General features: G+C 33.1%; 3 protein-coding genes across 6 annotated transcripts; 1 reads left to right on the top strand and 2 right to left on the bottom strand.

Annotated features, from left to right (window-relative positions):
• Window positions 1-6,297: 6,297 nt before the first annotated feature.
• On the top strand, window positions 6,298-8,464 carry LOC120082455 (lectin-like). The gene is made up of 3 exons (XM_039037634.1): window positions 6,298-6,511; window positions 6,914-7,032; window positions 7,785-8,464. The coding sequence occupies exons 1-3, from the start codon at window positions 6,344-6,346 to the stop codon at window positions 8,299-8,301; spliced, it is 804 nt and encodes a 267-aa protein (XP_038893562.1). The 5' UTR covers window positions 6,298-6,343; the 3' UTR covers window positions 8,302-8,464.
• A 3,359-nt stretch (window positions 8,465-11,823) lies between these two features.
• Window positions 11,824-17,220, bottom strand: LOC120083535 (DNA-directed RNA polymerases II and IV subunit 5A-like). Of its 4 annotated transcripts, XM_039039328.1 has the most exons (6): window positions 17,105-17,154; window positions 16,628-16,708; window positions 13,789-13,999; window positions 12,753-12,932; window positions 12,544-12,657; window positions 11,824-12,231 (listed from the first exon to the last, which is right to left on the bottom strand). In XM_039039328.1, exons 3-6 carry the CDS (start codon window positions 13,987-13,989, stop codon window positions 12,106-12,108), a joined length of 621 nt encoding a protein of 206 aa, XP_038895256.1. In that variant the 5' UTR covers window positions 13,990-13,999; window positions 16,628-16,708; window positions 17,105-17,154; the 3' UTR covers window positions 11,824-12,105. The 4 variants fall into 4 exon arrangements, with proteins under 4 accessions (XP_038895256.1, XP_038895258.1, XP_038895259.1 ...); XM_039039330.1 differs by lacking the exon at window positions 16,628-16,708 and having other exon boundaries at window positions 17,092-17,220; XM_039039331.1 differs by lacking the exon at window positions 16,628-16,708 and having other exon boundaries at window positions 17,105-17,216.
• A 16,966-nt stretch (window positions 17,221-34,186) lies between these two features.
• On the bottom strand, window positions 34,187-44,858 carry LOC120083046 (lecithin-cholesterol acyltransferase-like 4). Its single transcript, XM_039038563.1, has 11 exons — window positions 44,336-44,858; window positions 43,332-43,423; window positions 38,992-39,110; window positions 38,660-38,795; window positions 38,171-38,222; window positions 37,841-37,941; window positions 37,010-37,192; window positions 35,849-36,006; window positions 35,635-35,689; window positions 35,388-35,441; window positions 34,187-34,826 (listed from the first exon to the last, which is right to left on the bottom strand). The coding sequence occupies exons 1-11, from the start codon at window positions 44,574-44,576 to the stop codon at window positions 34,404-34,406; spliced, it is 1,614 nt and encodes a 537-aa protein (XP_038894491.1). The 5' UTR covers window positions 44,577-44,858; the 3' UTR covers window positions 34,187-34,403.
• Between the last annotated feature and the right edge of the window lie 27,231 nt (window positions 44,859-72,089).

Here is a 72,089-nt window from a genome sequence, read left to right as displayed (position 1 = left end):
CCAAGGAAGTAAGTTATGAAGTAAGGGAAGCTAATTTTGGAGGGTTGAACTTGAGGAAGAAGCAAGCCATGCGTTGGAATGGTTTGCCATAGGAATTAAGTTCGAATGGAGACACGACATGCATTGAAGAGCTTGAAACCTAGTGATGCATTGAAAGCAAAGGAACATCCATGCATTGAAGCAAGCCCCTATACGCTGGAAGTAAAGTTTTGGACAGTGACAAACACCTAATATGGCTGAAGCATGAGGTGACTTCATGAGACTTAACCAAATTTGAGGAAAAGTCTAGCTAGGGAGATTACGTGGCAAAGTATGAACGTTGGAAATTCATGCAAAGTTTTCTATATATATGGGTTGATAAAAAGAGATCAATTTGGCCCTTTTTACTCAACCAAATTAAGAGATTCCACCGAAATTTGATGAGTGTGAGAGAATGAAGAGTTGGGGCTACTGAAAAGAAACTTCCACGAAATGATGCTGAAAATCAAAGAAGATTCAAGGTAGTGCAGATTCTGAGTTCAATCGGACAATCCGTGATATTTGATGAATTCTTGTTGATTAAAGAAGAGTTAAGAGCTCAAATTTTGAGGTAAGATGGCCAAAAGAATATGAAAGAAGTTCATAGAAGGAAGTTTTGAATTTTAATGAATAGATTTACAGTTATATGTTCTAAAATTAGAACCTGGGATTTAGGTGATAAAGAAGCAAGTAGCTGACTTAGGGGTTGAAAGAAGCAAGCTGTGTAAGCATTTCACTTGTGCTAAGAAGGATATTTTCAACAATATCGAAGCTCTTTGAGTGTGGAATATAAACCTAGGCTGCAATGATAATATTTGGCCAGAAAGATGCCCAAAATTTTAGGGAACCTGATGAAGGCCAGAATTCGAAGCCTCCAGAGCAAACCGAAGTATTTGAAGCATTCTGAGCTCTAGACCGAAGTATTTGAAGCCTCCAGGCTTAATATTTTCCAGCTCTATTTCATAAAGCATGTGTTCTTCAACATTCCTTTATTTCATGCTAGTTATTGTAGTAGATGCTTTTAAGGCTTATTTTAGTAGAATGCTTGATGTTTTAAATTGAATGATCTTAGTATGATGTGATGAGGAAGCCAATACTAAAGAACTATGAGAAGGTATCTGGCTTATGAGAGAAAATCATACCAAAGGATTATGAGAAGATATCTCGCCCCCTGGTACCTAAAGTATTATGGTACCTAAAATATTACCTCATGAACGTAGGTACAGTTTGACGTTGATTGTGTCGATATTACTCCACATCAACTAAGAATTTTGAGATTGAGTGGTTAAGCAAAAGGGGTTGTCCTACTAGGTTATGACATGATGAATTCTATTTGAGATTTTCAGGGTTTTATGCATTATGATGATTTACATGTTTTATTGCATAAAAACCCTAGGCTTTAGAAGAGTTGTATGATTTTCAAAAGGAAAGATATGCTTTGAGTTATTTAAATCATTTGAGTCATTTGAATATGGATTTCGATAGTTGTTTGAAAACATAGATTTTTGTGGTAAAAGCATATGTTTTTAAGTATGCCACACGCTGGGCTTCCCAGCTCACGTTTTTCGATGTTTTTGTTTTTCCCCCAGGTAGCAGAAGAGTTCAGGAATTCCAGGGTTGCAGGTTGTTTGACAAAGATGGATCACTCTTCCACCGATTTAAAAGAGTTTAATAGTCAGGTGTAAATCTGGTAGTGGTCGATAATTAGTTAGGCTTTACAGAATTAAAGTCTGAGTTGATTTGTAATAAATTATCTCTAAGTGATGATGTGGAAATAATATAATGTGATGATAAGTTATGTTGAGTTCTTGAACGGTTATGATGTTTTACAGGTTCAATTGGCAGAAGATGTCATAAGAGGATTGGCATCTGCTGTCTTCACATCTTCTCTCGGGTTAAATAGGTAATCTGGGAGGGGGTATGACAAAAGGATAACAAGAAATGAGGTTGATTTTCTATTGCATGTTATTGCCACTTTGGACTTGGGAAGTTTAATTCTTGACCTCTCGAGACAGAGTAGGGGAAAAACGAATCGAGGGCCTTATAAATCTATTCCTAGTTTTTTCTTAGGCGTAAGTAGAAGGGCTTTGAACTTTCTTATGCATGAATAGATTTGAAGAAGCCTTCTTAATTTGCCTCACTTTATTTTTCTCTTATTTTTTTTTTTTTTTTTTTTTGGATGACATTATTGATTTCAAGCATGATCCTGATAAACTATTAAAATGAGATAATATGGCCTTGCGATTAAGTTAACATATCTTTGTGCATGATTGTGTCTTTCTGCTTTTCTCGGGATGATCACGAATTAAGTTAGGGTGTTTGATAGCACCATCAAATTGCTAATTTCCCTAGCTTAATTCGAACTCGTTCTAGGATTTTACACATTTACTCTATGATTTTGTATGTCAAACAATTAAGAGGTATAATCAACCATTAGCTGAAATGAGACAATAACGAACCAAAATAGAGCTCTGAAATATCAACCATGAAAAAAGAGAAGAAAAATGATGGAAATGCCCTTGGTGCCTGATGCAGCAATGCTCGTGCTACACTACACCTGACCCTCTTTCTAGTAGAGAGTATATTGGTGTAGCGTCGCAGTGCTACCATGGAGCGTTGTGGCACTCTAGATTTTGACAAAAGCAGACAATGTGCACGACGTGAGGCGCCGCTACGCCCTTTATTCCCTTGTGCTTCAATAACTGAGGCCAACACCCAGTGCTAGGCACCAACATTTTTTTTTATACATAAGATTTTTTTTCAATTTAGGGCAAGCCATCTTCAATGTTCCAGCCTCCAGCTCCAATTTATCTGTATTTTCTTCTTCCTAACATTAACTTTTTGTAATTTTTATTTCTTTGTATAAAACTTCATCTTGGCACATTTTGTGGCTAAAGTAAGTCTTATCTAGCTTAGCATAGGAATGAAACTCATAAATTCTTGGTTGTGAGACTCATATTTAGTTCTAGTTGCTATTAGATTTTATTTTATTTTTTTTTAATTGAATTTAACTTCTATGCTTAGCAATCATTTATGACTTGATCATTTGTTGTGTTTTCTTCGCTTGCTAGAGAGGATTGCATCTAAATGTTTAAATCTTAACGGAGCATTAGTTAGTGTATGCTTTTGGTTAAATTTCAAATTATTTTGAACTATTCTTTTATGACATTGCATGACTAACCAAATCAAGAACTAAATCAATTTGTAGTTTAGGCTATCCAAATTGTTAATTGTCTTGGTTAGATTACCTAGGTTTAATGTGTATGTTAAAGTGGTTAAGCCGCTATCGAAACCAATCCATTGAGCATATAGACTAATGAATAAATTAATTAATGCATTAGGGTGTTTAGCTATGGTCTTCCAAGCAAACGAGCTAAGAATAAAATCATGCAAACATCGCTCTCTTAGGGTTCGATGAACAACCAAGGAGACTAGTGGATTATGATTTTCCTAGGCTAGGCTTTTAATCAAATCAAATTCCCAATTTAAATTATGTTTCTACTTTCATTCCATTTAAATTCCATTGTAATCAAAACAATCTCAAAAATCCCCCTTTTTATCCATCAAATTTATTAATTAGCTTCAATATCTCAAGATTTTTTTTGGAGATGACTCATTCTCACTAGCCTGCAAGCTCTTGAGAGCAGTTTATAAATTTATTTGTTTGGCTTCTCAGGCCTTGAACATTATTAAACATGTATTTTATAACTTATTTAACATACATGTGATTTATATTTAGGGTTGTTTTTAAACATAGGAAAATGAACAAAAATATTTACAACTAATAGCAAAATATCACAGTCCATCGATAGATCGCAATAGACTATTATTTGTGTCTATCTCAGTATCTTAGTATCTCAGATAGACACAGATAGCAGTCTATCACGGTCAGATAGACTGTGATATTTTGATATTATTTGTAAATATTTTCAGCAGTTTTGTCATTTAAAATAATTTTCCTTATATTAAACAATTCTTCAACTAAAAAAGGTATAAATGCATTCAGCTTTATTTGGTGATATATTTTTTAAACTAAAATGAATATAGCTCAATTGATATAATAATTATATTATCAATCTCGAATTCAGAAATTTGGTTCTCTCACCCTATATATTGTCAAAAAAAAAATCATTTTCTAATCTTTCTTTTTCAAAAAAAAAAATAGAGTCAAATATTAAAAGTATCTTTTATATTAAAATAATTGTTGACTAATTCTCAACCATGATAAACACAAAAATATATCAAATTGAATTTTCTAAAAGGTAAAACTACAAAAATATATAGGGTCTTTTTAAATATAAAAAATGTTTAAAAATATTTATCTTTTATAGTAAAAAATTCCAAGAGTAACACTTTGGTACTTTTGCTATAAAATGTAAATATTTTTTGAATTTTTTTATTTATAAAAACTACTCAAATATATATATATATATATAATATATATATATCTTTTTGTTTTCTTTCTCTTTATCATAGACCAAAAAGAATATTTACTTCAAATCGTTATTTTTTTTTTTTTTTTAATGTATGGACGGTTCATAGTGAATATTTTCGTTGCTTGATTTTTTTTATTCTAGATTTATTCTCAACTTTTTAATCAAAATATCATATAAGGAAAAAAGAGAGAATATATTCCCATGAAACATCCGTTTATCAACATTTAATTATATATGTGAGTGTTGGGTCAGTTTATGTATACTTCAACTAATTTTACACGACAATCTGTCTGATTTTACAATATCTAAATGTCAAAAAATTCGTTGAATATTAAATCCTTAATATATGGCTACCATGAATTCTCATCCGTAACATTTCAATTCTAAAAATGAAATGAAATAACAAAAAATGAAACTAATTGATTAAACCCTACAAGACATCAAAATAGTTGAAACCTTTTAACCTCTTAATCTAGTGACATTAAAAGAACAGGCTGCATACTTTAATTACAATACCTCTTCAAAAAAAAAAAAAATAATAAAGAACAGGTTGCACTACGACTACAACAATGGGCGATGGCCAACCTATTGACACCAATGCCAAAATAAGCAATAAGAACTATGACAACAACTCGAGCAAAAACTAGGGGTCATTTCATCTCAATTTCTTACAACGATTTGTATCTTTCTTTAGTAAAAGAGTTGAATTTGTAGTCAAATTCTAAAAACAAAAAAGAAACTTTTTAAGAACTATTTTTTTTAGTCCTAAAACTTGGCTTGGTTTTGTAAAATAGTGATAAAAAGTAGATACAAGAAAATTAAAGGTAGACGGATGTTTATAGGCTTAATTTTCAAAACCTAAAAAATAAAAATTAAATTGTTACCAAACAAGACCTTACGATTTCAATTTATGCCTATGGGCAGTTAATGCTTAAGAACAATATGTGCAAGACTAATATTGTTCAAAGTTATGTGTGTGTGAAACATATTTTCTTTTTGTATGTAATTAATATATAAATTTTTATATCAAAGCGAACATAACTCAGTTGGCATCGAGTGTGCTAGTAATCTCGTGATTTGTGGTTTGAATTTTCTTATCCTAATTATACTAAGAAAAAACAGAAATTTTTAAAAGACTAGTACATTATTTATGAATTAACAATTTAGCAAATAACTCACTTCAATTAATTTTTAACTAATAATAAATAAGACATGAACTATTTTATCGAATAATCAATCATGACAAACCTTAAACAATACAATAATTTGAAAATTTTAATTTAAATTAATTAATAATCTTAATAAAATACATAACTTGTCCAATCTTGAATATTTTAACAATAAAGTTAACCAAGTATATATTTTAAATTCATCAAACAATTATTATTAATTGAGTATAATAGAACAGGAGAATAATATGATTGATTATGTTAACTTAATATCTTACTATCAACTAAAATTTCATATAATCTATTTGGTTATAAGATTAATTTAAACATTTCAAAATTTAAAAATAGAAATTCTTAAGAAATGAGAGGAGAAAGAAGTGGATATACAAAATCCCTATATTAAAAAGATATCAAAGAACCATAACTTAACTAACATAAATTTGTATGTCGATTTTGTTGTGATCTTACAAGAAGATCTTACTCTTTATAAGATAGATGAGCTATTCTTAATTTTTTATTATCTAAAAACTTTGACGTCAGAGGTTTGATTCTTCTACTTCACATGTTCGTAAAAGAGAAAAATAAGAGAGAGAGAAGAGATATGGCTAAGTTTAAGGTCACTTCCAAATTTTATACCAAACAAGAGCTTATATATATCCTTCTTCATTTCCATCTTTATACCCATCCTAATTTGCTTTAATAAAAAAACAAAGCCTCGAAATGGATCCCGAAGAGTTGGAAGCAAGAAAGTATTTAGGAGTAAAATTGTCTTATGGCCATAACTTGGATTGTATTTTCTCGCATTCAGACGACAAATTGCAAAATCCAACCTTCGTTCCTCTTTTTGATCAACTCCTTGATGGGGTCTCATTCAACCAAGGAACTCGAGTAAGTGTAACGAAATATAATTGTGTTCTTCGTACTCTTAAGTTTATTCAATTTAAGTTTTCGCTCTACTTTCAGTTAACATATCTTAAATTTAGTCCAGATTATTTTTTATCGAAACTAGCTAAATAATAAATAAATTTTTATGTAAATATCTGTTTCAAATAAATTAAGAGTGAAAATACATTAATGTAGTTCAAAATATAAATACCAAAATAGATTTTATTTCTTTTCTTGTAAGAGTATTATCACAGTGAAATATTAACATTACAATTTTTTTTCAAATAGAAGTTTTCTCTTGATCTCTCCCTTATACTTATAAATGTCTATAACGGGCCAATCCCCGTATATCAATGAAATTTTGTTATATTTATACGGACAATAATTTCATTACTTTGAATGCAGAAATTCAGACTGAATCAGCCGACAAACAGTAATCGAGTGTTTATATTACCCAAAGCCCTCTCAATAGCTTGGGTTAATGACACCCGATACTGGAAATGGATAATCGTGACCGACAATCGGTATAATCTTAAACCTTATATTTTCTTTGTTCTTTCATTTAAAATTTTTTTGCTGCAAAAGCAAAATGATGACTAATTTCAAAGCATTTAAAATCCTTGTGAATGCACTGTTAAATTATTGTGAGATTAAATAATATATGTTTAGGTTTGAGTTTGAATGAGCTAAATCATTTTTATTATTACAAAAGTTAAAGAGGTTGTAGGGTATAGTTTCCGAGAAAAGTTTTCTATCGATTTAGACCTTAAACTAATAACTGTATCAATTTAAATGTTGAATTTTAATAAATATATCATATATAATTGTATCGATTAAATCCCATAATTTTCATATAAATGAATCAATTTAGACTCTTGAAAAGTGTCCATACATCTACTCTAATCATCTATTTTGTATAAACTGTCATTTGACAAAGTCTATAGGGATAATTTTCAAATGTAATCGTAATAAAGGGGTAGATTGATTGGCTTATAAAAATTGAAGAGATTAATTAACTTAAATTATAACTTTCACACGGCATGGTCGAATGAAATTTGGGAGAGGGTATAAATTGATACACTTACGAAAATTTACGGTTTAAATTGATGTAACGTCCAAAATTTAATCGTATAAATTGATGATTACCTAAAAAGTTAATAGATAAGTTCAAAACCGTATACATATATACTTTACAATTTTAATTAATTTGAGCTTAGCTCAACTGATTAAAACATTATATGGAAACTAGCTGATCATGATGTCTAAAAACATGCAGTAATGAAGTGGAAGCCCCTCAGCTTATACAAGTAAGTTGGTTTGATATTCATGGATCAGTGAAGGCGTCATGGCTCTCATCAAGAGTTGTATATTTGGTAGCATTTTTGGTAATGCTCACTGAAGATGCCTCCGGATGGAATCATCATGTGAATTTGACAATCAAGAAGCCAAACGGGTGCACGGTTGAGACCAAAGTAAGCCTCGAGGGGAAGCCGAAAGGCGAGTTTTTCGAGGTGTGGGCAGGAGACTTCATACTCGATAACTGTGGATGTGGCGATAGCGGCGTGGTCGAGTTTGGCATGTATGAACATGGAGGGCATTGGAAAAGAGGGTTGATTGTGAAAGGTGTTGTGATTCGATCAAAGGCCTCAGCTGGCTGCCCACATGAGACCTTGTCCTTGGTCCAAGGCCTCAACTGGCTGCGCCCATGCAACCTCGGTCAAAGGCCTCAGCCGGCTGTCCACCTGCTACCACAATCAAAGGCCTCAGCTGGCTGCCCACAGGCTAATGTGTGACACAAATTCTCTCTTTTGAACTCAAAGTACTGTGTATTTTGGTTTAAAAAATGAGAAGCAAACAAGTATACGTTTTAAAACCAACTATAAATGGTATGTAATAGCATTAAAAGATAAATAATAGAACCGTTTGCGTACTAGCAAGACGGTTGTGTTTTTAGCACTTTTTGTTTTGCATATTATGAAAATATGAATTGGAAGTATTGCCAATGAAAAGATATTATAAAAGAAATCCCAAGTACAACAGGAATGTTTCTAAAATAAATGTTGGAAAACTTGGAAACTACTAAATCAATCATAATTTTGTGATTTAAATCTCATAAATATATAAAACTTCTATCGATATTGTTGAATGACCAACCATAAGGTATTTTAGGTTTAAATCTTATTTTGGTCCATGAACTTTGAATGAATAATGTTCTATTTTAGTTCTTAAACTTTTAAAAATGTCCGTTTTAGTCCCGAAACTTGAAGTACTTATTTTGGCCCTTACTATATTAAAATTTTGTTAAGCCTTTAACAAAATGGTGAGGGGATTTGTATTTTTGGATAACTAGGTTATGAAACAAGTTAGCTACGCTAAAAATCTAGAGTTTCAATTTTGAATAAGGTGGCAAAATGGAAGAATTTAAAAGACGTTTTTAATGCAAAATTTTAATCTTTCGGAATTTTGGCGTGTTGGTTGTTAGTATTTTACTTCAACTTCATCTTGTTCAACCAATACATCTAGAGCATAGCCATCCAGAAATACAAGCTCCCTTACATTTTTGTTGAAGAGTTAAAATAATTTTAATACTAAGGACTAAAATAAATACTTTTTAAAAATTTAGGGACTAAAATGAAAAAATTTTAAATTTTAGAGACCAAAACAGAACAAGATTCAAAGTTCAGGAACTAAAATAGAATTTAAACCAATATTTTAACAAATACATAGGAATTAATCGAGGTTAGATAAAGTAACTCTACCTTGGCTAGTAAACTAAACCACTTTCTAACAAAAATAACAAATCATCTATATACATAATTATCCCCCTCAAAGAAATGACCTATCAAAAGGTCATTAGCTTGCAACAAAAAAAAAAGTTAACCGATCAACAAATAAAATGTGTGGAATGACTTGAATTTGTTTGTTGGTGCTTCGATTGTAGTTATTTATGATTATGACCCTAGGATTTAGAGTAGTGCGCTACGTAAACTATCTAACCCTAGAGGCGCCGTTTGGTGTATTTTTCAGAAAACATGCTCTTTAATAATATTGTTCTCCCTCTGTCTCGTGGACGTAACTAACACACCGTTAGTGAACCACGTATATCTTATGTTGATTCTTTTTACGTTTTTGTATTCTTTAATCGATTCCGTAACACAAAATTTGAGTAAACAAATCAGCTGGCTGTTGAAGAAGGGTAATAAATTGCAAATGAAAATCTTTGGAAGCAACCATCTCCCTAACAAAATAGAAGTCAGCCTCCACATTTTTAGTATAGTACGCCCATAAAAAGCTGGATAGGCCCACTAAAGAGCTAATGGGTAAAAGAAAAAAACATGAACCAAAAACGAAATGGTTACCAAACGAGTTTCGTATTTGTTGAAGTCAAGAAATTTCAACAGCCACTGCAAGAAGAACTCTATATTCGATGTATAAATTGGCTTATACAGTTTGTTTTACCGAGACCATTTTTATGAAATAGGAAATGAGAACGTCACCAAACGGGCCCTAATTGTTAAAACAAAAATAATAAAGAACAAAAAATTAGAGTTTGACCAATTAGATGTGTAAATGGGATTCCTATATGGTTTCTATATGGAGACCATCTTTATGAATCAGCATGTTGGTTGTGTTAAAGAATGAGGATCATTTAGTGTGTCTATTAGGAAAAAAAAAAGGGTGACCTATGGGCTTAAACAAGCAACTAGATGTTGGTACCAAATGTTTGATTAATTTGTTTCAAGAATTGGGTTCCTAAGAAGTAGTTTTGACATTTGTGTCTATGTGAATGCTAAGTCTTTCAGTACTAAAATCTAAGGCTTTTCTACACATATACCCTACGTAAATCTGTATAATTATATAATTGTCTAAACTTTTCTATTTTTTACATGAATATCCTAATGAGTTATTATTTTAGACAAAAGTCTAACCCAATTTACTTTTTCAGCACTTTTGACAAATTACCCTTTCTTTAAATATATATAATAATATTAATACCAAAAGAAGCAAGTAATGGAAGTTTCTTGCAATTATAAACTTCTCAAAACAATTTTTTTTTTTCAAAACTTACACAAGGAAAGTTCCTCAAAGAATTCAAAAATTGTTGTTCTCATAAATAAAGCAAGAATCGACAAGAAGCTTCGAATGAGAAAACATAGAATAATTGATATATATACATCACTATAAATTTAAATTTTCTATAAATAAACCAGAGTATATTTGATTAGTGCATGAACAAGACACCTTTTATAATATATTGTCTTATATACCGAAAAATATATGTGATATATATTTACAGTTTTCAATATGTTATTTGTAAACACACCAAAAATAAACTATGGTATATACAATGTACATTTACATTTTTCAATATATATTTGACATATATTTGAGATCTTAATGGAGAGATGATCGATTTTCAACTAGGAATATTAAATAAAATAAACGAAATCTCATAAAATGAAGTAAACATTAATTTGAAATATCCTTTACTAAATGAATATTAACCGAAATGAATAAATAACAAAACAAAGTCAAAATTCAAAAATGATGTTCATAAGAAAATAATTAAATATTTCATAAATTTATAGATGAAAGATAATATAATGAATGATATTTTTTTAAAAAAAATCCTTTTATAATTAATAGTAAATTCGGAAATGATATACTTTTAATTTTAAAATACAGTGAAATTAAAATATGAGAGAGAATATCAGAAGTAAAGAATGTCTCAAAATGTTGCTAAAATCTAGTTATTTAATTTACTAAATTTTAGGACATTTGTGAAATATTAGTTAAATATTAACCTAATTCTCTAAATCTTTCTAAAATTTATTTGCTTTTGTAGGTAGATGATATGTTACTTGCAGGCGACATTCAGTACGATTTAACTCGAATAAAAACTATGTCGACGAAAGAGTTTGACTCGAATAAAAACTATGTCGACGAAAGAGTTTGACGCGAATAAAAACTATGTCGACGAAAGAGTTTGACGCAGAGGACTTGTGTGAGTAAAAAACGATCTTTGTGTTGAAATTGTGAGAAACAACAAATCAGAAAACCTATACATCAGGCAACATTGTTATTGTGAAAAAGTTCTTAAGAAATTCTGTTAGAATTGGTCCAAAGTTGTGTCCTCCTTTGGCACAACACTTCAAGCTATCATTCGAAAATTCTCCTAAGAAAACAAACCTTTGTGTCTACAGTGTCCTATTCTCGAGCAGTGGAAAGTCAAATTTACCTAATGGTTTCTATAAGACCTGATTTGCCCTATGCACCAAGAAAATAATTTAGCAATGAAAGATCGACCAAAAAGATTCAGTGGATAAACTAGGTAGTTCATCGACTTTCTTTGTCACCAAAAACCTCAATATATGGGACCAGTAAGTTTTTGTTTCCCTTTCTTGTTTTTAAAAAAATACATGCTTGTGAGTAAATGAAAGAATAGAGAGAAACAATCGATGAATTTTCTATCTAAATTCTAAATAAAAGAATTTTCTAGTTTGAGCTCGTATAGGAGAATTGCCTAGAACTCGAACCACTTCCACACTTCCAAGTAGGCAGGTACCATGACTTCAGTCGCTCGTATCAGATTGATCTCAAACAACATATCTATAAGTCACATATCTTCCTGCAGTTTCACTTGGTCGAATGATTTTCACTACTTGTCCACGCTTCATCCCATAATATCTAGCAATTGGATCGGTAACTTGTATGCGAGGTAGCTGAGACAAAATACAAAATCACATTAAGAACTAACAGATAGACATTTCTATCGTATCCAAGAGTATTAGAGCCAGTTTTCACACATCTCGACTATCCTAACAAAATGATCGTCTAACCCTACTATATTTGATTGGCAATATAACTTGTAAGATATTAAATCTAGGTGATCATATCATAGCTTGAACTTATTTACATAGCCATTATTCACCACGAGCCAATCTACCGAGGTTATCACAACATATTTATGGAAGATAAATTCTCACAACATTCGTGTATTTGAAGAAAATAAGATCAAATAAAATGAAACTCACTTGTGTTTCTTTCACCGTATACCTCTCCAACAACGTCTTCTTCTCTTCATTTGTCAGCAACTGGTGCTCGGGAATGAGAACGTGATCTTTAATGTTGACCATCAATTCTGCTTCCTGCATCAGAAAGTGAAAGAGAGGTAAATACTATATTCTTATATTCTGTCCGACATTAAAAGACTCTGGAAACTATTTAGATATTTAGCTTTTACCTGGAAAACCTCCAAATGGAATTGAGAAGATATTTCGCCAACCTTAGTACGAGCAAAGGGGGTCAAATTCTGTTGGACAACCAATAATGCTCTAGAGACATTCTCTGATTTCATACGATTGACATAAGTTTGCACCGTCTTAATACCAACCTTTGGCTCTTCAGGAAAGAAAATATATATCTGTGTAAAAGAATCATAAATAAGAGGAGGGGAACAAATAACAAATAACCTGTACATCCCTATAACCATCCTTTATATAAATTTGGGATATATTTGTCAAACAATATTAATTACTACTCAATGATCGTTAGTTAAGTATTTTCAATGTCAAAGTACGCGAGAATGGCTCAAATAGAAACTTTCCCTGAGAAAATTAACTGCAACATTTTCTCAAGGTAAAGTTTAAACATGTTCAAATACACAACTAATTGCATGAGTCATTGAGACGCCATTTTATAACCATATGGTTTTCGATTCATGAAAATTAAGCTTGTAAATACCTCCACCTATTGGTTTTGTTATATAGTTATTTATAAAATCTAAGCCAAGTTTTAAAAACTAAAGAAAAGTAGTATTTAAAAACTTTTTTTTATTGAAGTTGCTAAGTTATCAATGTTTACTTAAGAAAATGAAAATGATGGTAAATAAGTTGGGAGACAGGAAACACAATTTTAAGAAACTAAAGCCGAAAACTAAGACCCCGTTTGGTAACTATTTCGTTTTTTATCTTTAATTTTTTAAAATTAAACCTATTTCCACCTCATTTCTTACAATGATTTGTATCTTTCTCAAGTACAATGGTTGAATTTTTAGCCAAATTCCAAAGAAAACAAGTTTTTAAAAGTTAGTTATTTTAGTTTTCAAAATTTGATTTAGTTTTTTAAAGGATTGGTAAAAAAAAGATAAGAAATTGGAGATGGGTGTAATATCTATAGGCTTGATTTTCAAAAACAAAATGACTACCAAACAGAACCTAAATAGTTATCAAAAGGAGGTTAAATAAATGATATTATCATTCTATAGCATGAGAATATACCTGCTCAGAGCTATTATTTCTCTTGGATTTATTGATAACAAGATCTTCTCTTTTCATGCTCTCACCAAACTTATACTTAAATTGTTCTCTTGACATAGCAAGCTCAGAGTCTCCAACAAAGTAGCCTCTATCTTTCAACATCTGCAACACAGTTTTTCGGACTCTAAATAATTTGGTGATCTCTTCCTCTGACAACACCATCTCTTTCAGCCTAAAAACGTTTTCAAGAAATTCACAACTCAATCATTATTCTCAACAAGATGCACATAGAAGAGTATAAAACCCAATTCCCAGACCAAAAACAGGGGTAAAAGGGGAAAAAAACGAAGGGTTTTTTGTAGGGGTGGTCTCATTTGAGAGGTCCAAATGAAAAATGGCCTCCTGTAGAGAAAGTAATGGAAATTGACATTCTGACAATACGAATTTACTCGATCCTTGATGGCTGGTCACACATTCCTCGATGCACGGTCACTCGATACCCAACTTCATGGTCACTCGATATGGCTGCAATCGACAAATGTATACTCGATCATATCAACGTCATACTCAATGCTCGATTATTTTGAATTCAAAACCAGTTTGAAGGCGTTGAAGTCCATTATTTCACCACTTCCCACGAGCTCAGGCTGTTCTCTCTATTCATCCGAATGTATATCCTTCGACGACAACACCTCTATACTCGAAACTCCACTATCTCTGCATGAGGTAACATTCTTCGCCTTGTTTGTAGTTTAACTCGACTATCATCAGGTAACATTCTTCTCGGTTTTTGTATCGAGTTTGTTTCGTTTCAATTTTCAAATTTTTGTTATTTTGAACCGTCTGGAGTTTAGGGTTTGAGTTGGATAATGCATGAAGGTGGAAAATCAAATCGAATGCTTGACAATCAACCATCTTGTCACTTATGTAGCATGTATCAGGTATCAAGAAATCGAGTATCTTGTATCGTGCATCGTGTATCAAGTATTGAACAAAATTCTTATGTTTTCCTGTTTTTTGTTATTTTATGCAGTATGGCTAGACAATTCAAGATTTTTTCCCATGATCATTTCCCAGGCCAAGCAACCAGCCTATCCTCTCATATTGGAACGGCTAACAAGATTGTGAAAGAGAAGTTTACTCCCACTAAGCTTGCACTCTTCAGGAAGACTGTATTTGGTCGATTTGTAAACATGGATATTATCTTCAACAGTCCATTGGTCTACTACATTCTATTGAGAAAAGATGACATTGGTCTACTACACTGAATTGGCTATGAATTGGCTATGATGGGAAGGGAGAAGACGAGGGCCAATTCAGTGTAGTAGACCAATGTCATCTTCACAGCATCCATATCATTATCAAACTCCATCTCCTTGTACATTGTCTCTAAGGTACCAATATGGATGTCCCCTGCGAAGTCATTCCCCAAGTACCTATTAGGTAGAGATTCAGTTCCTTCAGCCCTCCTCACAACTATTGGATTGGGTGACCGCCACAATCCCGTCACCAATAGGAAGTCTTCTTTGGTGAATGTTACAACAGTATCATTCAACTCGAAAGTCATTGAATCCTTCCTATGGTCTTCAACCTCCCTCGATAGAATGTAGTGGACCAATGGACTGTTGAAGATATTGTCCATGTCAGACAAGCTGAGTGGGAGTAAGCTTCTCTTTCACAATCTTGTTAGCTACCCCAATGTGAAAGGATAGGCTGGTCGCTTGGCCTAGGAAACAATCATTGGGAGGAATCTTGAATTGTCTAGCCATACTGCATAGAATAACAAAAAACAGAGAAAAATAATAATTCTGTTCAATATTCGATACACGATGTACGATACAGGATACTCGCTTTCTCAATACCCGATACATGCTACATGGTATCCCTTACTTGCTACATTACAAGTGACTAGATGGTCGATTGTCGAGCATTTGGTTTAATTTTCCACCTTCATGCATTATCCAACTCAAACCCTAAACTCCAGGTGGTCCAAAATAACAAAAATTTGAAAACTGAAACGAAACAAACTCGAAGTCCAGCCAAACATGCAAGATATGAAAACAGAAATGAAAATCGTGTCGGTCGAGTATCAAGCAACATGAAAACGCATATCGAGGAACATGATCCCAAGGAACATGATAACGAGATAGTCGAGTTTTGAGTGAATGATGCCAAAATACAAAAAACGAGAAGAATGTTACCTGATAATAGTCGAGTTAAACTACAAACAAGAAGAAGAATGTTACTTGATGCAGAGATAGTGGAGTTTCGAGTGTAAAGGTGTTGCCGTCGAAGGATATACAAACAAGGAACGTGTGGCGAGCCATCGAGGAACGTGTGACGAGCCATCGAGATCGAGTAAATTCGTATTGGTTGCATCTCAAGGGCGATGGGGTAAAATCACATGCTATAAGCAGCCCTTTTTCATTTGGGCCTCCCAAATGAGGCCATCCGTACAAAAAAAAAAACCATGAAGAAGAAAGATAAAATATATTAACATTTTCCTCAACTCCATTAATCCTAAACCATATGGCAATATCAAAGCCAAATAAAAGGGAATCATCAAATCCCAGACATTCAACATAGACATCAAGTTGAGACAAACCAATTTCCAGAAATGCAGACATTCGTGATTTAGTGATTTACATATTAATCATTCCAAAGGGTATTGATTCACTCTTGGTAGAAGGGGGGAAATCCACCCTAAACCATAATCCAGGCAACAATAGGAAAAAAAATCACCCTCATGAAAGAAATATCGACAAAATCACAGACCGAAAAACGAGAGTGATACTGGTTTCTATGAGGAAAAAGTATCGAAAGAACCTGATTAAGAAGGAGATTCTCGTTAAATTGATACCTCGTAAGAAAGAAATCTTCGTTTCAGAACCAAGTATTTCCGTTTACGTCTTCCCCACGTTGTGGCACCCTTAAAATCACTCTGCTTTTGAAAAATAACTTTATAAACACTTTTTTCTTCTTTTGAGAAAAGTCACTGTGAATTAAACCCAAACCCAGCCAAGAAAAACCACCCGAACAAAAAACCCACACGCATCCAAATCAACAAAAGAAGAGGAACCCAACACGTATTTACAAATCAAAACCAACAAGAACAAACAGGAAACCCATATGAAATACAATAATGAGGATAAGATCTAAAAGGGGCTGAACAAATGATATCTAAAAATAAAAAAAAAAAAAAAAAAAAAAAAAAACCCTATAATCCCAAAACAAAGAACTGGGTATGGAAAGGATTGAGGGTTTATAGAAAGGAAAATCAAGTTGAGGAATATAAAAGAGAGAGATAAAAGAGGAAAAGAATACTAGAGACTACGACCAGCGGCGGACGGCGACAGCAGCAGCGTTAAACGACGGAGAATGTGAACGGCTGAACGACTGTGAGAATGCTGAATGGAACCCTAAGCTAATTATTACTGGATCGGTTGACCCAATGAACCGTTCGGTTCGATTTGATTTTGGTCATATTACGAGAAAACTGAATAAACCAGATCGATTCGGTTTGGACTTCCAGTTTAGTTTGGTTTTTTAGACCCCTAATAAACAGTTATTCCAACTCTAAAATTCTGGTTTTATTATCTATTTTCTATCAATATTTTCAAAAATCAATTTTTTTAAAACTAAAAAAAACTAATTTTTAAGAACTTTTTTTCGAATTTGATTAAGAATTCAACTTTTTTTACTTAAAAATATGAACAATCATATCTATACTACTTACTATGAACTAGAAGAAACTTTACTTATCAAATTAGAAGAAACTTTTGATTTTCTATTTTGATCAAATACTTGGTAATTTCACGTTAAATCATTAAATCAACTTTTTCCTATTGAATTATTAAATCAATTATTGGTAACTAATCAAATAATTTCTTTAAAATAAATAAAAAAAAAAAGGCTTTACAAAAAACTTAAATTCCTAGATAATAAGACTAATTAAATTTAATTAAAATCTAATTAGTTGTAATTCAATATACATTTTCAACAAATAAAGTCAAATGATATGTATTACATACTAGTTAAAAGACTGTGTGATGCACGTTAAATTTTGTTAGAAATGTAAATTTTCATGGTAGAATTTGAATTTTAAATGAATGAATAAATATATATATATACATACATACATATATATATATATATATCATTTAGCTGGAACAATATGCATTTGACATAATTTTAATAATAAAAAAAAGTCCTAAAACTATATGTATTTGTTTAAAATTATGAATATACTTGACCTTAAATTTTAAAATAATGAAAGAGATATAAAAATACAAAAAAAATATAAAGATATAATTAAAATGAATGAAATAAAACATATATTAAAATTTATAAGGGGCAGCATAATAAAGTATTAAAAAAGGTATATTATACATACTTAAAATTAAAAGAATGAAACAAAATCTTGTTTCTTCTAATTAAACATAGTACTAAAAACAAAAATGGTTTGATTATAAGTTGTTCACTCAAATCTTACAAAATATATATAGTGATTAAAGAAAAACACGTATGGTTGTTTCAACTTCTAAAGTTGTTTAGATACATATACTTATTTTCAAATATTTGAACATTTATTGAAAATTCAATAAAAAAAAAAAAAAAAAAATCTTTACATTCAGTCATTTGAGCAAAAATAAAGAAATATTTGTTTGTTTTTATAATTTTTTTTTCTAGAGAAGCCATTCACAAAAAGTGTGTATCACTCTTAAATCTCCTTAAAAGAATCGTAATAATAAAAGAGAGATGTACAAAATAATTATAAAAAATAAAGGAAAAAATGAAATAACTTATTTGATAATATGTTTTGTCACTGTTAAATCATTTGAAAAAAATCTTATGATTCTAGATACATAGAACAAATCTAGAAAAGAGAAAGATAATACATTTTCTTTGAAGATACATTTTTCAATGTGTCTTACAATAAACTTCCATTTAAAGAATTATTCATTTGGAAGAGATCTTTTTCCAACATCGAAATTTGTCCAACAATTTGATTTTTCAACCATTATTCAAATGAAAAACTTACCACTTATCTAAATTGCACTTTAATAATATCAAAATGAAATTTGTGGTACAAGGAGATGCAACTTAGTATGTTTAAAAGTAAAAGTTGATTTTTTAAGTTGTCAAATTGGGAATTTTAATTAACAATCTAGAATAAATTTTTTAAAATATTAAAAAATGTAAAAAGAAGGACAAAAAAAAAAAAAAAAAAAACACCTATTGAAATTGTTGTCCATCCTACTCATGTGTAACTAGTACAAAACATGTGTGATGCATGTAAAATATAATTCTATTAGTAGTATTTTAAAATATGAAAATAGTAATCTTGGGTATAGTATATGTCCTAATTTATTGTATTAGTGTACATTATTGTATTGTAATTATTATATTTACTGTTTTGTATACCGCACTAGCTTTAGCACAAGTGGGAGATTGTTGGGGATTATGTCCTAAATCTCGTGGTTTGTATTGTATAAACGGAATTTACTTATTTAATAAAATAATGAGTTCTTTTATTTAGCATTTAGAATTGTACAACTCAATCCAAAAAATAAGATCTGATGTTATTTAATATAACTAAAACAGGTTTACATACAAGTGGATCATGTTTAAGTAATAACCTAAATGGTCTGTGAAATATGGATAAGGTTGGGTGTCTTATTTTGATGACACTATGAATGCAGCCCAATTTTAATTGTTACAATGGTTGTAAAGTGTTACAAACTAATCGATTCTAATCATTATTGTGGAGACATGTAAGTGGAAGTATCCTATATAAATAGTTTATATAAGACCGAACCGTGAAATGATTAGTCTCTCTTTATAATGTTGTTACATGAAGAGATTAACATTTCACTAAGATGACCATAAATGACTTGACCGTAATCCTGAATGAGCTGTGAACTCATGTCTATGAGGCCAATCTTTTGATCTGTATGGATGAGAGCGATCAGATACGCTAACTCAATAAGCCTACAAATTTGGAGATTTATTCGAATGGGGAGTTGAGAACACAACTACACAAGATGAAATTCACTTCTTCCCATCTTGAGGGAAAGTAAGATGAATTGCTCTCTTAAGGGTTTATTTCGGGTCTTAAACAATGAAACGCCTCACCCTCCCACTGGCCAAAGAAAGGTCTACTTTATAGTTAGATTATAATTAATTAGTCATTAGAGAGATCGGTGGTACTTAAGGAGTTAGATGTAACTACAAAAGTAAAACGGTAATTTAACCCAACTGTTGTTATGAGCAATCCTTGAAGTGTCAACTTACTGTTGATTGGTTATATCCATGGACACAGAAATATATCTCCAATGCGAATAGTACAACTATGGGTCTTTAGTGAAGTGATCTACAGTTAATGAATGTTGGTTAATTAATTAAAAAATTTAATTAAGTAATCTTGTATCATTTGAGCTTCTGATTTATGTAGGTCTATTAAGTCCTTTTGCTAGTTCACTAAGGATAAAATAAGGAATAAATGGTTTTATTATAATTTGAAATGTTCAAATTATTTAAAGAGAAATTTTATATTAATCTGATTAATATAAAGTATAATGTATATTGATACATTATAATACATAGTTAATTTTGAATGTGATTTATAATTAATATTATGTATAAAAGAATTAATATAATATATACTGATACACTATAGTTAATTATAAATATGATTTATAATTAATAAGAGAGATAAATATTTGAATGAGATTCAAATTAATATAANTGAATGAGATTCAAATTAATATAATGTATATTGATATATTATAATATATAGTTAATTATAAATGTGATTTATAATTAATACTAATAATATATGAGAGTAATATATTTAAATAAGATTCAAATATTTATTATATGAATGTGATTCATATAAATACTATATGTTAAAATTAATATAAATAAGATTTATATTAAAGAAATGTAAATAAGATTCATATTAAAGACTAAGGTTATGAGACAGTTATACATTTAAATATGATTTGAATGCATGTTTAATTAAATATGTGATATTTAATTTAGATTATAATTAATCAATTAATGAGATTAATTAATTAATTTTATAAATGATTAATCAGATTAATTAATTATATTTAATTAAAATTGAATTCTGAATTTAATTTTAATTAAATTAAATAATAAGATTTTTTTTAAAATTAAAAACTCAACTCCTTTGCAACAGTTGATGAAGTGAGGGGAGTTATTCCCTTCATGATATACTCTCTCAGGCGTGTATTTGATCTGTAAGTGTTACATAAAAGAAAAACACTGCTACCAAAAAACCTCACTCTCATGTTTGATTTTTCAATTTTGCTCTGAAGCAAAAAATAATTCATTTTCCTTTCCCAAAATCACAAAGGATCCCAGAGTACATTATTTCTTGTCCAGGAATAGCAATGAAGCCCAAATGATAATGTCCTATGTGTTTGCAGTTCGTTAAATTTGAGAGGGAAAAATATTGCAGAAGAGTTAGAGTTTGTTCGTGACTTGGAGAGGAAATATCGAATAGTCTTCAAGGGTAAGGTTCGTCTTTTTCCCTCTTCCTCTCCAATAGCATGTTTTAATTATAATGTTTATTCTGTTTTTTGCTATGTATTTTGTTGATTTCGAAATTCAAATCCAATTGCACGGCATTCACACGCTTCCACAGGAATTTGATTCCTTCAAATAATGCCTACAAGAGTTTCATAAGTAGACTATATTTTCATTTCAATAGTTATTACTATTAGGTACTAAAGAAATATTGTTTTGTAACTTTTTTGCATTTTTTTTTAATTATTTGTTCATGAAAACAATAATTTTCAAATTATACGGGATTAAATTGATAGTTCAATTCATATTTTTGTAAACTTGAGGAGCACAACGGGAATATAAATACCAATAAAATATAATATTAAAATAAATATAATAATAAAATAAGTAAATATTAAAAGAAATTTCTCTAAATTTTTCACATTCTCCAATTTTCTTAGATTTTATCCAATATAGGTGTATCTTCCAAAACCCACCAAATGTCACTATTTATATGCAATTCGGCAAGTAGCCAACTAGGAGGTAGATTACATGGACACTATTGAGACACATGAATACTTTGGGGGCATGACATATGGTCAATGGACACTAAGCATGAGCATCTAATGGGCATCTATTATCATAATATTTATAATATTCCCCCTTAGATGCCCATTATATATATGAAATATGCCTCATTAAAATCTTACTAGGAAAAATCTAATGGAAAAAAACCTAGTGAAGGAAAAAAATTACATATTTCATATAATATATACTCCTAAAAGAGTACAATATATTTATTCCCCCTCATGAAAAATCTCTAAGTCGTTGTGTTCCATTGTTGTACACCACTTTTTCAAATGTTGCGATTGGTAATGATTTTGTAAATAAGTCTATCGAGTTATCATTCGAATAAATTTTTTGTACAGTGAAGTCCTCATTTTCTTCAAGATCGTGAGTGTAAAAAAACTTTATTGAAATATGGTTTGTTCTATCTCATTTAATATATCATCTTTTATTTAGGTTATACATGTTGTGTTGCTTCGTATAATATCGTTGGAAGATTTTTACTAGAAGACAAACCAAATGTTTCGTGAATGTGCTAAGTCATTGATCTTAGCCATACACATTCTCGACTAGCCTCATGCATTGCAAGAATTTCAGCATGATTTGAAGAAATGACTATTATGGTCTATTTCACCGATCGTCATAATATAGCAGTTCCTCCACATGTAAACAGATAACCTGTTTGAGATCTAGCTTTTTGTGGATCAGATAAATATTTAGAAACTGCATAACTAACTAGATCAAATTTTGATTTATTTAAATAAAACAAACTCATGCCGATTGTTCTTCGGAGATAATGGAATATATGTTTAATTCAGTTCCAATGTCTTTTTCTTGGAGAAGAACTATATCTTGCTAATAAATTTTCTGAAAATTAATATCTAGTCTTATATTATTAACAAGATACACAAGTGTACCAATTGCACTAAAATATGGTATTTCAAGACCAAGAAGTTTTTCATTATCATCTCGACATCGAAATATATCTTTCTCACATCTAGTGAACGAATTTCCATTGGAATGTTTAATAGATGTGTTTTGTCTATATAAAATCTTTTCAAAACTTTTCTTGTATAAGTTGACTGATGAACAAATATCTCATCTGCTAAGTGCTCAATTTGCAAGCCAAGCCAAAATTTTAATTTTTCGAGATCTTTCATCTCAAGTTCTTTCTTAAGATATTCTATTATCTTTGAAAGCTCTTCAGGAGTCCCAATTATGTTTAAGTCGTCAACATATACAGTTATAATAGCAAATCTTGATTGTTATTTCTTTATAAAAATATATGAACATAATTGGATTGTTTTGATATCCTTCTTCTGACAAATATCCACTCAGGCTATTGTACCATATTCATCCTGATTGTTTCAATCCATATAGCAATCTCTATAACTTTACTGAATACGATTCCCAAAATTTAATTTATATCTACCTTAAATCTTTATGGGATTCTCATTTAAATATCATTATCAAGAGATCCATATAAATATGTTGTGACTACATCTATAAGATGCACGTCCAAATTTTCATACACATTTGGACCAATCAAATATCTTAGTGTAATTGCATCCACCATTAGAGAATATGTCTTTTCATAATCAATACCAGGTATTTGTGAAAAACCTTGTGCAACTAATCTTGCTATCTTGTGACCTCATTATTTTCATTTCTTTTCCTCACTAATACTCATTTGTATCCCACAGATTTGACACTTTCTGGTGTTCGGACTACTGATTCAAAAACCCGACGTTTTGAAAGTGAATTTAATTGTACCTCGATTGCTTCTTTCCACTGAAGCCAATATTTTCTATGTCAACATTCTTTAACAGATTTTGGTTCATAATCCTAATTTTCAGATATAATATTAAGAGCAACATCATACAAAAAAATGTTGTCAATAATTATATGAGTTTAATTCCATCTTTTTCCTGTCATGACATAGTTTATTGAAATCTCATTATTATCTTTATATATTCCACCTTCCTCATTAGCCAATGAATTTCTTCACTGGTATTTACATCCTCAACCAAGTCTTCTTGGCTATTAATTATTTTTCTTTTAGGATTTTTATCTTTGGAACTCATTGGTCTACCATGCTTCTGGCGTGTTCCAGACTCATTAGTGACAATTTGCTATGTTAGGATCTCAATTTTCAATGGAACATTTGCAACTAGTATTGTGACTTAGTTACTTTATTTGCATCTATAAATGTATCTGGTAACTGATTTGCTATATTTTGTAAAGGATTTATCTTTTGAACTTCAAGTTCACATTGATTTGTAAGAGGATCTAATGAGATAATAATGATGATTCCATGTAATTTCTTTTTCCAACTTCTTAATTCTTCCCCCTAATGTTGGAAAATTTGTCTCATTAAAATGACAATCAGTAAATTATGCAGTAAATACATCACTAGTTAGGGGTTCAAGATATTTGATAATTGATGGGGAATCATATCCAATATATATTCCTAATCTCCTTTGAGGACCCATCTTAGTACGTTGTGCTAGAGCAATTGGAACATATAATGCACATCCAAAAATTCTCATATGGAGATATTTGGCTCATAACCATAAGCTAATTGTAATTGTAAGTACTTATAATAAGATACTAGCCTAATGCGTACAAGTGATGTTATATGCAAAATACCATGTCCCCATACCGATGTAGGAAGTTTAACTCTCATAAGCAATGGTCTAATAATTAACTGCAAATGTTTTACGATTGATTCTGCTAAACCATTTTGTGTATGAACATGAGCTACAGGATGTTCAACACTTATCCCAATTGACATACAATAATTATAAAAAGTTTGGGAAGTAAATTCACCAACATTATCAAGACGAATGGTCTTAATTGTATAATCAAGAAATTGTGCTCTTAACTTAATTATTTGAGTAAGTAATCTTTTAAATGCAAGATTTTGACTTGATAATAAGCACACGTGTGACTATTTGCTGGATGCGTCTACTAATACCATAAAAATATCTAAATAGTCCACTTTGTGGGTTAATAAGTCCACATATATCACCATGAATTTGTTTTAAAAATGTAAGTGATTCAGTCTCCACTTTCACTGGTGATGGTCTAATAATTAATTTTCCTTGAGAGCAAGCATCACATGATAATTCATTAGATTAAAGAATCTTCTGGTTCTTCAGTGGATGTCCATTTGAATTCTTAATAATTCTTCTCATCATTAGAGAACCTAATATGTCATGCCAAATTTTAAACATGCTTGGATTCATGAACTTCAGGTTTATTGTTGCATATGTTTCAATTACTCGTATATGAGTATAATATAATCCATAAGATAAAGCAGGTAACTCTTCCAATATACATTTTTCTTTACTCATTTTTGAGTCAGCATACACTTGTTGGGCTAGGGTTGAACTTCTTTCTTATGTTTGACTTACCCCAACATATGAAAATGATCCAGGTTTCTTCATTAAAAGAAAATAATTACAATAAGAAAAAACAACATTTGGAATATATAAAGGTTAACATCTACTAAGAGGAGAAAAATATGGAGATGAATAAAAAAACAACATTAAGTCTAGATATTTTCAAAGTCAAAGGAAACACTTGATGTTTCATCAATTTTATCGATTTTCTCTTCAGTAGATTCAAAGAAGTCTACCACATCCAAATTTTTCATATTGAATGGGTCAAATATGTCAATGTCCTGGTGTGCAAAATTTGTTTCCACATTTTTCTCTTTTTCATTTAGGAATGCTTGATAGAGATCAACTAAGTGTTTTGATGTACGACAGGTGTATGACTAATGCCTAGTTATTTCGTATCAGAAGCATTGATTTTCAACAATTTTTGAACTCTTATCTTGTAGAGTTTTTCCTTTGTGAACATCATTTTGTGTGGTTCTTTTGAAATTTGAATGATTAAAACGATCACCATGAAAAATAATTATTATTTCTTCCTCTGCCACGATCATGACCTCGACCACCACCATGATTATTATCAAAATTCATGTTGGATCGACACCAGCGCACAACAGAAGACATCAGGATCCATAAGCACTCTAATTGATTAATTTTGGCATAAAATAAACATTCTAAAACAAAGTATAATGGGTTTCAAGAACATACCTTGGCCGAACCGTTGAAATCTCTATTTCCAAGTGCAAAATCCTCCAAATCCTTGTGTAGACCACCACAAGATCTTTCCTACTATCCTCTTGATGCTCTCGATTGAGTTGTGGGACTCAAAATAAGCTAGAATCAAATGGATTATGGAGAAAGCTCACTGAACCAACCCATTGAAGAACACCTCCTTCATCCGAATTTTCAGCAAAAATTCAATCGGTTCATCATCTTCAACTTTACTCCAACCTTTTCAATATTTGCAGACTATCATGCAAAGAGATGTGTTGCATGAGATGCAACCCATGCTTGGAGTTTAATGAAGGAGGAGGTGATGGGTTCCTAGTGAGCAACTATTGAAGATGAACATGGAAAAACACTTTTTTCCTTTTTGTGTAATTTTTCTATTTCCAAAATCTAAAATTGATTTTAAAATCATATTTTATTTCTTAAATAAAAATTTATTAATTTTACAAATTAATTTCATAAATTAATTTTCTAATAAAATTAATAAATAATTATTTAAACAATTTAAATAATTCTAATTAATTTAATATCCATTATTAAATTAATTTTTACACAAATTCATCTTCATATATTTAAATCATATTTAAATATATTTTCTCCAATTCTGTTTAATTTCTAATTTGAACGTTTCAAATTAACTTATCACGCTACTCTAGAGCTAATCCATTTTCGAGCTAATAGGGGGACCTCATGGACCTACAGATCATGGGCTCCAACGATCCGAGATTAATCGGCTAAACTCAGATCTAACCCTCATTCGTTAACTAATGGGTCGCTCCACTAAAGCCCATAGTTGAACTCCCCTCACTGTAGATATATTATGTCCGCTCGATATAACCATGATTAGTAAGTTAACCCTTCACAGGTTGTTCGTAATAACGGCTGGGTCAAATCTCTGTTTTACCCTCGAAATTACCTCTTGTTCCTTAAATCCCCACTGATCCTCTAATGAACAATTGTCAGTCTTACCCCTGAAATGACGGTTTTATTGAGCCAGCGCTGTTGAGCCAACCCTCACCTATGCAAATCTACGGGCAATCCCGAATAAACAGGAATTCATAGTTAGCTCAGGATTAAGGTCAAGTTATCTATGTCATCGCTTTGAAATAGTCAGTCTTAAACAGTAAACAACATTATAAAGTAAGAGTGACTCATTTCGTAGTCCGATCTTGTACAAACTCTTTTGCACAAGGACAACCCCACTCCTCATGTCCAACATGAACGAATTAGGATCGCTTCGTTTGTAGCACTTTACAACTCCTTGTAACAACTACAGAGCGGGCCGCATTAATAGTGTTACCAAAATAAGGTACCCAACCTTATCCATATACTAGAGATCATTTTAACTATTTACTCGAACCTAATCCACCTTTATGTCTCCACATAAAGTTCAAGTACTCATCCAATAGTCAAAGGACTTTTAGGTTTATTGGATTTCTATTCAAGCAATAGATATATTCAATAACACCTTTATTTAATTTTCAGAATAAGTTCCATTGCTTATATACTACGAATTTTAGGACATAAAACCCAACAATTCACAGCATTCACTTCAGGAAATGGTGTCGTTTCGATTGGTCGAGAATCTTAATTTTTCATTAATAAATCGTTATTTTGTTTGGCCTAGTTCATAATATTGTTTAAAACCTTTCTCTCGATATTGTTGCTGTAAGAGCATATTCGAGACATGAAATGTAGAAAATGTCTTCTCTAACATATTAACATCATTAATTTTCTCTCCGCATAACAACAGTTTCAAATTGATTTTAAATAATGTGGAGTTGTAATCACTTACTGATTTGAAATCTTGTAGCCTTAAGTGCATCAACTCATAACGAGCTTTAGGAAGAATAATTGTTTTTTTTTTTTTTAATGATCATACCTCTCTTTCAAATTTCTCTACAAGATATGGGGATTTTTGTGGTAAGATACTCTATTTTCAATCCCTCGTAGAGATGATGATGAAGAAAAATCATAGTTTTTGTTTTGTCCTGACTGGATGTCGTATTTCCCTCTTTAATAATCTCTCCAAGATTCATCGCATCCAGGTGGATTTCGACATCAAACACCTAAGACAAATAATTATTGTCGTTGATATCAAGGGTGACAAATTTTGATTTTGTGAGACTTATCATGGCAAAACTATCATAAAATATTATACGTATCTTAGAAATAAATATGTAAAATAATGTTAAATTTATTAATTATAACGAAGAGAGAAAAATTGACATACCTTTAGAACCTACCTTTAGGAAGGAAAACGATAAGAGCTCGTGTTGATAACGTGTTGTAAACTTGATGAGCACAATCAGAACACGAATACCAAAACTATAATATAATATTAAAATAAATAAATAAACGGCCAGACCCTTACATAATAAGGTTCGACCATTACAACATGCATACTTAGAGTTTTTCTATCATGAGATGCATTTTGGTAAAAATTTCAAAATAACATGTCTAAAATTTTTTAATGAAGTAGCAAAACTATACAAAAAATTTATTTTACAAAACACCAGGATCCATAAAACATTAGCGTAGTGGAATAAAATGCATATATAACCAAAATAGTGAGTTTTATGGTTGGCCCATTGAGCGACGTTTGGTCATTCCACTTACGCTGTGTCCTTACCTGAGTATCTAATATACCTAGTTAGTAGTTCTCACTTAAGGCAGTGATCAAATGCACAGTCACATGCAACATGTCATGAAAACATATGATTGGGACCCAAAACATAAACTTATAATAACATGAGGTGGTTAGTTATGCTTCCAATGTAAGTTCCTTCGCCTTGGTAGGAAGATGAGGATTTAAGTGAAAACTAACCCCATCTGATGATTAGCAGGTCATGTAGTCAGTAGGACCAGAGTCGCATCCAACATCAACCATTATCATAAACGTAAGATTGGAATAGAGGGGTGCAACCATGCATACCCTGCTAGTCCCTAACATATCAAATCGTAACGTAAGATTGGGCTTAGAGGGGTACAACCATACATGCCCTGCCAGTACTGGAAGCATAACCTGTATCTAGTTAAAACTTGATCTTAATATAATCGTGAACAAACATAATGCGTGGGGTCCCTTGTAGAGAAACGTGTTTTAAACATGTAATGTCACATAACAATAAGAACATAATAAAACAACATAACAAAGGTATACTACCATAAAACACTTAAAGAGAAGGTGAGATAAACTACTTACCCTGCAATAATTATTCTGTATGATTTGGTCTTGAAATGCTCTTTATTATTATTATTATTTTTATTTTTTTGTCAACAAAGTGCTCCACTTCCCTATTTGTAGAGAAGTTTTAACTGACCTCCCTTTTTTTGTTTATTTTTTTATATTTATTTTTTTTAATGTTTATCTTCTTTTATATTTATTTTTTTTGTTTATTTTCTTTTATATTTATATTTCTTTTTTCTTTTTTCTTTTTTTTTTTTTATCTTTTTTTATATTTATTTTTTTCTTTCTTTCTTTCTTTCTTTTTTATATTTATCTTTTTTTTTATGTTTATCTTCTTTTATATTTATCTCTCTTTTTTTAATGTTTAACTTTTTTTATATTTATCTCTTTTTTTAAAAAAATATCATTATTATCTTAAACCTTTTACATATTATTATTATTATTATTATTATTTTTTTTTTTTTATTATTATTATTATTATTATTATTATTATTATTTACTTTTCTTCAAAATGTTCTTATATTGTTATTATTTTATTTTCTAGATTTTTTTCCTTACTTGGATATTTGCTTAATTTTCAATTTAATATTATGTTTGTTATTTATTTAATGACCAATAAGATTTATAGGCCAAATTTTAACCTTAATGGCTTAAACATAGAACTTGTTTACTAATAACTAGATTTAATCTTGAACCTTAATTAACATTCATTATTTAATTTCCTATAATGTTTGATAACTTGTAGAAATACAAGTTATTGTGGCTCTTAAGTTGGAACAATTAAGGTTTTTAATGATAAATTCTCCTCATTTTTAGAAGAAACGCATGGAATTACTCAGACATTAGCAAACTCATGCAAAAGAATGTTTATTACTAAAGTACCACGACATTAACATATTATATTGCAGGATTTCAACAAGAGGTTAATGCATGATTAAGAAGTGTCGCAGGTAAGGTCTAACGCATGGGCCATGCGTCGGAGGGATTCAACGCAAGGAAGATTCATTGATTCAGGTTGTTTGTGTCAAATCACCACTTGCAAGCATGGGCAACTGCAGTAGGTGGCGTCTGAAAAGCATCTAAGTGTCAGGCGGCTGACCAGGGCATGGACTTTAATGTTGCCCATCATCAAGCTGGAGAAGACCAATGCCTATAAATAGAAGAAATCCCTCCAGAGTTCAAAGTTCAGAAAAATTCCAAGTTCTCACTCTCCATATTTAGTCTCAGTGTTAGCTTAGTCGTAGTTTTAGATCTTTAGAGCTGTGTTGTGGTGCCGAGAAAAGCGAAAGGGAAGAGAACCACCACCACCGTCGATCAAGGAGCGGAGGAAGCCAAGCTTGAGAGAGACACTTCGTCCAATTCTTATACAAGTGATTGTACACAACTAGAATTGAGCCAAAGAGGACAAGAAATTGTACTCTATGGCTTGACTCGTTTCCTTTCATCTCATTTATCGCTTTCACCCTTTCATCTGATTAAGTATTGCTTTTGTAAAGACAATCTGTTGCTTTATAAATTCACATATTTGATCTATCACACTTTGCCATTGTTTATTTCTTGTTTGTGTTGGTTGCATCTATACTTCATGCAAAATTCCGTTTCAAACGTTTAAGCCAACTTGATCAATTGGTAAATGCATCTTTAGCTTAAGACTATTCGAGAGAATAAATAAGTCAGCATCGAATTAGAACGCATAGTACATCTAGAGATAGACTTACTGCGTTATATTGCATCTTGTGTTTAACGCATATATCCTAGAGATAAGTATTGTATATTATTCGCATTGAGAAGTGTCGAATATAGTCTAATGCATAAACAAAGATAAACAAATCATCTCATTCATCACACTCTAGTTCGTGTACATTCACTTAGATCGACGCATACCACTTGCATTAAAATCCATTTCCACACGACCCATCATTCTCTACTCAACCCTTTTGTATCTTCTTGCACACACACAACACCTTAGTGTAAATAACACATTTCTCCATATATTTAGGATATCCCTACAACAGTTACAACGCAAGGTCTGTGTTAGTTTAATCTGAATCTCTGAGTTCGACCTTGGACTTACCAGGAACTTAAATTGGATTTATACTTGGATCTGATTTAGGAAAACTTGACGTCAATAGAGGAGTGTCATGCATTCTGTTGCACATCTCTAACGCATCAACGCGTTACGAATACATCAACGCATCAAAGCATCAACGCATCCTTCATACTTAGAACTTATTTTTTTAGATTATTTTATACAATACATTCCTAGCTCGAATCACGAAAGCAACGAACAATGTTTGTATACAAACTTGGGTTGTTAAAATATATAAATGAACAAAATTAATATAAAATAAGAAATTTCTCTAAATTCTCTATATTCTCCAATTTTCATGGACTTTGCCCAATATATATCTTCCAAAACCCATCAAATGTTACTATTTATAAACAATTAGGCAAGTAGGAGGTAGACTATATAGACACTAATAATGTGTAATGTTAAGATGCACGGACAACACTTTGGAAAATAGAGGTATGACACATAGTCAATGCATACTAAGCATGTTTATCTAATGGCCATCTATTATCAAAATGTTTATAATAATATTAAATTACTTTTAAATAAGGTATATTAAATTACTTTATTGAATTAAAAATTATATTGAACTAAAAATTATTCAGTGCGTTTGTTTACAAATGATATATATACAAAACAAAAGTATGCATTTAAAATTAATCTTAACATGGCCTTTTATGTATGTAGAATTTGATCGACCAATATATAGTGCACTATAAATATGTGATATATGTAATTGAAACTAAAACATATATAATTTAATACCATATTTGAAAATGAACAAAAAAAACTTAACTAATAAACATAACTCATTTATAGAAATATTTACTTATATTTTTTTATTGTTAAACCATATTATTTTCGTTACTATTCTTTCGTTATATATATTTACTCATTGGAAATAAAAAGTGATAATAACAATTATAATAACAACAATAATAATAATCCATCACCACTCAAATTTTTATTATTTAAATAGTTATCTTTTGTTGGAACATAAACACCAATATTGTTATATCATATATGAATATGTGTGAATCTGAAATTTGGCACAATACATTTTTGTTTATATTGCATTTATGAAATAAAATGGAAAATATTGAACTTGAACACAATACATTTTTTAATTTAACCCATTGTTTAATTAAATATTTAAAATGTAACACAATTTCCTCAATCTTTATTTCCTTATATGAATACAATAGTTGTTTAAGAAACAACGAACTCATTACAATTACTTCTCAATGGTTTCATTTTCTTTTTTTTTTTAAAAAAATTAATATCTTATTATTATTTTTCTTTTTAAAAAATGAATAAAAGTGTAAATCCAATTCATTACAATTTGGTTTAATAAACTAAATAAAGTATCATTTATTTAATTTAACACAAACAAATTTCCTCTAATTTCAAATTTAAAGTTTATAGGATTTTGAATATATATCTTTGAAAATAATGTAATAGCAAATAAATTTCCCCTTTTATGGTTGATTGAAGTCATTTTAAAGTTAAAATGATATAATAATAAACACACAAAAAAAAATATATTGATTCAACATAAAATTTATCAGTAATTAAATCAAAGAAATATTGTTCTTATTAACGCCTTTCAAAAAGACCCAAAAACATAATAGAAATTTGAAGATTCGTAGATGGAATATAACAAAGAAAAAAGATTAGTTTAATAATAATATAATAATAGAGCACGAAAAAAAAAAGAAAAGAAATTATTTTCTCTTCAAAAATTCCAATTTTTTATATATGATTTAACTGTTGATCTTCACCCACGATGAAGAGAACTCAAGATTCCAATGATTTTAGTTAGCAACATCATCACAACATGGAGCATATGTGATTTAACCATTGATCTTCACTCATGATGAAGAGAACTCAAGATTCCAATTATTTAAGTTAGCAACATCATCACGACGTGGAGGGACCAACAACCTTTTTTAAAGATCTCTTTCGGGATGAGGGGTTTGAAATCTCCACCAATTTTGTGGTATTAAACTTTTGTTTTATATTGTCCCCAAATTTCTTGTAACAAAAAGTGGGATGTACTTTAATTGCATGCACACTTATATTATTAGGTTGATTGTTGATATATCATACTAATAATAAATANTTAATAAATTTCAACTCAGACAATTATAGTTAATATATATTTTATGTTTTATTGACTATTTAATATAAAATTTTATTATTATTTATCAATATTATTTATATGTTCTTTTACTAATAATACTTAGTTTCCTTACAATTATGTTTTGTATACTTATTCGCTATTCAAACCTATTACTTAAATACTAAATCAATATGGGAAAATGGCTTATTGATGTCATTTAACTATCATTTTCAAACTATTTGTTATTAATTATATCGCCAATATACCATATTGACATTAATACGATTGAAAAAAGGCACATCTTGAAAAAGGTATATTAATATTAACATGATTAAAAAGGGCATATCAATGACATTTCACCATCTTGTTTAGGTGGTTGTTTTGCATGCTCATTTATTTTATCATCTATTTATTATATCAAAAGATTAAAAATAGTAACTAGTATCAATAACAAATTTATTGATATCAAATAACAAAAAATTCCTAATAGTAACGTACCACTAATATACTAGCATATAAATAGTAAGTAATTGCTATATAGACAAATTATATATTTATGTGACATATTTACAAATATAAAAAACAATTTTGCTACCCACCACAATTAACCTATATTCAATCAAGGTTCTCGTATTGTCATCACAAAGAATAATTTGTGGAATCAAATTAAAATAATCATTATTTTTCTGGACAAAAAAAATAAAATTTTTACAAATTTCCAAATTTGTTAAAGAAATAAAATATTCCATGATACATTCTATTCAACAAAATTCAGTTATCAAATAAAATAAAACTAAATCACTTATTTATTTACATAATTAAATTATTCCACTATTATAACAACACTTCGAGAAACAATCATTCCGATGCATTTCATATGGGTATATACATAAGGAAAAAAATGTCTTAAGTTTAAATATACATTTTTTATCACATGAACAAGTACAAATGACTGTACAGATTGTTCATCAATTGCACACCTCATGAGTCATGAGGCTGATTGCAACCATTGAATGACAATTAATTTCACGCATCAACTGACACGCTAAGGGCATTCAGCTCGACATGTTGCTTACCGTCTTGCTGGGGATGAACTATAACAGTTGCACAAGCCTCGGCCCTAGAGGATTGACAGTCCCCGACAACTCGAGATAATGTTATTGAACTCACCAATGGCTTCCCATTACACAACTCGTCTGGTTTATTTTGGTTGTTGGAGATGATCTCCCATTCCTCTTTCAGAGCTGCTACTTCCAGACCCTTCTCCACGTGACTTTCGATCTCGAAACCTGTTGGCAAGATCACGTAGTCGTTCAGTGGGTCGTAGAAGGGGTCAGGCTCGCCAGCTTTGAGCCAGTGCTTGAGGCTTCGGAACAAACGGTGGTCTCTAAGAACGCGCTGATGTTCGCCAGGGATCCCAATCCTTGCTACTGCATCAAGTCCATCGGCCTGAAAAGAAAAAGCATCACGGCTTCTAAGAGTTTATTTTACTCATTTTACTACTTTTGCAAACACGACCAAAATGAGCAAAACGAAGCAGTACCACAACATATCAGATGGCTACATGACTAACAAATGGACCCCACATATAATATATATATATATATATATATATGTTCACATGGCAGGAAATTGTCTAAATGATGGGTAAAAAGCGACTAATCTCACGGGACAACCCGTCAACCCTATAATATTTGGGTGTCAAGGAAACCTATAAGATATGAGATCCTAAGTAACTGGTCACCATAGATTGAACTCATGACCTCTTAACCCTTTATCAAGGTCATGCCTCTATTTACCTCTAGACCAATTTGGCCTAAAGGTAAATAGGTAACTTGATAACAATCAGCAGAAAACATCTGACTATCAATTTAGAAGCTAGACGAAACAGGGATAGACCTCCAAGAGATGGATAATGCAAGCAGCGGAATCACAATCTGCTTCACTATTAATATTTAAATTAAAATAAATAAATAAATAAATAAAAAAAAAGGAGGTAACAGAACAAACCATTGAAGATTCCACCGGAACTGTCCCATCACCATCGACGTAAACATACTTGGGCTGAAAACGAATAACGAAAAATTCAAGTCAGCTTTCCATATTCATCTATACAACTTCAAAGATAGGAAAAAGAGAATCGTAGAACATAAAATGGCATTGGGTAGGAAAATGTTATATGAAAATATTTCAAGGTTCCACACCCTGAGCATGTAAGATTATAATTGAAAAGATGCTATGGAAAGACAACAGTGACCTCAGTGTATCGCAGTTTATGTAAATCAGCGACAGGATTTTCTGCATCTCCATAGCTGTAGAATGAATAATACATCATTTTCAGAAGCCAAGCAAAATTTGACATTACATAAAATAATAACATGACGAAGCAAACATCCAAATAATCAAAAGGTTTTGCCTATAATAAATTCACCAAAATTTGTCAAAGATGATTTAGCAAAATCAAGGCTTACCAAACAGTGTGTGGTGTCTGAAGACCAGTTGCATATATATTGTAAAACTTGACCTGAGGAGGTAGTTTGGCACTCTTTAAAATTTCCCTCGTCTCGTTTGCCCATTTCAAAATCTCCAAATTAAATGGCAGGGGAATATCCACTCCATCATGAAGAATCTGGTTCAAGTACATAGAACTTTATAGTTTGAAAATGCAGACCAAAATCAGACACCAAAAATTTGTAATATCTTTGATCTCCCAGCATCAAACAGTAACATCTCATAGACAAGAGGCGTATGTAATTTATCTAGTCACTCACATAACACACGTAACAGTGCCAAAAACCACTAGCTTTACAAACTTTACCGAATTAAAGATCATTTATTTTGAGAACTTTCTAAGCAGAATAATCTATGAGAAATAATGCTCTCATTTGATAATGTCCCCATTTGAAAATGGAGCCTAAGAAAAAATATAAAGACTTATTTGATAGCATTCTAGATTCTTGTACCTCATTTATGGTTTCCTCATTTACAGAAAGAAAAATGTAACTATGCATAATAACTGACTTTTGTTTCCTTTTCTTTCTTTTCATTGATGAAAAAGAACAAAAATATGTTTGATAACCATTGGTATTACTTGTTCCGTCAAATATAAGATTAAAAAGTTAAAAAATTAACATGAAAATAATTTTTTAATCAAATATCAAAAAAGAGTTGTCGTATTTATTTAGAGTTGTTTTCAAATAAAGGAAAATGAGTCAACTTATTTACAAATATAGCAAAATGTCACTCTCTATCAACTTATGTACAACTATTATCACTGAGAGATAGAAGTCTATCACGCTCTATCACTAATAGATAGTGATATTAAAATATTTTCAATAGTTTTACCATTTAAAACAATTACCTATTTATTTATTTATTTAATATTATTATGCATTCTATATGTAAAAATTTTAAAAATTTTCAAATAATGTTTTCTTTCATATGTTTGAAAAACTGGAAACTGAAAAAAGTGTTATTTCTAAAATTTGCATATAATTTTGGGAACCTTTCTTAACAATGAGAAACAAGAGAGAGAAAATAAAAAATACCAACTGAACCCTAAAATCTAGCACACTATATTGGTGACTTCAATCTTTAGATGTGATGTATATGACATGGCAATCAGAACTCACCGTGTTTGTTGAGAGAGATTCTGTCAGTATTTCAACACTTTCTTTAAGTGGGTAAGATTCCAACACATTACGAGTGTTCCCATCCTTGTCATGTTTCTCTCTCCAAACTTCTAGAAGAGGAATGTGTTGCCAATTAAAGTCTGGAGAGCCCATTAGCTCGTAAATGGATGGGCATTCAATAAGCTGAGGAGTGGAAAAGACGGTCTTAGTCATAGAGAAACTAAAAACAGGATGAGTTAACCAAACCAGCTAAGCCAGAAGAGTATCCATAATGAGTTTTCTTTTAATATAATTTAACAACTAAAATACACAAAATCTGCATAAAGAACAACATATTGAAAAATCACAAATATGTTAAATTTCCGCATGCAGACACACACGTGCACACACAAAAAAAAGGATTGATCCTTTAATTTCTTTTAATGAGAAGCATCAGACACAATTGAAAGGAAAGAAACCAAAACAACCTTCTCCTGTTCAATCCACCATAAGCATTAAACCACTCCAAAGCTAAAATCCAAAGAGGAACCTAATCCTAGAAGGAATTCTCTTCAATTTTATTTTACCAGAAGAACCAAGCTCAAATAAAGAGTCGAAAGATAGAAACTAGAGAAAAGATGTGCTTGACAGTGACACTGCCGCATCAATCACAAGACCAAATTTTTCCATCTTCAAAAATGAAATAAATATGACCACATGTACAATTCTTAGCAGGGAAGAAGAAAATGCAATAAAGTGAATGTCATTCAGTTTCATATTCCTCCTACAAAACTGTTTAACTATTCAATCAACGTGAAAAAAATATAATGAATACTGTCATTTTGCTCATACAAGTTGGTGCATGCTCCACTTTGATATGAAGAAGTTCTGTCTCCATCCAGTAACGAATGACATTCCACTCACAAAGGTTGATGTAACATATCCAGGTGCACCTGTTAAACCCATAATCATTAAATTGAGTGCATTTCTAACATCACTTTTAGGATCCATATTCAGACTCCCAATCGCATAAACCAACTACCACAGATTAAAAAAATAAATAAATAAAGGGTTGGAGGAAATTTAAACCACCTTATAACCTATTCACTCAAGCAATCAACATCAGAGAAAAGTACTTTAAGGGAAGATATTATTCAATATTAAATACTTCTGAAGTCTCACCCTGGAATGGCGCAGCAATTGCAATCCAATTCTGCACATACTTCTCAAAAATCTGCAAGCAAATGAAAGAATGTATTAAATTAAGAATCTGAATATGTGCAAACAGAAGTTATAAACTCCACCCTTCTCCTAAGAAAACAATAAAACGAATAATTAAACAAAATAAACTTGGAACGTGTTTGATGTGAATGAAGGAATGAAAGCAGGTACATTGTGGATGCCAAGTTGTTGGGAGGAGGGCTTGCCCTCTCCTTCCCCTCTCACCACATTTTTTAAAATAATTTATGGGTAAAAATTGAGTGAATAATATTTTCCTACTAATCTGCCCCTTTTATCCATTAGAATCAACTTCACAAGACTTTTGATTCCGCATCTTCCCCCCCCCCCAAAAAAAAAAAATAAATAATAATGGATGGGTCACCCCTAGGAGCTAGGATGAAGATGGTTACAGATGATTGTACATAAGAATGTAGAAATGAATATTTTTACTTTGCTGCGCAAGCCCATGAAGCATTTCACTAAAAGACCGCCCATCGAATGACTTATGATATTAATCTTTTTCCCTCCCGAAGCATTATATACTGCCTCCAGTTTTGCAGCTAAGAGATCCAATGTTTCTGGCAACCTAGAAAAGCAGGCAAAGCAGAAGTGTGAAAGACCCAAAATCCACAAACCTAAAAGGAAATATAAGCATAAACAATCTATACTGAAAACTGAATAAGGAAATTCATGAAGACAACTTCATCATTTACATTTTTCCTGCTTTTCAAAGAAGGAATAAAAAGATGTATTGATAAAATAATCTGAACTTTAGTTGATACCTGTTACTTTGGCGAAAATCATATCCAAACCCAAAAAGTGTTTTTCCTTCTTGAAAACCCCACTTGGTCATTTCAACAATCATGTCATGGAAATAGTAAATAGAATCGCATCCAACAATCTATAGTGCAAATCAAAAAGAAAAATCTTGTTCAGTCCATTACGTACAACTTTCAACTATCTTAGTTAATTGAATAAAAACAATCAGAAAAATGTTTCTACCCTGAAGTGAATACTTTAAAGAATTTGAATAGCTCAAGTTTTGGAGTAAAATATTAACACATCATGTACGGTCTCTGTGGTTATTCCGAGCAAAACACAAAAAGGTGGAAAGTTTAATTCGAAAGCTGCAAGACTTAAAAGGGAGCTAAAAAACCTTGCATCCTCCATTAATTATGACAGGAAACATTTGCACCCTGTTTTAGAATGGTCGTGGCCTCTGCTCGAGGAAGAAAAGAGCAACGATAAAAGACCTTCTCAACAAAACCAATGCCACTTTTGTTATCTTATAGGAAACAAAAGGAGCTAATATTGATTAGAAGTTTATCAAAACTATTTGGAGCTCTTGTCACATTGATTCAGCCTCCTTGGATGCGATTAACATGGCTGGTAGTATCCTTATAATGTGGAATGATCCATCTACCAATGTTGACAAAGTCATTAAAGGTAACCACTTTCTTTCCTTGCAAATTTCTCTCATGGATGTTACACTTTTTGGTTGACAGGAGTATATGGCCATCTAAGGCTAAAGATAGGGATCATTTATGGGAAGAGCTTTATGACCTCACTCACCTTTGCAATGTTCATTGGGTTATTGAAGGAGACTTCAATGTATCAAGATGATCTTTGGAAAATTAAGTGGAACTGCTAGTATGGACCTCTTCAACAACTTCATTAATGATTGCTCTCTCATTGGTCCTCCCCTGTCAAATGGTGAGTATACATGGTCAAATTTTAGAGTCACTAGTGATGACGTTAATTGATTGGTTTCTCATATCGAGCTCGTGCATTGATAAGTTCACTAGTGGCATTGTCAGACACCTCCCTCAGCCAACTTCTGACCACTATCCGATCCACATGACTCTCGACATATAGAGATGGGGTCCAAGTTACTTCAAATTGAAAATATGTGGATGGAACATCACTCCTTTACCAATTTGCTCTCTAGTTGGTGGCAAAGTAATCGAATCAATGGTTGGGCTGGCCATGGCTTTATTCAAAAGCTGAAAAATCTCAAGCAACTCCTGAAAACATGGAACAGAGACATTTGGTTGCTCACAAACCAAAAAGACAGATCTATTGACCAAATTAAGTAGGGTGGAAGATCATGAAGAGGTAATATGGCCTCGACCACGCTGCACAACTCCGAAGGACTTCTATTAAAGCCAAACTCATTGATCTATCTTTCTCAAAGGAAATTAGTTGGAGGCAAATATGTAAAGATTAAATGAATCAAGGAGGGGGACAATAATAGTACACCTTTTCACAGATTTATGTCCTATAGAAAAAGAAAGAACATGATTATTGAGATTCTTTCTAAACAGGGGCAAAGCTTGCTTGATGACATTGAGATAGAGGCTGAGTTTCTTGATGTCTACCGTGATCTTTACGCAAAAAAGAATAGCAGCAGAGATCTTCCACCGATTGACAATTGGGACCCTATCTCTTCGGAACAATCTATTGCCTTGGAAGCCCCATTCCCTGAAAATGAGATTTGAAATGTTGTTTCTGATTTGGGAACTCATAAATCCACGGGTCCTTATGGTTATACTTCAGAATTCTTCAAAAAGCAATGGCACATCCTTAAGGATGATATCAAAAGAGTGTTCCAAGACTTTTTTGAGAAAGCTATCATCAACGTCAACCTCAATGAGACGTATATATGTTTGATTGCTAAGAAATCTAATGCCAAAAGGGTTGAGGACTACAAACCGATCAGTCTCACCACTTGCCTATACAAAATTATTGAGAGGGTTTTATCCAAAAGATTAAAGAAAGTCCTACCTGATACCATCACCAAAAATTAATTTGCCTTTGTGGTTGGTCGACAGATAATTGAAGCCTCCTTGATTGCAAGTGAATTGACTGATCACCACATCAGAAATAAAACCAAAGGTTTAGTGATAAAGTTGGATGTTCAGAAAGCATTTGACATGGTTGATTGAGAGTTGTTTCACAAAAGCTTGGAAGCAATAGGCTTCAGTAATACCTGGAGAAGATGGATTATGGGTTGTATTTCTTCTATAAACTTCTCCATTATTATCAATGGCAGACCTAGAGGTAAAATCAAGGCTTCTCATGGCCTCCGTCAGGGAGACCCCCTCTCCCCATTCCTATTCACCTTGGTGGTTGATTGTCTCAGTAGAATGCTCACCAATGGGATGATTGCTAGCCACATTGAAGGCTTTATGGTTAGAAATTTTGGACTCAAAATCAACCATTTGCAGTTTGCAGATGATACCATTCTTTTTTCCATCCCACAATGATGAATATCTGGCAAACTTATTTAAGACTATTGGATCCTTTAAGCAAGCCTCCGGTCTTCGCATCAACCATGCCAAATATGAGATTTTAGGCATTCACTTAGATAATGCCTTGGTCAATACAGTGGCAGCTTCATATGGCTACAAGGTTGGCTCTTGGCCATCTATATACCTCGGATTACTATTGTATGGGAATCCATCATCTTTTTGGGAGCCTATCATTGAAAGGTGGAAAGACGTCTTAATAGCTGCAATGGTACACATGTCTCCAAGGGTGGCAGGCTTACCTTGATACAAGCGACTCTTAGCAACCTCCCCACATATTGCATGTCAATCTCCAAGATTTCATCCAAGGCTATTGATCGAATTGAGAAACTTTATAGGAACTTTATGTGGAACGGGCAAAAAAAACAAAGGAGGTATCCATTCAATTAGATGGGAAATTGTTCAACTTCCCACTAAAGAGGGGGGGCTCAGCTTGATTGAATTGGAAAAGCAGAATAATGGCCTTTTAGCAAAATGAATATGGAGATACCAAACCGAGAAGAATGCCCTTTGGAGACTCATTATTGATGTGAAATATGGTTCACCATTACAACCACATAATAGGCTCCTTAAAAGATTCAAAGGACCTTGGATACACATAGCTAAGATGAGTGACCTCATCCTTGAGAACATTGTTCATGTGATTGGCAATGGTCGTAATACATTATTATGGAAGGACCGTTGGGTGGGAACCATCGCCCTTAAAAATGCTTTCCCAAGGCTATTTGCTCTATCTGGCCACAAAGAGGCCCCTATTGCTCACTGTTGGAACCATGATCATCAAGCATGAGACCTTGGATTGAGACATAACCTAACAGAAGCCGAAAATGAGGATTGGACTACCATGCCCTCTCTGCTCTTGCCCTTAGTCAACCCTACGGCGAATGACACTTGGAGATGGATTCTTGATAAATCTGGTAAGTTCTCATCAAAGTCGATCACTCTACACATTGCCTCTAAAGGACATAATCAGAATGCTTCTCTCTATAAGAATATTTGGAAAGGTCCCATCCCAGAAAAGATTCAGTTCTACTTGTGGGAAGTCAGTCGTGGTAGCATAAATACTGCAAATGTTCTCATAAGAAAGGCCCTATGGATTTCATCGGCTCCTAATTGGTGTGTTCTTTTTCATCAAAATAGTGAATCCATTATGCATTTATTGATCTTTTGCGACTTTGCTCAATCATTTTGGGAAAGAACCCTGTGATGCTTCAACTACTATATGGTGTTCCAAAATGACTCTCACCTTATTGAATATGCTTCTCATTGGCCACCCCTCCAAAGCAAAAAGGGAGATCTTGTGGACCTTCATTATCAAAAAACTTATTTATGGCTCATTTGGAATGAACGAAACAATCGGGTCTTTGAAGATAGAGAGATACATTTCACTCGCTTTTCTTATCATCTTTTGTATACAGCTCTCACTTGGTGTAAACTCACCCCATCTTTTTGTGATTACAATCTTACATCTCTTACTACACAGTGGAAATACTATTATGTAATCTCTCACGATAATTTGCCTTTTTGTAATTTCACACTATCAATGAAATTGTTTGGACTGTTTCGCATAAAAAAAAAAAAGTATACATTGATACTATATTCACAAAACAAACATTTATCTTGCTTGAACATAATCATATACAAATGGACCATTAAAAAGAAATAACGTACATGTGTTTGTGTGGACATGCAAGTGAAGAACAAGAGGAAATTATTAGATTTTCCCGTTAATAACTTCACCGCAATTGCAAACAAATTCAGAGCAAAATATTTTAAAGCAGAAATCAGTATATAAATAAGACTTAAGAGTATACCATGTCAGGGTCCAAATTATCTATTGCATACAATCCATTTCTCTCATCTGGAACTCTAATTTTGATCTTCGGATCAAAACATACAGACTCACCTGTTACACTAGAAGATGTTAGTGCACTGGAAAAAGAAATGGAACACCAAACGTTTCTCTTTTATGGACGATGCGGAACTTTATAATGGACAGAGAATATCATAATTCAGAACAACATTAAACATCATAATTCAAACTGGATACGTTGGGTTAACAATTGAAAGCATTTTCTCAACCAACATCACAAGCACCAGGGCACATGGGAAAAAATTGTTTCAGGAATGTTTTGGAGGAGAACAGCATCATGAACGTAACTAAGATTGATGAAAAATTAGCAGCTTAAACCTTCACGTTGCATGTTTGTTAAATCACAATAACATTGCACCTTAATCACAATTAAGAATTAACCTTCACTCAATTTTGCTAGATGTTTATTAATATGATATCCGCTTGCTCCCAATTCCCATAACAGCAGACTAGCCAAGCCTAGCAAACTAAATCAGTACCGAATTATACCCACATATTCATTTCAAATAGCGTCTAATTAACAGTATATCCCTGCAAGATCCCTTGAAGACAAATTAGTATGAGCTTGACCAGAATCTATATCTCCTTAAACCCAGAATTGAATATATTTGTGTTATTTATTAAAGACGTTCTCCTAACACAATTGATCATAGTGGAATTATAACAAATTCCACATATTATAAGGCCAACTAAAATAGGCTAAATCTCGAGAGTCCGAGCTAAGTTTGAACACCGTGATAAACTACAATTACATTGATGACTTCCATGTCCTTGTTTTACCCGAGCATCTACTCAGTCTCAAAACATCAATTTCTAAGTGACAGGGCTGAACTCATTTTCCAAGGAAACCCAAAGCCTAGCAAGAGTACAAGAGCAGAAAAAAATAGACGAGTCCTAATCACCAGAAAACTAGAGCGACAAGATGTAGAAAGCCAATAACATTACCAGAAGTGGGATCGTAAAATGACCATAGCTCGGTACGTAATTTAGAATCAGCCCCCAATACCCTGACCCAAACTCGCTCCTCATTGCCGGTATCTTCATTAACCGCATTCAAGATGGAACCAGCAATCCCCGGCACCAAAAGAACAGGATCGAGATTCGGGTCAACGAAGGGCTCAGGCTTCTTGATCAGCTTCAACCATAACTCGACGGACTTCACTATCTCCTCCAAAAGCACAGCCATACCAATTAAACCCTCCTTCCGTACGTGAAATTGGAACCCAAGAAGGACGATCTGAGGCAAGAAATTTGGTCAACGAAACCCCAATACTTGAAAGACGGAGACGGCGACGGCGACGGCAAGGAGGAGAAAGAGGACGGGATAAGGATTTGGGGATGTTTGAAGCGAAACAGTACGAAATCTTGTGTGGTAATCTAAAAGAGGGATTAAGGTTTGTCCTAATTTGAAAATGATTGGATGAAGGTTGTGGGTCGATGGCCTCCACGGCTCCACCTGCTCTTCTCTTTCTCCATTGTCTCTATTTACAAGTCTTAAAACAAATCCAGTCAATCAATAAGAAGTTTGACCTATTTTCTCTAATCTTATCTCTTTTCTCTCTCTCTTTCTTTCTTTAATGTTGTTTTTTAAGCGCTGATTTTAAATTTTTATGTATTTTTTATCGTTAATTTAAAAAATCAAGTTAAATTTTAAAAATTAATAAATGTAACTTTTAAAAATCTATTTTTGTTTTTAGGATTTAGGTAAGAATTCAATTATTATATTTAAAAAATTATTTTAACAAATAGAAAAAAAATAGACTTAATTTTTAAAAATAAAAAACGAAAACTGAAAAACAAAATTATTGCCTAACATAATCTTAAATTTTAATTTTTTTTTATCTTTATAAATTAATTAAGAATTCAATTCTTTACTTAAGAAAGATGTAAAACAAGGCCACTGAGCACACTTAAGTTTGGAGTTCTTATGATTAAGCTATGGAAAATGAAATGCACTTTGTTGGTATGGGCAGTAACTTCCAATTCTTTTAAGTCATTCTCAACAATATTTTCATCCGACCAAGATCCCTCTAATTTGGATGTGATATCAGTTAATGCACACACACACACCGCACATGCACGTACAGACACAGATGCACGCACATGCGCAAACATGCACACACAGACACGGACGCACACACGCACGCACACGCGCACACCCACACTCACACACCCACACGCGCGCGCATACACACACACACGTACGCACACACACACATGCATGCAAACGTACATAAACACACACGCACACACATAGGCACACGCACACGCATACGCGTGCACGCGCACACACACAACCGCACACGCACGCATGATGCACATACACGCACATGCACACACACGCACACGTATATGCACATCCGTGCGCGCACACACACGCATGCACAACATGCACATGCACACGCACGCGCACACACACATGCATACACACATACACACACGCGCACGCGTAGACACAGACACAGACACAGAGACACACGCACGCACACACACACCCGCACACGCACGACACACACACGCATACATGCACGCACACGCACGCACACACACACCCACACACGCACGACACACACACGCATACATGCACGCACACGCACGCACACACACACCCACACACGCACGACACACACACACGCATACATGCATGCACACACACAACCACACACACGCATACATGCATGCACACACACAACCACACACACGCTCATGCACAGACAGACACAGACACAGATATAGAGTACATGCACCCATACGTACAAATGCACGCATACACGTGCGTGCACACACACATAATCTTTATTTGCATTATATAATTAAAATTTAAATTTAAATTACATTTATATTAAAAAAAAATCTTAAATTATGATATATTATTTTGTTGAGAAAAATAACATATAAAAATAATATAAATTGTATTAATTTTAAAAGAAATTCAAATTGATAAAAATAAATATGTTATATAAGATATTTCCAAATAGAAATCATACAAAACAAACACAATTATTAAAATATTTTCAATTATTCAAAAAATATTCCTACAAAACAAATATGGTAATCTAAAGATGTCATATATCTATAATTCTAGACATCTAAAATTTCGATTATCTACCATTCTAAAAAAATAAACTGCCCTAAAAGTATAATTTCAAGTTGGGAGTTTCTAAATTTATAATTTAAAGTTAAGGAGTTTCTAAATTTACTCCTAATTTATATACTACTTAAAACGTGGCATAAACAAATCACTCCTATTTTGTATTACTAAAACGTGGCATAAACAAATCACTCCTATTTTGTATTACTAAAACGTGGCATCAATTTTTTTTTCTCTTTTTATTTGCTGTCTTACTAAAGTATGTGGACGCAAGGGTGCAATAAAATTGATGTCGATATATTGAGAAAAACTAATAATTATAATCCATTTGGTAATTTGATTTTTTTATTTTATTATTTTTAAAAGTTAAACCTATATTATTCACAATTTTTATAATGATCTTTATCTTTGTTTAAATATAATAGTTGAATTCTTAGTCAAATTCCAATAACAAAAATATCTTTTTGAAAACTACATTTTTAGTTCTCAAATATTTTGTTTGGTTTTTTAAACCATCGTTAAAAGAAAGAAAGAAATTTGGAGATGGAAGTAGTGTTCATAAACTTAATTTTCAAAAATAAAAATAAAAATAAAATAATCACCAAACGGGATCTATAATGACGTGGTAATTCAAATTTTTAATGCAAAATTTGGTTTTTTTTTTTTTCTTTTGAAAGAAAGCAATTCAAATTTTTAAAGCAAGAAATATACCAATAATTCAATATGTTCACGCAATGCTTTGGGGTTGACTTTCTTTTGAGCAGACGTAGCTTTTAAGTCTTTCTTTAAAACTTTGAAACTATATGTAATTATTGTTAATTATCGTATAATTTATTGTGGACCCAAGAAAGTTTAATTCAATGGAACATTTAAATAATTAAATTTTCTTTAGTTGTATATTTTAGCAAAGCATATGTAATTTTGATTTTAAAATAAATGATCTCTAAAAAGAAAATAAAAACAAATAATACGTGTACAAAGAGAAAATATTTATTTCTCACATTAAAAGATGGGTTGTTTTTAAATATAGAAAAATAAACTAAAATATTTATAAAATATGACAAAAATTTAGAATTATCAATGATAGATGTTGATAGACTTCTATCAACGTCTATTAATGATATTGATAGACACTGATAGAAGTTTATCAGTGTCTATCAATGTCTATCATTGATAATTCGAAAATTTACTATATCTTGTAACTGTTTTCAATAGTTTTACCATTTGAAATAATTTCCCTTAAAAAAATCATTATTTTGCTTCATTATAGAACCCTAATTTTTGGTATAAATATAAATTTTATTTTTAATAGAATCAGAAAATTGCTCTAATTAGCCTATCAACGACTTTGTTAGAGAAGCATTAAACAAGAGGGAGGGGAGAGGAGAAGAGAATGAGAAATGTTTGTTTTAAATTATTATTAAGAAAATTACGCTTTTGATCCAAGTTTGACATAGGTTGCATTTTGGTTCTTGAGTTTTCAAAATCGATATTTTAACTCTCGTGAATATTGAGATAATCTTGTTTAGGTTCCTATCATTAACATTTTTGGTCTTTTTGTTAACTTTCCTTTCTGGAAAAATTTTTATTTTTCTTTCCCAATTCAAAAACGATTATTAGCAAGCAACCCTAAGCCACTAATATTTCAAGGACCTCGAGCACATCTCACAAGCATGAAAGGTAATAATAATATATCAATCCAAACTAAGCGATCCAATTCAGGCAATATATATTATCCAACAATCCTGGATCATATTCGAGTTCCAAATAAAGCAAAATAAACAATTTGGAACTCACAAGCTTAAAAGAATAGATAAATTAATCTAAGCTTCTAAGCAATAAGAACAGTACTAAATTATGTTTAAGGGAAGAAAGATGACACCGATTTATATTTGGTCACCTAATGTAGGCTATGTCAAATTTTCTGCAAATAATGCATATTCCACAAAAAATAGTGGGGAGAAGAACCAAGAAACTTACGATGCTCAACTAATCACTTTGACAAAAGCTTAAAACTCCTTAATGAAGATTGGAAGGAAAATTACTAAAAGAATCCTTAAAGAATTGTCTCTAAACATCAATCTTTCATCCGACCAAAAAAGAGAGAGAGAGAGAAAAGAACCAAAAGAGGCTACTACCTTCTTTTTCTTGTCTTGTTTTTTAACCGTTTTTTATTTTTTAGTTATTAAAGTAAATAAGCTTATGTTTTGGACCCCAAATTCTTAACAATATCCCCCTAAGAGACAAAACAAGTAACATATTTCCCTTGTTAAGGAAATGATTAGACAACCTTAATCCTCAATGCAAAAACTATTAAGGTTTTTTTTTATATATTTTATTTTTTTTAACTAGAACCTTTGATCTAAGAAATTAACACCCCTTTACACAAGATTTAAATTAACCTAGAGAAAATGGCAACCAATGTAAAAGTGGGTGAAGAGATTCTAGGAAATCTCTTTCATTGTACAACAACAAAAGAAATCTAGTTAAGTATTCAAGATGTTTACTACGAAGAACATGACAAAAACAATGCATATTCGAACTTAATTACAGAATTTTCACAAAAGAAATCTGTGAAAGAATCAATTTCCTCAGCAGAAGTGCGTGAACATGTGTGAAATCAAAATTCGTTTTGAAAATCACGAAAAACGGAGAAAACATACACAACAGTACAAAATAAACATAAAATTCATAAGCATGCTTTTACATAGATTTTTCTTCCAGAACAATACACTTATTCTGTCTTTGCAACTTTGTTGTTCGATGTGGGAGTTATTTTTAATGTAATTTAAATATAAATTAAATCATATTTAATATATAATTAAATTAATAATATTAATTAATGGGGAAGTTAAAACTCCCTTCCACACATAACAAAAAATAACTCCTCGTTGGGAGTTATTTTTAATGTAATTTAAATATAAATTAAATCATATTTAATATATAATTAAATTAATAATATTAATTAATTAATTATTAAATATCACATATTTAATTTGATTTGAATCATATTCAAACCATATCATCTCACAACCTATGGTTTTAATATAAATAAATATGGATCTTATTTATATTAATTTTAACTTATAGTTTTATATGATTCTTATTCATATAAATAATATTTGAATTTTATTCAAATATTTATCTCTCTCATATTATAAAATATAATTTTGAATTTCATTCAAAATTAACTTTGTATTATAATGTATCTATATAGATTATATCAATTTGAATCACATTCAATATTTCTCTTATACATAGTATTAATTATAAATCATATTATAATTAACTATATATTATAATGTATCTATATACATTGTATTAATTGTATCTTATATAATTAATTCTCTTATTTAATCGAATAATTCAGATTAATCCAAAATTAATCGATTCTCATTTTTACCCTCAATGAGCTAGCAAGAGAACCTTATGGACCTACAGTTTAGAAGCTCTAATGATATGAGTTTAATTAATTAAACTCGTATCATTAGAGCTTCTAATACGAGTTTAATTAATTAAACTCTTGAATTAAATTAATCGATATTCATTAAGTACAGGTCGCTCCACTAAAGACCCACAACTGCACTCTTCACATGTAGATATATTTTCGTATCCATAGATATAACCAATCAACAATATCTCAACCCATCACGAATCACTCGTAATAATAGCTGGGTCAAATTACTGATTTACCTCTATATTACATCTAATTTCTTAAGTACCACTAATCCCTATAGTGAACAAACAGTTTATAGTCCAACTATAAACTAATCCCTCTTGGGCTAGTGAGAGAGTGATTTCTCATTATTCAAGACTCGGAATCAGTCCTTAAAGGAGAAATTCATCTACTTACCTTAAAGACGAGAATAAATCAATTTCATTTTGTGAACCTATGTTCCTAGCTCCCTACTCGAACAAATCCCAAAATAGTAGGCTTATTGAGTCGGCGCATCTGGTCACTCTCACCCATACAGATCAAATAATTACCTTCATAAGCAGGAGTTCATAGATCACTCAAGATTAATGTCGAGTCACTTATGGTTATCTTATGAAATATTAATCAACAGTGTTATAAAGAAAGACTAATCATTTTGTGGTTCAGTCTTATACAAACTCTTTGTATAGGATACCTTTACTCGCATATCTCCACATGAACGATTATGATCAAATTGTTGTAATATTTTACAACTATTGTAAAAATTACAAAGTGGGTCGTATTCATAGTGTCACCAGGATAAAGCATTTCACCTTATCCTTATACTACAAACCATTTAGGTTATTACTTAAACATGATCCATCTATATGTCAACCACATATATGTTTAAGTTACATTAAATAACATTGAATTTTCTTTAATGGATAATTGTATAAAATAATAAACCATTGTTTTAAATAACATATAATTACGAGGCCTTAGGACATACGTCCCAACAATCTCCCACTTGCACTAAAGCCAATGGGACATAAGCCGATGAGACATGTATCCTAGGCCATACTCTATACCCAACATGCTCTCCCACTTGCCCTAATGCATTAGAGACATTCTTAGTCCTAGACATTCTACGAGATTCTCTTACACTTTAGCCTAGAGAATCATTTTGTATAATTCAAACTTTTATGTCAACAAATACCATATGGTCACCACCAAAATGGTTCTCTCATTCTGTTTTTATTCCTATACCTTGGTGTGTATATATATCCTCAAACGTAGTCCTTGTACCACATTATCTCATAAAGTGGATAGACTAATTTATATATGAAACAACTTTCAAATATTTAAGGATGACTATGCAAATTATTGCATCACAAGAAAAAATGTTGCATTGTAGTCCAAATCACACCACTTAGGATAAAACATGGATTTCTCTAAACCATGTATGAGACAGTGTATCTTATAAAAGATCAAATCTTAAACTTTTTACACCAACGTCTCATTATTCATAAGTTTTAATTTTCAAACTGAATAGTCATACCATCAAATTAATCGATTTAATTAACCAATTGTACATTAAATGTTAATTAACTCTCATTTAAGGATTACATTCTCTCAACACTTGAGGTGTCTTAAGAAACTTTCCCTTTAGACATATAAACTTCATTGTAGAATGGTACATTGTCATTCCATCTGAAGCTATTGCATCGAACATTAAACAATAATTTTGTAAATGGAGATGCATGAGACAAACTTAACATCATATTCTTAATATCTCTATGTGAACGTTTACTATACAAAATTATTTCAAATCAACTATTTGAAATTGGTTAAATAATCAAATTTTCAAGCTGATTTTACTTCATTCATAGTGAGTAAATATCAATATAAACAGATAAATACCCACTTTTCTTTTTCTTATCAGTACAAGAATATTATCATTGTTCAAAGTCATGGATTATGATACTATATCAAAACCTTATTCTCAAAGATCCTAATTGTGAAATCCATTTATCAAATAAACATCATAATTTTGCAAACCTTTTGCAATTTAATATTTTAAAATGTGCTCGAATTTGTGTAGATGCATTGAACTTCTTTTCATAAAAGAAGCTACTCATTTTTAAATATCTCATATGCAACAATGAATCAAATAATGCATGAAGACTCTATTAAATTAACTAATGAGAAAATTGACTCATGAAAATAGCCATCATACACCGCTAGAAGGTCCTAGGTGCATTGCAGAGCCCAAAGGGCATGCGCTGAAAGGCAAAGATGCCAAAGGGGCATATGAATGTCGTCTTTTCCTGATCTTCAAGTGCTATCGTGATTTGGTTATAATCGGAATATCTGTCCAGAAAGCAGAAAAATTCATTCCCTGCAAGTCTGTCTAACATCTGATCAATAAACGGGAGAGGAAAACGATCCTTCTTAGTCGTCTAATTCAACTTACGATAATCCATACAGATCTGCCATCCGGTAATAGTCCTAGTGAGGATCAATTCATTTTTTCTGTTGCCCACAACTGTCATTCTGCCTTTCTTAGGCACGCATTGTACGGGCTTACCTAGCTGCTGTCAGAGATTGGGTAAATGACTCAAGCATTGAGCCATTTAATTATCTCTTTCTTTACTACTTCACGCATATCTGGGTTACCGATTATGGTTAAAATGGACAAAAATATATCTACAGTGGGGAGAGTGCAACTATTGAGTTATAATGGTACGTCTTGGTAGTTAACGAATAATGATTAATTCGGTTTAAAGAGTTCAACCAATTAATTACAAATCGTTGGAGCTCATGATCTGTAGGTCCATAAGGTCCTTCTACTAGCTTGTAAATTGGATTAGTAAATTGAGTAAATTTGATAAGATTTGAAACTAGGGTTTAGAATTTGAAATGTTCAAATTCGATTAGGGTTTCTATTAATTGTATTCGATACAATTGAAACGTTTAATTTTATCGAAATTAAACAAAATTGAAGAGTTCAAAATATTTAAATATTGATTTAAATATTAGATGAAGTGTATATTGTATTTAATATTTGATATTAAATTTAATTAATTAAATGAATTTAATTAATTATCTAATTTTTTAATTCAAATTTTGAAATTGTTCAAAATTAGAATTTTGATTAATTAAATTTGAATTTATTGACATTTAAAATTATAAAATTAAAATTAAAATTTATTTTTTTGAAAATCATATTTTAATTAAATTAAATTAATCAAAATGCATAAAATTAAAATTAGTTTTAAATTTGAAAGTGAGAAAATCCAATCTTGGATTTTTTCACTCAAATTTCCACCTCATGCCACTTTAATTTCAATGATAATTGGAGTGGCATCAGGCATGTTAAGTTAATTGCATGAAATTCATGTATATATTGAAGTTTTATACTTCAATTCAACTCTTCAGGCAAACTTATTAACTTCAGAAATTCTGCAGAAATTCTTTCATCCAAACTCTTTTTAATCTTATCGAAAACCAACTCAATTCAGTGTTTCCACCACACAATCCTTGCAAGAGAATAGTAGAGAGATCTTTGTGGAGGTCTACTTGAAGATTGCATCAATTCATGGAATTCAACTGGAATTAAAGAGGGTTCATCAAAGGATTGTGTTCAACAAATCCTCTTGTGAAATTGTATTTCAAAAACATGTTTTAAACTCAAATTAAGTATAACTGGAGTACTTATTGATTCTGATTTTTTCCGCTGCATGTTAGTTTACTCTATCAATTGGTATCAGAGCATGATTTAAGAACTCAATTATCGTTAAATTGAATTTGGTGGGTGTTTTTTTATAAGTTGTATGAAAATGGTGAATTGATATAGTTTTTCTGAGTTTTGGCATTGAAATCTCTTCAATTATATTGTAATTCTTGTAATTGGCTCTTGATTGATGGGCCTTAATGTGTGATTAAGTGTCTGTAATTCGATTGAAGTCATTAGAGTTGAAATTATGATGTAATTGAATAAAGGAGTGAAGAAGGTCGAGCTATAGAAATTGGATCTTCAGCCACTGCCAAATACTCGATGCTTGATGGCATACTCGATGGCTTACTCGATGGTATTTTTTGAAATACTCAATGCTTGATGGCATACTCGATGGCTTACTCGATGGTATTTTGTGAAATACTCGATGCTCGATGGCATACTCGATGGCTTACTCGATGGTATTTTGTGATATACTCGATGCTCGATGGCATACTCGATGGCTTACTCTATGGTATTTTGTGAAATACTCGATGTCATACTCGATGCACGATGACATACTCAATGGTACTCGATTACACGAATACTTGATGCATGATTTGTTACTCGATGTTTTATGGTGTTTACTCGATGGTATTTTGTGAAATACTCAATGCTCAATGATGCTTGATGTCATTCTTAATGCACGTTGGCATATTGGATGCTCATACTCGATGGCATACTCGATGCTTGATGGTACTCGATGGTTTTTTTCTAGTTCAACCCAATTTTGAGCATTGGAGGTCTGGTTCGAGAGGTTTAGGTCCGGTTCAAGGTAGTTCGAGTGGTCCAAAAGTGTTTTGGAGTCAGTTTTGGTTATTATAATAATTAGATTTTTTATTTGCTTAAGAATGCCAAAACTAAACCATATCAGTTTGTGTTTAATTATTTATGCATGTGATGTATGTTATAATTAAATAAATCTTGTATGTGCATATAGTATGCCATGTAGATTTAAAATCCCATCATAGGAAGTATGTTACATGCATTGAAAGTATGTTATAAGGTATTATAATATATAATATGCATGTTTAAGGTTTCAATTGTTTAAATATAAATGTTATATAAATCATGAAATATTTGTTGTATGTTATAGATGCAAAAGAATGTCTAAAGTCTTATAAGTTGTTATAAAATTGGGTTAGACATTAAAATTCATAATAAAGATAAATAGCATGCTCACTTAGGTTAACAACTTGTTTTAATAGTTAAAATAGGTCATTATCTTATAAAAGTTGGTTACAAACTCAATCGGTTCATAATCTTGTCTAAAGCTGAGGGTATTTAAGTTGATGGTTTATATAACACCTCCTACCTAGAGTTATAATCGAAATGATGAGCATTGTTAATCGGTTTTATGAGCTTGCATGAGCAGTGTAAGGTTTAAAATTAGTTTAAACAACCAGACATCGTAAGTTAAAGTCTAAATATAAACGTTATACTTGGATAAAATCGTATAGACTTATGTTGTTTAAAATTAGCCGTAATAAACCTAAGTAAAAGAACACCTAAACATTTAGAACACTTCAGTGGGAGATTAACAATATATTCGATATATCATTTTTAGCTCTCACATTCTCAAGAGTTCACATCGTGAGATCCATGCTTGACTTCGTGTCGCTTTTACTGGAATGCTCCATTCGGAAAGTGTTTGCATGAGTCAATAACAAGGTGAATGGAGTAAGTAGTTTATAGTAAGTGGGTGAAGAAAATGTGTCAACATATCCTATGGTCTCCTCCATTAGTTTGAACCGTGAGATCCCTATGTTGCGCATGTTGTCGTTTTTAAGCGGCACTAGCTAGTTGTTAACCGCGACGATCCCTTCGAAGGCTTTTATAGGATTCAAAATAACCCAAGCTTCATAAATGAATAGGACCTTATAGTTCTTGAAGGAACTCTTATCAAAGAGTACCTATAAGCAGAAGCAAGATCGTTCCAAATTCATTATGACAAAAATACAAGCATTCACAAACATATATATAAGTTATGCATCACAGAATAAATTACGACATGCTTTCAACAAATTAAATACAAAAGAACAAGAGACTCACCTTTGAAGAAATTTTCTTCTCTTTATCTCTCGCTCTCGTCAAGAACAGCCTTGCTGTTGCTGCAACACCAAGCTAATCGTCTACCAAATCTCACTGTCACTCAGCAAATGAACAGTCTTCTCCACGAACAGGAAAAAACTTAGACACCACCACTCAGTGACCTTGGTATTCTCGGAGTGAAAATCTAGGAGGTGTGGGCTCTGTTGGATTTGGTAGAGGGAAGGAGGAAACACGATCGTATTTAACAACAAGTAAGTGGGAGATATTAGAGTCTATCGTATAGACGGGGGCTTGATCATTTAGAAAAGGTGCACGATCGTTTTGGTAATCGGGTATGATCGTTTAGAAGGTCGTTTAGGTAATCTCACTCTCGCAGCGATTGCTTAGTAAAAGCTACATGATTGCTTAGTAAACTGCGGGTGTACATGACTGTTTAGGAAAAACACTTAAGCTATTGTGTAGGCTCTCGTTAGCTAAACGATCGATTAGTAGGCTCTCGTTTAAACACTTGAAGCTCCAACGGTACGTGAATAGCTGACTAAACTCTTTAGCCACGAGATCCACCCTGTTAACTGTCGAGTACTTCACTAAAGACCGACAACTGCACTATTCTCACCACAGATATATTTCTATGTCTATCGGATATAACCAATCAATAGTACAATAACCATTCACAGATGCTCGTAAGTACAATCGGGCCAATTTATCGTTTTTCCCTTGTAGTTACATCTAACTTCTTAAGTACCACTGATCCCTCTAGTGAAAAATATCTCATAGTCCTACTATGAGTGGACACCTTTCGGGCCATGAGAAAGCGTGTGGCGCCACATCGTTTAAGCCCCGAAATCAGCCCTTAAGGGACTAATCTATCTACTTACCTCTGCTTCGGAGAAGAAGTGAATTCCATCTTGTGTAGCTGAGTTCCTAGCTCCAAATCAGACGAATCTTCAAAGTGGTAGGTTTGAGTCGACAATCTGGCTACTCGCATCCATGCAAATCAAAGGACTGCCCTCAAAGGCAGGAGTTTTCAACTCACTCAGGATTAAGGTCATGTTACCTATGGTCATCCTAGTGAAGTGAAGTCTCTATCATGAACGCCGTCATATAACGAGATTATAACACTTCATGGTTCGATCTTATACAAACTTCTTTGAATAGGATGCCCCCGTTCGCATATCTTCACATAAATGATCAGGATCAGATGATCTGTAGCACATCACAACACTAGTACAATCTACAAAGCGGACCGCATCCGTAGTATCCCCAGGATAGGGTTTCCCTTCTATATCTATATATTACAGACCATTTATGTTATCATTTAAGGCATGATCCACCTATATGCCAGGGATCTTAGTTTATTGGTTTGTGGTAAAGCAAACAAAGCATCCTATGTTTCATAGACAACAGTGAAGAAAATATCACATATTATTACATCACAAGCATTTGTTCAATACAGTGTTTATAAACTATAGGACCCAATGAGAGTTTAGGGCATCAACCTCAACGATCTCCCATTTTTCCTAAAGCGAGTAGGGTGTACAAAACAACAAGTACAAATCAATAAACTAGGGCACTAAGGCCCAGTACAAAAATCTCCCAGTTGCCCTAGTCCAGTGATGACATGCAGAAATGCATGTCATCTTAGGTCTTTTACTTAGAATTATGAAGGTTGTTAAGCAGAATATGCGGCAATTGTGCTAGGAATTCATGAGAAAATGAGTTTGCATCGATCATCATTATGAATCCCAGCTAACCCGTTATTATGTGTTCAATATTCTATTTTTGTAGCTAATACAGGAAGTGGATGTAAACGCGAAAACAGGACCACCGCATAGATGAACGCATGTAGAGAAACACTCCATCGCAAAGGAGAACTCGTCGATCAACACGTGGATCTTGTGGTAATCAGTCGTATGCGTCCATCGGATGGGAGTTGCGCTCGTCAAGCAATTGCGGTCATCGTGTAAAGTTGTGGTATTAAGCGAATGCGGTCATTGAATGATTGCGGCTACGTGATAATGCATACTAATGGGATCAACGCAAGGTTAGTGGAATGAATGCATCAATGCATCTACCTTGAAAAAAATCAAAAGATGATGTTGACATTTCACCTACCACGTCATTAGCGGCAGAGGTTCAGAGAAGGACTAACGCGCCGAATGTCAGATTCAGAGCAGTCCATTAATGTTGTTGGCGATCCAAGCTCTATAAATAGAAGCCGATGAGCAGAAATTCAAGTGATCCAAGGTTTTACCTAAGGTTTGCCTAGGGCAGATCTTTGTGATCCAAACAAAATGCGTGAGAAGACGCTTGAGAGGTCTTCACCTCCTTCATCCATTCCGAGTGACGACGGGAGCCTTCGACTGGAGCTAGATCTCGAGAGAGTCAACTCCACTGCCCATCCATGGCACCACCGGCAGCCTTGACCCACATCTGCTGGAAGTAAGTCTTTGCTTCCAGCCGGTCATTTCATTTTCCTTTCTTTTCTTATATTGTATTGTATGACATTTTGTGATTAAGGAATTAATATAATTTATTTTCAATGCATTTCTCTGTCTTCTTCGACTTCATCTCCATCTTCTTTGCTTAGCATCTTTACTTTCATTGCAACACTTAGTGAGATTGCTTGGGTATCGCATACTTAGTCATGTGGATTAGGGATATGAAGCATGTAGCAACCCACTGAGAGGTGTGTGTTGCGTGAGTGTGTGAGTAACCTTATTTGCTTAGTGTGAAGCTGTGGCAACGCCTGTCTATAGGCCAACGCATTGCTTGTCCATGAGTAAAGTCAGCAATAACCAACTGCCCGAGAGGGTAAGTGGTTGATCGCATTAAGCAATGTAAGTCATTGTTCACTAGGGATAGGAACAATATTAGGTCAGCAAAGTTCATGTGGTTAACTTGTCCTATGAGTGCTTCATTCATCATTTAGGCATACTTGGGAGAGTAGTCTAAAACCCAAATCTAAGACTCGGAATAGTGGATTGGAACGCATAGGCAAGAATGGGGAACTTAGGGATAAGCTCCGTTTGCTATCACACAGCGTATGCACCCTACAGATAGGATATTGTATGCATCCGGGAAGTAGGATAAGGTGTTATACGGCAACCATTTTCATGCGACGAGAGCTATTGAGCGGGTTATGGAGGTCTAGGCAGGCATAGGCTTCTCTACAATATCGTAGATACACCGCATACGTCCTAGAGTTAGGTTCACGTGTGTGTAGCATGATTTCATGGTTGCGTTGACTAAGGTTGCCCTTGTGGTCACTCTTAAGTATTGCAATGAAAACATCTATGTATTTTATCTATCTTTCCCATTCATTTGTTTCATGTCAAGAGTTGTCGTGTCTTTACCTCTCATGCATATTCTCATTGCGTTGTCTGTTAGTTAGGAGTAGGAGTAGGATTAACTTAGCAACCCCTCCATCATTCTTTTATTTAAACCGCCGAATGCACATCACCGCATTCATTTTGCTACAAGTCCCTGAGTTCGACCTCCGATCACCCGAAAAACTTGCGTTCGCGTTATACATGGCGTGAACGCAAGAAAACTTGTGATAGAATGCATGGTCATCGCATACATTCGTTCACACATTATCATTCCAATGCATGAACATCGATGCATGACTATCAACGCATATCTTAAAAACATGCATCGCATATTTTGTCCACGAGATTTTAGTCGTTGGATAATTTGACTTCTAATTTCCCGTCATCATCCAGCCGTAGGCGATCCTGTAGACCCATGCTCTGAAGGTGACCCTAAAAAACTGTAGTTGTGAGAGCCTTCGTAAATAGGTCAACAACATTGTGCTCCGAAGCGATCTTCGTAACTATCACATCCCCTCGATGCATTATCTCGCGAATGAGATGATACTTTCGTTCTATATGTTTGCCGCGCTTGTGACTCGTGGGCTCCTTGGAGTTTGCCACAACACTTCTATTATCACAATAAGAGGGTGATGGGCCTAGACATGTCTGGAACAACTTCTAATCAGTCAGGAACTTCCTGAGCCAAACGACCTCCTTAGCAGCTTCACAAGCCGCTACATACTCGGCCTATCAGTGGAGTCGATGATGTACACCTGCTTAGTGCTTTGCCAATTACAGCTATTCTGTTAAGAGTGAAAACTGATCTTGAAGTGAATTTTCGAGAATCCTATTGATTCGAGGGAAATTGGAAGTCAATTTCACTCGACAACCAAAAATCAATGGACGTTGTATGCGATGCATGTTCTAAGATATGCGTTGATAGTCATGCATCGATGGTCATGCGTTAGACTGATAATGCGTTAATGAATGTATGCGATTGACATGCGTCTGCCACAAGTTTTCTTGCGCTCATGCCAAGTATAACGCGAACGCAAGTTTCTCGGGTAATCCGAGATTGAACACAAGGACTTGTAGCTATATGTATGCAGTAATGTGTATGCGGCCGTTTAAATAAAAAAATAGAAGGGATGTTGCTAAGTTCATCCTACTCCTACTCCTATCTAACAGACAATGCAATGAGAATATGCATGAAAGGTAGAGATGCGACAAACCTTGACATGAAATAAATCTGTGGAAAAATAGATAAAATGCGGAGATGTTTTCATTGCAACCCTTAAGAGTGACCACAAGGGAAACCCTAGTCAACGCAAGCCAATGCGATCATGCTATACTCATGCACGACAAATCATTTTCCATTGGAAATGCAGTGCTCCTAAGTCTAGGATGCATGTGTTGAATGCAAAAGTGTCCATAGAGCTTATTCCTAAGTCTCTACTCTTTTCCTATGCGATGATGCAAAATGTACACAACGCTGCGGTGACCGCACACAATCGTATCCAATCTCTAGGATGCATGCGATGGGTTAATAGAAAACAGTGCTTATTCCTAAGCTTCTATCTCTTGTATTATGAGTTCTAATCTGACTCTCTCGAGCCTAGATTCTGACCTGACCTTCCCAAGCCTAGACCCTGTCCTTAGACTACCCTCTCGAGTATTCCTAATGGATGAATGAAGCATACATATTACAAGACAATCACATGAACTTGGTTGATGCAAGATCGTTACTATCCCTAGTGAACAATGCATGCCTTGCTTAATGCGTCCAACCACTTACCCTCTCAGGTAGTTGATTGTTGCTGACTTTACTCATAGACAAGCAATGTGTTAGCCTATAGACAGGCGTTGCAGCAGCTTCACACTAAGCAAATAAGTTTACCCACACACTCACGCAACGCACACCTCTTGGTGGGTTGCTACATGCTTCATATCTCTATTCTACATGACTAAGTATGCAATACCCAAGAAATCCCACTAAGTGTTGCAATGAAATTAAAGATGCTAAGCAAAGAAGATGGATATGGAGTCGAAGGAACAGAGAAATGCATTGAAAACAAATTGTATTAATTTCTTAATTGCAAAATGTCATACAATACAATATGAGAAAAGAAAGGGAAAGGAAATGACCGGCTGGAAGCAAAGATTTACTCCCAGCGGATGTGCGTCAAGGCTGCCGGTGGTGCCATGGATGGGTAGAGGAGCTGATTCTCTCAAGATCTAGCTCTGGTCGTCACTCGGAATGGATGAAGAAGGTGAAGAACTCTCAGTTATCTTCTCACGTGTTTGTCTGGATCGCAAAGATCCGCCCTAGGCGAACCTCAGGCGAAAACCTTGGATGCCTGAATTTCTACTCATCGGCTTCTATTTATAGAGCTTGGGACACCGACAACATTAATTGGACTGCTTTGAGTCTGATGTTCGGTACGTTAGTCCTTTCTGAACCTCTGCCACTAATGACGTGTTAGGTGAAATGTCAGCATCAGCTTTGGATTTTCTCGAGGTAGATGCGTCGATGTGTTCATTCCATTTACCTTGCGTTCGACTTTACGATGGAGTGTTCCTCTGCATGCGGTCGTCTATGTAGTGGTTCGGTTTCTGCGTTTGCGTTCATTTCCTGCATTAGCTATTAAAATAGAACATTGAAAGCATAATTAACGCAAAATAACAGATTAGCTGAGATTCAACATGCTAATCGATGCAAGCTCACTTTCTCGTGAATTCCTATCATGATTGCCACATATTCTGCCTAACAACCTTCATAATTCTAAGTAAAAGACCTAGGATGACATGCATTTCTGCATGTCATCACTTATTAGTCTAAAAGTCAGAGTCTGTGTATCCAATAAGGATAAAATCCTTAGATCCATACACGAGCACGTAGTCTCTTCGGTTGACCAGCCATTCCAGACAGTCTGGACTGGTCCGTTTGACCTGGTTGAGCCGATTTGACCGGTTCAACCTGGTTTTTGGAGTTTTTTGGGCCAGTTCGAGTGTTTGAAGTTGATTCGAGAGCGGGTTTTTTGTACTACACCAAATTATTATTGTAAATTTAGTTGTTAGCTTAATTTAAAAGCCAAAACAATCCATTTTAGGGTATTTAATTAATTATGCATGTTGATGTATGTTTTAATTAAATTTTGAATCTTGTTGTGCATATAGTATGCCATATAGATTNCTGCCACTAATGACGTGTTAGGTGAAATGTCAGCATCAGCTTTGGATTTTCTCGAGGTAGATGCGTCGATGTGTTCATTCCATTTACCTTGCGTTCGACTTTACGATGGAGTGTTCCTCTGCATGCGGTCGTCTATGTAGTGGTTCGGTTTCTGCGTTTGCGTTCATTTCCTGCATTAGCTATTAAAATAGAACATTGAAAGCATAATTAACGCAAAATAACAGATTAGCTGAGATTCAACATGCTAATCGATGCAAGCTCACTTTCTCGTGAATTCCTATCATGATTGCCACATATTCTGCCTAACAACCTTCATAATTCTAAGTAAAAGACCTAGGATGACATGCATTTCTGCATGTCATCACTTATTAGTCTAAAAGTCAGAGTCTGTGTATCCAATAAGGATAAAATCCTTAGATCCATACACGAGCACGTAGTCTCTTCGGTTGACCAGCCATTCCAGACAGTCTGGACTGGTCCGTTTGACCTGGTTGAGCCGATTTGACCGGTTCAACCTGGTTTTTGGAGTTTTTTGGGCCAGTTCGAGTGTTTGAAGTTGATTCGAGAGCGGGTTTTTTGTACTACACCAAATTATTATTGTAAATTTAGTTGTTAGCTTAATTTAAAAGCCAAAACAATCCATTTTAGGGTATTTAATTAATTATGCATGTTGATGTATGTTTTAATTAAATTTTGAATCTTGTTGTGCATATAGTATGCCATATAGATTTAAAATCCCACCATAGGTAAACATGTACATGCATTTAATATATGTTATAATTGTTATAATGTATATAGTATGCATGTTAAGTTTTTTTTAATATAATGTATTATATTAAAGCATGATCATCAAGTATGTATGTATGTTATAGATGTATGATTCTAGGGTTATAATGGTTATAATTTTATTTTATAATTGTTATAAAATAACCTAGACTTTAAAATCTATAACAAAGGAAAAAGTTGCATGCTCACCTAGGATTAAATTCGTACAATTTCAATCGGCTTCTCTAAAGAGTTAGAATAGGTCGATTACTTGTTAAACAAAGAGTTATTTACTTACCGGGGGAGATCTTGTCTAAGGTTGAGGGTTCTTAAGATGACAGTTTATGGAACACCTCCTACCTGGAGATTAAACTGGCATCTAAGTTAAATAATCCTAGTTTTAATGAGCATGCGTGAGAGATGTGAGGTAATAAAATTTGTTTATCACCTAGACATCATTGTTTAAAATCCAGTATAAGAGTTATACATGGATCTATCACCTAGACTTAGGATATGTTTAATTAAGCCAAAATATATCTCTAAGTATTTTTTTTATACCTTAAACCTTTATAGAACACTTCAGCTAGAGAGAGTAGCGTACTTTTAGCTCTAGCGTCCCTAAGAGTCCACATCGTGAGGTCCATGTAGGGCTTTAGGCCGTGCTTAGGAGTGGACCCCCTTCGGAGACTGTTTGCGTGGATCAATATCAAGGTAAATAGAGGAAGTAGTTCATGGTAAGTGGGTGAAGGGTATGTAACAACATATCCCCCGGTCTCTTCCATTAGGCCGCACCGTGAGATTCCTATAATGTGCCTGCATGTCTGCCCTGGAGCGACTTTTCCCTTCAGAGGGTTGTATTATAGGATTTGGAACACCGCGAACTCCAAATCTGGATAGGCTCTCTTAGATTAGTTTTCATATTGACTTTCGACTTTCGGGATCATGTTGATTTTGGTTTCTAAAATCCAAAAATGGAAGGTTACACTTACAAGAATTACTAAGATGTTAGTAAATTCTCGATCAAAGTAGCGATAACTAAAGTGCTATAGGAATAAAGAGTTATTTTGGGGTTAGCATCTAGTCAAGATTGTCTTGGTTCAAAAGAGGAATAATCGACTGCCCTTTGGTGGAGATTACTCTAAACTTTTGAAATATCGTTGTAAAATATAATAATGAAGGGTACATTATTAGTTTTTTTTTGCTAAACTTGATTGGATTTAAAAGATTAATGTTTTTTTTTTACTAAAAAGGATATGTTTATTTTTTCAGCATGAATAGCTTGATAATTCAACTCTTAGCTTCTGAGAAACTAAACGGCGATAATTATTCGACATGGAAATCAAATCTAAACACAATACTTGTAGTTGACGATTTAAGATTTGTCTTAACTAAGGAATGTTCTCAAGCCCCAACCTCAAATGCTAATCGAACTATTTGGTAAGCATACGATCGATGGGTCAAAGCCAATGAAAAGGCCCGTATTTACATTCTTGCCAGCATGTCTGATGTTTTGGCAAAGAAACATGAATCCTTAGTTATGGCTAAAGAGATAATAGATTCATTAAGAGAAATGTTTGGGCAACCATCATGGTCCCTTAGACACAAGGCAATTAAACACATTTACACGAAGCAGATGAAGGAGGGAACCTTTGTTAGAGAACATGTCCTGGACATGATGATGTACTTCAATATCGCTGAAGTAAATGGCAGACCCATTGATGAGGCTAACCAGGTTAGCTTTATCTTACAATCTCTTCCGAAGAGTTTTATACCTTTCGTTTCAAATGCGTCTTTAAATAAGATAGAATTTAACCTCATTACCCTTCTTAACGAGCTCGAGCGATTCCAAAACCTTACTTTAGGTATGGGGAAGGAAGTGGAAGCAAATGTTGCTACCACTAAGAAAAAATTTATAAGAGGATTGTCCTCTAAAAATAAAGCTAGACCCTCTAAAGCTCAAATGAAAAAGAAGGGAAAAGGGTAGGCTCCCAAGATAAAAAAGGGAAAGAAAGATACAGATAAAGGTAAATGTTTCCACATTAACCAAAACGGGCATTGGAAGAGAAATTGCCCGAAGTACCTTGCAGAGAAGAAAGCTAAGAAAACGGCACAAAGTAAATATGATTTACTGGTCGTTGAAACATGTTTAGTGGAATATGATACTTCAATTTGGATAATAGATTCAGGAGCCACTAATCATATTTGTTTCTCGTTTCAGGAAACTAGTTCTTGGAAAAAGCTCGAAGAAGGTGAGAGAACCCTCAGAGTTGGAACAGGAGAGGTTGTCTCAGCTGAAGTAGTGGGAGATCTAAAGTTGTTTTTTCGAAGATAGATATCTCGTACTTAAAAATGTTTTGTATGCACCTCTTATGAAGAAGAATTTGATATCTATCGCTTGTATTATAGAACAATTATATACAATATCTTTTAATATAAAGGAAGCGTTCATTTTTTAAAGGTATTCAAATTTGTTCTGCTACACTTGAAGACAACTTATATAAGTTAAGACCAACTAGAGAATTTTTTTTTTAAAATACTGAAATATTTAGAACATTAAAAACTCAGAATAAAAAACAAAAGGTTTCTTCTAACGCTTATCTATGGCACCTAAGACTTGGTCACATAAATCTCAATAGGATTGGGAGATTGGTCAAGAGTGAACTTTTAAGTCAATTAGAAGATAACTCTTTACCTCCATGTGAATCCTGTCTTGAAGGAAAGATGACCAAGAGATCTTTTACTGGAAAAGGTCTTAGAGCCGTAGTACCCTTAGAGCTCGTACATTCGAACCTTTATGGACTAATGAATGTCAAGGCTTGAGGTGGGTATGAATATTTCATCAGTTTTGTTGATGATTATTCAAGGTATGGTCATGTTTACCTGCTTTGTCACAAGTTTGATTCTCTTGAAAAGTTCAAAGAATATAAGACTGAAATTGAGAATAAATTAGGTAAAACAATAAAGACACTTCGATCAGATCGAGGTGGAGAGTATATAGACATACGATTCCATGACTATTTGATAGAAGACAGGATCCAGTCACAACTCTCTGCACCTAGTACGCCTCAGCAGAACGGTATATCAGAAAGAAGAAACCAAACCTTTTTAGATACGGTTCGCTCTATGATGAGCTATGCTCAATTATCTGATTCCTTTTGGGGATATGCACTTGAATTTGCTGTCCATAATTTAAACAATGTTCCCTCTAAAAGTGTTTCAGAAACACCTTATGAGCTATGGAAAGGGCGTAAAAGTAGTTTATGTCACTTTAGAATTTGGGGTTGCCCAACACATGTGTTAGTACAAAATCCCAAGAAATTGGAACATCATTCAAAATTATGCCTATTTGTAGGTTATCCAAGGAAACAAGGGGTGGTCTAATTTATCATCCTCAAGAGAATAAGGTATTTGTATCGAAAAATGCCACATTCTTAGAGGAAGACCACATAAGAAGTCATCAACCTCACAATAAACTAATATTGAATGAAATTTCCAAAGACGCTACAGATAGAGCTAGTTCATCTACTAAAGTAGTAGATAAAATAGTATATCTTGTCAGTCACATCCTTCTCAAGAGTTGAGAATGCCTCGACGTAGTGGGAGGGTTGTTCATTAGCCCGACCGTTACTTGGGTTTAACAGAAACACAAGTCGTCATACCTGATGACGACATAGAGGATCCATCAACCTATAAACAGGCGATGAAAGATGTGGATCGTGATCAATGGGTCAAAGCCATGGGCCTCGAAATGGAGTCTATGTACTTCAATTCTGTCTGGAAACTTGTAAATCAACCAAATGATGTAAAACCAATTAGTTGTAAGTGGATTTACAAGAGAAAACGAGACCAAGCTGGTAAAGTACAGACTTTTAAGGCTCGACTTGTGGCAAAGGGTTATACCCAGAGAGGGAGTGGACTATGAAGAAACTTTCTCTCCCGTTGCCATGTTAAAGTCGATAAGAATACTCTTATCCATTGCCACCTTTTATGACTATGAAATTTGGCAGATGGATGTCAAGACAACCTTTCTAAACGATGATCTTGAAGAGAGTATCTATATGGCCAACCAGAGGAGTTTATTGCACAGGGTCAAGAACAAAAGGTTTATAAGCTTCAAAAATCCATTTATGGTTGAAAAAAGCTTATAGATCCTGGAATATAAGGTTTGATACTGTGATCAAATCTTATGGCTTTGAACAAAATGTTGAAGAGCCTTGTGTTTACAAGAAGATCGTCAATTTTACTATAATGTTCTTAGTTTTATATGTCGATGATATTCTACTCATTGGGAATGTTGTAGGATATCTTACTGACGTCAAACAATGGCTAGATACACAATTCCAAATGAAAGATTTAGGAAATGCGCAATATATTCTTGGGATCCAAATTGTTCGGAATCGTAAGAATAGGACACTAGCCATGTCTTAAGCATCTTATATAGACAAAATGTTGTCTAGATATAAAATGCAGATTCCAAAAAGGGTCTGTTGCCTTTCAAACATGGAATTCATCTGTCAAAAGGACAATGTCCTAAGAAACCTTAAGAAGTTGAGGATATGAGAAATATTCCCTATGCCTCCGTAGTTGGAAGTCTGATGTATGCAATGTTATGTACTAGACCTGACATATGCTACTCAATAGAGATCATCAGTAGATACAAGTCTAATCCTAGACATGATCATTGGACTGCCATTAGGAACATCTTAAAGTATCTCAGAAGAACTAGGGACTACATGCTCGTGTATAGTGCTAAGGATCTGATCCTTACTGAATACACTGACTCTGATTTCCAAATTGATAAAGATGCTAGAAAGTCTACATCTGGATCAGTGTTCACTCTTAACGGAGGAACAGTAGTGTGGAGAAGCATAAAACAGACCTGTATAGCTGACTCCACAATGGAAGCTGAATATGTAGCTGCTTGCGAAGCAGCAAAAGAAGCAGTATGGCTGAGGAAATTCTTAGATTTGGAAGTTGTTCCAAATATGCATCTACCCATCACCTTGTATTGTGACAACAGCGGTGCAGTTGCAAATTCAAAAGAACCTCGAAGCTATAAACGAGGAAAGAACATTGAACGCAAGTACCACCTTATCCGGGAAATCATACACCGTGGTGACGTTGTAGTGACCCAGATACCTTCTGAGCAAAACATTACTGATCCTTTTACAAAAACCCTCACGACTAAAGTTTTTGAGGGTTATCTACAGAGTTTAGGTCTATGGTGTTTGTAAACTAGGACAAGTGGGAGAACTTTTGGGTATATGCCCTAGTTTATTGTATTCATATGTTTATTGTACTCATATGTAATATTTATATTCTCATGTTTAAATTTCAACATCGTTTGATCCTACTAGGAGTTTTTAGTCGCAAGGTGGGATTTGTTGGATTATTGTCCTAAAACCGTTAAGTTGTAATATCATATCTTGTTCAAAAGTTGTTATTGAAAATCTTTAGTAAATTTAAATTCTATATTTCATGAATCCAATATACACTAAAGGATCCGAGGCTACTAATTTAGTTTGAAACCTTTATGTAGTGACATAAATGTGGAATCAAGTTCAAATATATAGCCAAAATGGTCTATAGTATATGAATAAGGTTGGGCGCCTTATTCTAGGGACACTATGGATGCGGCCCATTTTGTAGTTAGTACAAACGATGTGATCCTAAACCGTTCATGTGGAGACATGAAAATGGGGGCATCCTATATAAAGAGTTTACATAAGACTGAACCATAAAATAGTCACTTTTTATGTTCTAAATGCCGTTTAATGTATAAAACTGACTATTTCGCTAATTGATGACCTATGTAGCTTAATCTTAATCCTGAATGGTTAGGATGTTGTAAACCTCTACAAAGTGAGCTGTATCCGTAGTGTTACCAGGATCAGATATCGCACCTTAATCCTTATACTACAGACCTATCTGGGTTATCACTTAAGTCATGATACACTTGTATATCACATATACATTCTTAAGTTTACATAAGATAATCATGGAGCTTTGTTTATTGGATATGAGTAAATGCCACAATGAAATAACAATTATTTTATTCATGTGTATAATTACAAATAACAAGACTCTGGGAGAATTAAGACACCAACCCCAACAATCTCCTACTTGTCCTAATGTTTTGAGAGACTAATGTACAATACAATATAAAACATGTATAATATACAATAAACTAGGGCATATCTCAGTATCATCTCCTACTTGCCTTAGACAAGGTGTTGCATGTTTCGAAGACCCGACTCTCTAGGTGACCCTCTAACACTTTAATCGTGAGAGCTTTTGTAAAGGAATCAACAACGTTGTACTCCAACGCGTTCTTCGTGACTATCACATCACCACGAGGCACAATCTCCCTGATCAAGTGGTATTTCCACTCTATATGCTTACCTCGATGATGACTCCGAGGCTCCTTCGAATTTGCCACAGCTCTGCTGTTATCACAATAAAGAGTGATAGGCAAATCCATATTTGGAACAACTTCCAAATCTGAAAGGAATTTTCTCAGCCAAATAGCTTCTTTAGCTACTTCACAAGCGGCTACATATTCGGCTTCCATAGTGGAGTCTGCAATGCATTCTTGCTTAATGCTTCGCCATACTACAACCCCTTCATTCACGTTGGATTTTATGTCCTAAAACTCGTAGTTTGTAATATCATATTCTTGTTCAATAAAGTTGTTATTGAAAATCTTTAGTAAATTTAAATTCTTTATTCATGAATCCAATAAACTAAGAATTCGAGGCTATTAAGTTTAAGTTTGAACTTTATATAGTGACATAAATGTGGATCAAGTTTAAATATATAGCCAAAATGGTATATAGTATATGAATAAGATTGGGCGCCTTATTCTAGGGACACTATGGATGCAGCCCCATTTGTAGTTAGTACAAATGATGTAATCCTAAACCGTTCATCTGGAGACATGAAAATGGGGGCATTATATGTAAAGAGTTTACATAAGACTGAACCATAAAATAGTCACTTTTTACGTTCTAAATGTCGTTTAATGTATAAAACTGACTATTTCGCTAATTGATGACCTATGTAACTTAATCTTAATCCCGAGCTAACTATGAACTCTTGTTCACTCGAAATTATCCTTAGATCTGCATAGGTGAGGGCAGCTCATTATCGCTGGCCCAATAAGCCTCCCATTTTAGGGGTAAGATCGGGTGGATAGCTGGGAACATAGGGTGTAAGACGGAATTCACTCATACCTGTGTATTAGCATAGTTAGATAGGTTGTTCCTTTAGTACTAAATCTAGGTCTTGAACAAGGCCTACCCTCTCATTGGCCCGAGAAGGGTTCGGTTTAAGGTTGACCTTAAACCAATTGTTCATTAGAGACGGTGGAAATTAAGGAATAAGAATTAGTCTCGGGGTAAAACGGTTTATGACCTAGCCCGAGATTATGAACAACCTGCTGGGGTTTAACTTACTAATCATGGTTATATCATATGGACACAAATATATCTATAGTGAGGGGAGAGCAACTATGGGACTATAGTGAAATGACCCGTGAGTTAACGAATGTTGATTAGCTCCATCTAAAGTGTTTAGTAAGCTAATCTCGGATCGTTGGAGCCCATGATCTATAGGTCCATTAGGTTCCCCTACTAGCTCATATGGAATAAACTTAGAATAGTATGATAGAATAATTCGAATTGTTCAAATTAGGTGAAGAGAGAGAAACCGACAAGTATATGTGATATAGTAATCAGTTTTTTTAGTATAGAGATACAACTTTAATATTTAAATGTGATTTAAATATCAAGAATATGAATACATTCATATTCAGAAGCTCAAAAATAATGGAAATGGTCAAAGATGTAAAAAGTCAAAGAGTTGACTTTTGACTTTGAAAAGTCAAACTTTGACCGACCTTATATTGAAATGTGATTTGAATTTCGAGAAAATGAATGCGGATTCATGCTCGGGAGGTCAAAATTAGTCAATACGGAAAAAATCATAGAATCAAGGTCAAAGTTTGACTTTGACCAAATGACTATTTTGCCCTTTGACTGAAGTTAGTAGAAAAATCCAAACTTTTGTTGGATAATTCCACTAACAAAATAGTGGGCTAGGTGTTGGCTTATAGTGGAGACATTAAGCCTACTTAGATAGTGGATTTTAGGTGTTGGGATTTTATGATGTTATTTCATGCAATTTTGCATGGCCTTTTTTTTATAAATATGGGCTTATGATTTTGGATTAAAAACTTTTTGACTTTTTGCCAAAATAGTTTTCTAAAATTGGGCTTAAAAAAAAACTCAAACCCAACCCAATATCCCTTATTCTATTTCCATCTCTTTCTTTCTCTCTCTTGGGCTTTTCACCCATCGGGTCCCACAACCCGGTTCTGAGTCCAGAGGATAGTAGGTCAGCTTAGTGGTCATTCAGTTCGTGTTCAAGCAGAGATAGACGAATTTCGGGAGCTTCAAAGGTAATATTTCAAAATAACCCTAATTAGTTTATTTAGGGTTGCATGTTTTATTTGTGCAATTAGAGTAAAAATCGATTCTCTTTTCCGCTACGCATACCTATTTTTCCATCAATTCAGAGTGAAAACTGACTCCGATGTCAATTTGCGAGAATCTCTATCGATCTGAAAGTCAGAGTCTGTGTATCTTGTAAGGATCAGATCCTTATCTCCATACACAAGCATGTAGTCCCTCATTCTCCAAAGATACTTGAGGATTGTCTTGACCTATTGCATACATTAATAGGACTGCATAACAAATTTCGGGTCTGGTACACACTATTGCGTACATTAAGCTTCCTACAGTGGAAGCATAGGGAATCCGTCTCATCTCTTCAACTTCTTGAGGTGTCTTAGTGTAGGATTGTATCAGCAACAACGGAAGCAACAAGGATCATTTAAGCACTCTAATTCATTAATTTTGGCAAAATATAAAGTATGCTCTTGCAGAAAACAAGTGAGTTTCATGACATACCTTTGTAGAACTTCTTCAAAGCTTGTTCTCCAGCTGCAATCATCTTCGAATCTTGTTGCAAACCACCTCAAGATCTTCCCCACTGTTCTCTTGGTGCTCTAGATTGAGTTGTGGGACTCAAAACA

Source organism: Benincasa hispida, chromosome 8 (assembly GCF_009727055.1).
Source record: "Benincasa hispida cultivar B227 chromosome 8, ASM972705v1, whole genome shotgun sequence".
NCBI classification, from domain to species: domain Eukaryota; kingdom Viridiplantae; phylum Streptophyta; class Magnoliopsida; order Cucurbitales; family Cucurbitaceae; genus Benincasa; species Benincasa hispida.
The sequence above is the reverse complement of the archived record's forward strand: the minus strand, read 5'-3'. Positions and strand labels throughout refer to the sequence as shown.

Coding starts and splice junctions, on each gene's coding strand:
- LOC120082455 (XM_039037634.1), top strand. CDS start 6,344: ATGGATCCCGAAGAGTTGGAAGCAAGAAAGTATTTAGGAGTAAAATTG. Junction 6,512..6,913: donor CATTCAACCAAGGAACTCGA/GTAAGTGTAACG, acceptor CTTTGAATGCAG/AAATTCAGACTGAATCAGCC. Junction 7,033..7,784: donor ATAATCGTGACCGACAATCG/GTATAATCTTAA, acceptor AAAAACATGCAG/TAATGAAGTGGAAGCCCCTC.
- LOC120083535 (XM_039039330.1), bottom strand. CDS start 13,989: ATGGTGTTGTCAGAGGAAGAGATCACCAAATTATTTAGAGTCCGAAAA. Junction 12,933..13,788: donor GAAATAATAGCTCTGAGCAG/GTATATTCTCAT, acceptor TCTTTTACACAG/ATATATATTTTCTTTCCTGA. Junction 12,232..12,543: donor ATACGGTGAAAGAAACACAA/GTGAGTTTCATT, acceptor ATTTTGTCTCAG/CTACCTCGCATACAAGTTAC.
- LOC120083046 (XM_039038563.1), bottom strand. CDS start 44,576: ATGGCTGTGCTTTTGGAGGAGATAGTGAAGTCCGTCGAGTTATGGTTG. Junction 37,942..38,170: donor AATTGCTGCGCCATTCCAGG/GTGAGACTTCAG, acceptor TGGGTTTAACAG/GTGCACCTGGATATGTTACA. Junction 35,690..35,848: donor CAGACACCACACACTGTTTG/GTAAGCCTTGAT, acceptor TTCATTCTACAG/CTATGGAGATGCAGAAAATC.